General features: G+C 31.4%; 1 protein-coding gene across 1 annotated transcript; it reads left to right on the plus strand.

Annotated features, from left to right (window-relative positions):
• Nucleotides 1-22,487: 22,487 nt before the first annotated feature.
• ato (atonal) lies at nucleotides 22,488-24,239 on the plus strand. The gene has a single exon (XM_088235171.1). The coding sequence runs from the start codon at nucleotides 22,695-22,697 to the stop codon at nucleotides 23,541-23,543; it is 849 nt and encodes a 282-aa protein (XP_088091297.1). The 5' UTR covers nucleotides 22,488-22,694; the 3' UTR covers nucleotides 23,544-24,239.
• Nucleotides 24,240-72,089: the final 47,850 nt, after the last annotated feature.

Raw genomic sequence — 72,089 nt, forward strand, 5'->3', positions numbered from 1 at the left:
TCATATTTGTATACCGCACGTTCGAAGATGGCAGATAAAACTAGGGGTAATTTTTTGAATGGTCCTAGCTCTTATGAAATAAAATTTATATTAAAAATGCAAACAACAGGGACACGCTAATAGTGAATATCTACAGTGTGTGAAAAATCATTGTTTTGCTGTAATAATTCATGAGAAAATACGGAAATACGTTTGTACGAAGACTAGTTACACAGCGAAGCTGTTTATTCCACAGTCGGCCTTCAGACGAACCCTAAAGGGGGTCCGTTTTGCTAATCGGATGAACTTGTTTTCAAATTAGTGTGTATTGTTTTGACAGATGACATGACGATGCGCATGTTTGTTTGCGCATGCACCGACATCTTGAATTTAGTCACGTGTCACAAGTTAAAGATGGCGCCTTGTTCCATGTAAAGCAAAGGCATGTTATGTCATACGTAATTAGGAGTGATTCCCACTGAATTTAACGGAAATATTTGCAAACAAATATTATTTATTTATTTAACACTTTATATACATATACATATAAGAGCGGACATATTGTTTTAAAACAATTTCTTCCTACCAACCCAAACCGTTCAATTTAAGAAAATTACAAGTACATGGACATATTATTGGTAATTATGAAAAATCTTTAATAATTTCATACGAAAATTTAAAACTAAAATTAAAAAAAATAAATACACTACACTATGACGAGAGGAGAGAAGAGGAGAAGAGAGGTGATATGAAGAAAAGAAGAAGGAGTAAGGAACAATTTAAACATTTAGATAATAAAAAAATAATGTAAATAAAGAAGGGGCGTCTCTTACATTAGTGGGTAGATTTTTCCACAACCGAGCAGCTACTACTGTGAAAGAAGAGACAAGAAAATTAATCAATTAATTAATCATGTACTAACACACACATAAATTTTTGTACTTAATTATAATTTGTATGAAATTATTGTTTTTGCATTACTATGGAATATTCTGAACAACAATGATGAAGTTCGGTGGTTTAATTTTTTTTTTTAATAGACCATCAACTAAATAAAAATATATTTTTATGAATAGTATTATCATCGCCATGATTTTTCGAAGTTTGGAAATCATGAAATTACTCCTCCTGTGACGTCATAAATTCACTATGGTGAGTCGTGATAATTGGCGAATTGGCTTCCCGTAAACTGAAAATCTATCATAACATTATTTCATTGGTTGCTTTCTATTTTTCAGTACATTTTCGAGAAACTTCGCTGTACAACTGGCTAAATTAAGCACTCTAATTTTTACCGCGTGTAAGAAAACATTTTTTTTCTAATTATAAAAGGTGACAGGTTTGTTAATATTGTAATATCTTAATGCATTATCTATAAAGCAAAATTTAGTTTTCAGTATGAAAAATAGAATTTGTTTTATTAATTTTTTTTCTAAAGAAGGTTACCTCAACAAAAAAATCAGGAAATACCCAAAAAAATAAGTGTCAAAAATACTATCTACATGCCCCTAATAAAAAAAAATCAAAAAAATAATAAACGAACACGTCGCACACTCAATATAAAACATAAAAATAAAAAAAACTAGAAAAATTTGGAATGTACTTATGATAAATAACCCACACATATAAAAAAGGAAATACATTATTTAAACAGAGGTAATTAAACACATTTTATTTAAAAGTCATAAAATTTGTCATTGAAAATATTTAAATTATTACAAATGTATTTAAAAACTACCTACCTACTTTATTTTAACCCACGTTTTTTTCCGATCGCCATTTTCACAGAATCCGTTGTAAAAAACGATATCTAAAATTTTGAAACAAAAGAAGATGTCTCAAGATATAAAATGCAACGAAATTTGAAACCAACGTTCTCAGAAAGTTAAGTCGACCAAAATCTTCTTACAAAAGATTCTCAAATAGCTGCTTAGAAAATACTTTCTTAATTCGATTTAGGTAATTTAAATTTATAAATTTTTAGTGGTAGACAAAACATTATGAAATTTTCATCATTATTTTTCTGTTTACACTCAGGTTACTGCATAGGTATTCCAATAGCAATTTATTTTAATATTTTTTTCTGAGAAGGTGAGGTGATTAATCTTATAATTTAGATCTAGACTGCTCCAGGAAATATGAAATATTGCAGTATATGACAACACAATTGTTGCTATCATACCTGTAATTACGATATTTTTGCGAGGTAGAATGAAAATATCTGAAATAAACATTTTTTTATTTTTAAAGGGTAATATTTTTTTTATGGAATGCTTTCACAGTGTAGAACCACCTAAAAAAAACATATTTTATATCCACCTAGCACGGAATTTAACCTGAAGACCTCAAGGTTGGCAAATGCACCGTCTATCTTCACTTTGTTTTCATTTTTATGATTTTTACCGGAGAGCATTCATCAAGTCAGAAACACTCACCGTGGGTTTAATTTTTAATAAAAACAAAGTGCTTTGAATGAAGTCACTAGTTCATTTGAATCAACCAATGATAAGAGATTTGTGGAAGATTTCCGATTTACTTACTATCTACGGACCAAGAACTAGCCGAGAAGAACTATACATATTTTTTTTTTTAAAAAGGCTTAATTTAATAGTCTATTAACAAATTGAACAATGAAAAAAACCACTGTAAATTCTGATTACTGAACAGCCGTGAAATCACCGTGTCTTAAAAGTATCGTAATGTTACCCCTTAGCTTTCAAAAGGTACCTGAAAATAAAAAAGATAAAATTTAATGCAAGGACAAGCACAAAACTTCATTCCGCTTATTTATCTCATTTCTTCCTCAAAACATTATCAACGACTAGTGTTTTGAGTTTGTCCAACTTTTTGAAGACAAGAACTGGAATTAATCACCTAAGGAGTTGTTAAGATTTACACATGGATTCAGAATGCTGGAGAACTTTTTAGAGAAAGGAATATGGAAGTACAGGGATTGTGTCCTATCATCGTCTTGTTTAAATAGCCACTGTAAGCTATTCACAATTTTGCCATGTTTGAACGTCCATATTTCTTCAATTCTTCCACTTGTTGATTTGTGAGTTTTCTTACAACTATTTACTGGCAACCATATTAAAATTTTGTGTCAGGGCGATGAAGACATAGTTTACAATACAGTTTTTTTGTGAAATAGATCCAGAACCTTATATAAGTGTTTTCATCTCGATGGCTACCCTCAAGTGAACATTGTAAATAAGAAAATCGAGTGCAAATAAGTCGGCTTTATATTGTAGTGTTTGACGCATTTGTCTATCATCCTTGAGGTCCCAGAACCGATTCCCGGTAAGGTCAATGTGAAACATTAAGGGTGGTTAAACACTGTAATATTTCACTGCCCTTGGACTGGTACCTGAAGCGAATGACAACCTGATCACCTCACTTTCATGTCACAAGTGATCGAGATACGCTTTATTTAGTGTTTTAATATAGTTTTTAATGCACAATCTGGTATAACAATGATATTTTATTTTTTTTATTTTGTTTATAAAAAAAAAAAGATAATATCAAACTCGACACATTTATATTAACTATGAGCTGTCATTGGCTCGTTCAAGTGGTTATTTTACATACCGCGTATCGTTCACAATTCTGACTATGTTTGAACATTCACATTTTATGAACTCTTTCATCTGTTGCCTTGGACGAGAGTTCGAAACAAGCACTGTCGTAGAAATCACCCTGCAGCTCAAATGATTTAAGATCACCGAGAATCGAGGGGTTAACTTAATTCTTTTGCTTGTGTTAATGATACAAATTGAGTTTGCGGCGCGTTAAATCAAACGGCCGAAGATGTGTTATTACATAGTCCCTTTCTGAATAGGATAAGGGAAACAATGTTGGACGGTTTGATAAATGTTACCAAATCAATCTGGAATCCTGACTTAGTGGGAAACGGTAGGAATTTCCGATTATTTACTCAGTTGTTAGCTCTTGTATTGAGAAATGGGATATTTTGAGAAATGCTTCATCTCGCAACTCGGCGTACCATGTTGGATATGAGCTTTCTCTATAAAATTGTTAATAACCGAATTGATAGCCCAGAAATTGCTAGAAGCACTTCATATCAAGTCCCTGTCCGTAGAACTCGTCAATTTGTACTCTTTGACATTCTTAACTCAATGACTTATTATATATGAAAAATAGCACTCTTCGAAGAATATAAATTACTTATAATGACTTAAGTGACATCGACATATTACACTGTAAATACCATATTTGTATCAGATATCAGTTATTGACATTTTAACTTTATCTCCTGCTTAATTTTTAACTTTTAATTTTGACTTTTAATTTTAATTTTTATTTTTAATTTTAACTTTTATTTCAACTCTTAACTTTTACTTATTCATATGCACATCTACTGCCTGCACCTAATTAATTATTTTTACTAAGAAATATTCTTGTGCATGTTCATGGAAGCAGAGATAGAGGGAAGGAAAGTATAGTTGGAGCTATAAAATGTATTCTCCATTTTACGTCCTTTTTATTTGTTTTTTTTTTTTTATTTATTTAATTTTTTTTCCCCTTTCCTCCTGCATTCATAAATAATTCATTTGAAATCTGTAATTGGTCTTACTTTCAATAATTGTTTTTTGTACGTTGTATTAAAAAAAATACTGTATGATTTCCTAAATAAACAAATAAATAAATATGGTGAGCGATACTTGCGAAATTCTCATATTTCAGAGAATGTGTTGGTAAATTAAATTTAACATATTGTCCAGGAAGCCCAATGTCCCTAGGTATGAATTGAACTAATTTTGTGTGGTCCTTTCTCGTGAAGGGAAGCAGCGTCGCTAACCCTTGGGGTTGAAATTGTCAAACATAGCTAACAATTTTCAACCGTGACTTTGAAATTTATTCAGAAATCGATGTAGTTTATGACTTTTAAATAGGCTGTGATACATGTAAGATAATACGATTCAACTTTTGGTGACTTTGGTGAAGGGCATCGAAGTTAAGAAATTTATTATTAATAATATTATTAATTTTATCTGATGTTATTAAATGCGTAAAATTACGAAAATGAACATAGGCTATTGTGAAACGGGTAAATATTGTTTTTATTACTATTCTTGTTTGCAATATGGTCATGAGGGTGAATGACAAGATCCGATAAAGACCCTCCATATATAAATTGATTTCAACAGAGAGGGAAAACATTTTTGAGAAGGGTTCTGGTTTAAGTGGCCACTTTACCCACTGTGTAACATTCAATGACAGGCCAATGACAGGTCATAAGCCTTGTAAATGCCTAGACTTCCATAGTCCCTTCTCTGTGGAGGTCTAGGCATTTACAGGGCTTATGATTATATATTCATTGGCTGGTTTAAGTGGCCACTTTACACACTGTGTAACATTTAATGACAGGCCAATGACAGGTCATAAGCCCTGTAAATGCCTAAACTTCCATATTCCATTCTCAAAAATGTTTTTCCTCTCTGTTGAAATAAATTCAAATATGAATAACTCCCTAGGGAGGAAATCCAGCCAGTCTTTAAGCATTTGGACATACTCAAACATTGTTAGACCCTCCGTATAATTTGCCAAACTCTCAGTGAAAGTAGTAGGGTTAAATTCAATAAAAAACGATGTTGCCTTTTGTTTAGTAAAATAGCTACAAACATTTGGCCAAATTCAAAATACTGTTGGCCAACACATATTTCAAAAATATGTTTATACTGGGAATGATTGAGAATCGCTGTGTTGTAATGATAATACCAAAAAGAAGTCTTTACTATTTATCAGTTAATTTTACGGTAGAGATCGAAAAATCTCACAGAATGACTTACAGTTTTAGTTTTTGTTGTGTCTCAAAACTTCAGAGAAATTGCTGCAAGAAGACTTTTTAAACCTGCAGAAATGGTCCCATGACGCAGGTTTAATAATTAACTTAAAGAAAACCAAACTTATGCACATAAGATCACCGAACTGTAAAACTCACACAACACCGTCAATTTTATCACATAACGATGCATGTATCCATAGTGATATCATGCAACCGTGCATGTGTGAAACTATTGAGCAGTATGTTTATTTAGGTTAAACTATAGATTGTAATTTTAAATGGGATGTACATATTAGAAAATTGTGTAAGCGGTTAAGAGCAATAATTGATAGAATGTTTATATTAAAATATTATGCCCCTGTTAATACTTTACGGATTATTTATTTATCTCTCTCTGAATCAATTATACGATACGCTATAATTTCCTGGGGGTTATCAAGTGAAACTTATATTAATTTTATTCAAACTTTGCAAAATTCTATGATCAAATTGCTGCTTTTTAAAGATGTATACCACCAGAGACACAATATTCCCATATTATTAATTAAAAAAAAAAAAAAATATTTACAAAAGTCTTAAATTAAAGTTCTGCTGAGTTGCATACATACAAATCGTCAGCAGGTTCTTATAAATTTCATCGATTATTTACACTTAACCTACATTAACAATAATTTTACTTGAATTTTAATTTTAATTGATGTATAAATCTGTAAATAAATGATCTGTTAGGGCTCTGCTTTGGTACAAATTAATTTGTCAGCATGCGTCGCACTCCAAGTATAAACACAAGTTGGTACATGATTACACCACCAGGTTTACTAGTATGGAAGGGCTAGCTATTCCTAAATATTGCAATAAATATGGCAAAAGGACACTGCAATACAGTATACCCCTTTATAAGTTGAAGATATTTTTAGATAATTATTATTGAATAATTATATAACAGTATGATTATATAAATGACATTGTTTTATATGTATATTAAACTGCGGTCAGAACTTCACATGTTAAAATCTTCTAAGTCGTTTTTCTCAGTTTGACGCATTTATTTATTTATCTTTTGTACATATTGTTATTTGAACATAAACACGTGTGAAACTGTAGATGGGGAGGAGTGCTAAATGTAGGAATCTCTTTACATTTACATCTAGCCAATCACTTAAGCCATTTTCCATAAGTACTATCGGCAGAACTATTATGCTAATATTTAAACATACATGTTTCTTCAATTCTTCCATCCGTTAATTTTTTTGAAGTAAAAAAGCTCAAACTTTTATTGATGTTGGGTGAAGGATGAGGATGTAGAATTCTATACGAGTGTTTTTGACTCGATGGTTACTCTCGAGTAAAAATAAATAAAATAAAATATAAATCAAGTCCAGCTCGTAGTGTAATGCTTAAAATTTATGTGAAATATTGGTTTCAAGAGTAGTTTCAAACTATAAAATTACATTACACCTGAGGTATAAGACTAATCACCTTACCTTCATGTACCATATATTACCACTGGAGTGCTCTATGCACCACCAGGTGCGGATAAGGATATGAAGATGTATTATATTTAAGAGGTTATTGTACTCTTGTTTAACCTTATTTCCAATTACTTAGAAGTTTAACGTAGCGATGAAGCTCATCTTGACTCCCGTTACCCGAGAAGGGTCCCGGTGGTCCATTCTATCCTCTGAAAGGACCTCCCATAGTGGTTCTTGTAATTTGGCGTTTTTTCGCACCCTCCCAATTCGCTTAAGTCGTAGGACCCACGAATCTTTTCCGTAAGATGAGAGGGACATATCAAGTGTTGGGACGCAGTGGTTCCTGCTGAAATGCTTGTTGACAATCTAATTTGTTTAAGCATAACAATACCACGTTGCCAAGAGCGTGCAACGCTGTGAACCTTTTATAAAGGAATTAAACCTTACTTAACTGTTAAGGCTATGAGTAAAACAAATTATTCAATTTGGTCGTGTTTTTTTTTTTGTAAAATTACAAACTCTAAAATAATACAGTTCGTTTATCCGAACTCCAGTCATCTGGATTGCCAAATATCCATACCTTTAACAAGGCTCTGATTAAAATGGCAAGTTAACAGTTATCTTCAATTTTATCTAACAAAAAAATGTATGGAAAGCATAAAATGAATACATTTTTTTCTTCCAAACATGTTCAATTATAGATGACCGACGAAGATACTTTTAATGTTCATGCACATACACTCATTTGCGAACACAATTTTCGATTTTTCTGTATGAATAGTCGACGATAACTCTTTTGACTTTTGATTGTAATCGGGGCTCAGGAAATAAAAAGTAAAGGAGATGTTATTATAACAAATAATATTAATTAATAAAAACAACATATTTGAGTTAATTTTAAATGTGATTCCAATTAGCTGTATTATTTCAAAAGCAATAAAAAAGTTCATAAGTAAACGTTGCGTTTTCTTTTCAAACATTGCCATAATTTAATATTTATCCGGATTTATGCATATCTGGATAACGTCAAATTCTTTTTAATCCGGATTGTTTGAGTTTTACTGTTTATGTTTAATTATTTCACCTCATCCAAGCGGTTGTTAGACGCTAACTCGGTGTGAATCCGTTGGCGAAAAAAATTTTTAAGATGTTGAACAAGTTGAAGATTTGAGGGCTCAAAATGAAATATTTGGTTAAAACATAAGAACGAAAATATTCATTTTTTCTGTAAAAAAAAAAAGATAGAGTTCACAAGAAAAAAATATATTAGTTTGATTATTGCAATAATTGTGTGGAAAAAGTGGAGTGACATTAAGTGGTTTTAAATAAGTACGCCTTTTTGCATTGTATTAAGAAACATACGTATAGAAAACTGTAATTATTGGCGTATAATTCTGGTTTATTTGTAAATACTATATTTTATTATTGTAATAGCTATTGTTTTCTTTAAATAAAAAAACGCTTATTGCATATATAGCAGTGTGAGTTAAACAATAGTTTGTTCGCAACAAAAGAAAATAAAATTAATCACTTAAGTAGTCTGTACTTGTATATCATTTGCTAAAATGTTCCAAAGCAAAATGTATTTCAACACCAAATTCAATTTGCTTTTAATTTACAGAGCAATGTGCGATTAACTGCAGAATGACTCTGTTCTATGTAAGCACACATTTTAGCAAAACCTTTCAGTTGTTCCCCAACTCGAATTATCCGTGGGCTCGGATACAAAGATTTATTACATTGATTTATTTGTTGATATAAGTGTATAAGTTTTTATTCCAATTTAAGAAAACAAGAAGACACGCAAAAAAATACAACGATTAGTCAATATTCTGTTTCATTATTTTCCAACAATTTAGTCAAGATAAAGAGTTGTGAAAAGTGCTCACTTTCGTCTATTTGACATACCACTTCGAAGGCTTCTAATCAAATAATACAATAGCAAATATAGTGCCCTGTTGAGCAGAAAAAAATATTTCGAATAACATATAATCTTTAGAATTTTGTTTTACTTTTGATACTTATTTTTAAATTTGGAAAAAAATGAACGCAACTAACGTCAACTCCTAATACTCGTATATACGAGTATATTTTTAATTTACTAAAATACTTCCATTTTGAGGGGCATTTTCGTCGAGTTGTAAATAACTGTACAAAGAAGGATTTAATAAAATAATAATACAATACTAAATAATAATAACAATAATAATAATAATAATAATAATAATAAGAATGATAATAATAATAATAATAATAATAAATAAAAAAGAATAATAATATTAATAATAATAAAATAATAATGTTATAATATTAATAATTGTAAATAATGTATAATATAATATTTAAATAATAATAAGTAATAAGCAATTTAAGGGTTGCCATCTGTCTCGATATATCGGGACTGTCACCATTATTGAGCCCTATGTCCCGGCGCGGCGTCCATATGAAACCAATAATGTCCCGATTTATACTTACACAGTGGACCAACGCCGCCATTAACTAACAAAAGTCTTCCAAGGCCATACTGACTGCGAAAGAATAGATTAAATGGCAAATGCTTTCAGCAATTTATATATCTAAAGAACTTCATAGAGGTTGTACTTGCCTCGATAGAGTAGAAGTCTTTTTTGAAAGAAAAGTGTTTATTTTTGTCAATTGTTTAAAATATGCTAGTATTTATTTTCGATTTTCGCTGATAAAGCTTCAGTGGAAAAAGTAATATCGTTGATTTCAACCCTGTGCAGTGGACCGTTAAAAATGCCATCTCGTGTCAGGGATGTAGAATCAATATTCGAGTAAAAGGTTAGTTTTAAGTCATCAAAAATAAAAGACCAGCAAGTACTTTTTCCTCAAGAAACATCACATACAATGCAAGAAAAGCATTTGTTTTATATACGTTTTAATTCATTATAAAATTAACAAATTGCAACAGGGATGGAGAATACCTTAAATAAGGTAATATGAAAGTCTAGGCTTTTACAGCGCTTATGACCTGTCATTGACTGGTTTAAGTGGCCACTTTACACACTGTGTAACATTCACCATTTTGCCGATGTTTGAACATCCATATTGCTTCAATTCTTCCATTTGTTGATTTAAGTGACGTTAAAGAGCTGAAACCTTTTTTGTTGTGAAGAGATTCATCATCTTCACTAAAATCAACAAATGGAAGAATTGAAGCAATATGGATGTTCAAACATCGGCAAAATGGTGAATGATGAATGTTACACAGTTTGTAAAGTGGCCACTTAAACCAGTCAATGATAGGTCTTAAGCCCTGTAAATGCCTAGACTTTCATATTCCCTTATTTAAGGTATTCTCCATCACTGTTATAATTTGTTAATCTTAATGACTTCCGAGGGGATAAAATCCAGTCTTTTGTCTACAAACATTTGGACAAACTCAAATATTGCATTATAAAATTGCTTATTTTGTCACTACATTTTCCTATCCCAGAACGTCCCGATAAGACCCTGGAGAAATATGACAACTCTGAGAAATATCCAATAAAAATTTGGATGCGATGAAATACTCTTTGTGGTTTTTGTTATAGTGCATAGGTTTTGTTGGGAATATCTATTGAGAATTTACTATTAGAATCCGTTGTAATCAGCCAAATATAAATAAATTACAGTCATTAGTGTTTTATCTTTTGTGAGAAGCTTTAGTTCTGTCAGAGGCTATGATTTTACTATCAATCGGCTGTCTGATAGATGTATACATTTTTTCTCCTTACGTGCCGATGGCGATCGCTAGGAGGGATATTTGTGTAATTACCAGATGAATGTAAATATTTATATACCAATTATGACTGATGAGGACTCAATTATTTGCTCTTTTTGCATATAGACATCAAACTCCGAACTAACTTCAAATGATCAAGTTCAGAGTTATTTTTGTTTATAAACTATCTAAGTCAAATAAAAAAATTAGAAAATCTTATCAGCGCAATGATTTTTTAAAGTTTTGTAATTTTTAAATTATTTCACCCGTCACGCACAAATTTTCGTTGGTCAGTTTTTCTGACTGGTGAGTTGGCTTCCTGGAAACCAGAAATCGATCATTAATCGATTCGAAAAAAAACTTGTGACGTAGTTCATTTTCATTGAAATCATTGACAAAAAAAACTGGCACCGTGGCGCAGTTGGTTTGAACTGTGAAATTGGAGTCCCGGGTTCAATTTTTGCCAGTAGCAAGAAAGAAATCTATGAAAGATTTTAAGCCTCCAAAATAGAGGCTTAGCGGGTTATTCCTTTAAAAAATAGCGGGTTTTTCGGATATTTTCGAAAAACTTTGATTTAAAATTAAAAGCTCCATTTTTTACCGCGCGTAAGAAAACATTTTTTACGTCCAATTTCCCGGAATACTAATCATTTTCATTGGAGACCTCCATGGAGTAATTGCTAAGATACTTGACCCACGCACGGAAGGTTTCACGTTCAATTCCCGGTGAGAACACAAAAATTAAACGTCATTTTTCTCAAGTTTTTTTAAATGAATTATTTTGTGTTTTTTATTGTGCACCACAACAGGCCAGGAGGCCAAATTACAGTGGTCAATTACAAAACAAAACATCCAGGCTTGAGAAAAATCACATTTGATTTTCGTGTTCTCACCGGGAATCGAATCCGGAACCTTCCGTGCGTGAGTCAAGCATCTTAACCATTGCACTACGGAAGTTGCCAAGTTTGGGCGTTATATGCAATTATTACCATAATACCCACACACAGGTCATGCCTTTGTGGGATTTTTTCAAAGATTTTTGCATGGTTCTAGCTCCCATAAGAAACAATAAAAAAAATATATAACAATAAAGACACGCCAAAAGTAAATATCTATAGTGTGTCAAAAAATCGCTACTCGAATACCATAATTCAGTGAGAAAATGCGGAAAAACGTTTGTATGAAGAAAAGTCAGACCGCGTTTCCTCTTAACTTAAGTTTATTTTGGTTATTTTTAAATGTATATTTTCATATTATTTTTATATTCAATAAAATATGTATTTGAAAAATATTATATTTCTTTCAATATTATTTATTTATTTATTTATTTATTTATTTATTTATTTATTTATTTATTTATTTATTTATTTATTTATTTATTTATTTATTTATTTATTTATTTATTTATTTATTTACTTATTTATTTAATATTTATTTAATATTTATGTATTTATTTATTTATTAATTTATTTATTTATTTATTTATTTATTTATTTATTTATTTATTTATTATTTTTATTATTATTTTTTTATTTTTTATTTTTTATTTATTTATTTATTTATTTGTTTATTTTTTTATTTATTTATTTATTTATTAACGGACATTGTCCATGTATACAATTTATAAGGTTTAAATATTACAATAAAAGAATGGTTTAAAACATTTTTAAAAAAAAGAAAGAAGCATTGACAAACATAAGGGACATCGAGACAAGATCTGGACTATTTATTTAGTGCTCGTTTAAATCGTTGTAAACTTAAACCAAAAAAGTCCAGATCCTGTCTTGAGTTAATTATTGTTCCATTCGTCTAAACCACCAAATAATCTGTGGTCGAAACCTATTATTGGTTGTAACCCCATACAATATATTTTTAAAAATATATATTTATTGAAAAAAATTCTTAATAAAATAAGCATAAAATTATAAAATGGTGGGTCCATACATAGTTTATAATTACATCCCCACGGAGACCGTAGAGAGATAGCGGGTTTCGGAAATGGTCAACTCATTTTTTAAATGTAGAACATTAGTTTTCCAAATGAAATATTATATTTTTCATGAGTTTGCTCCTTTCGTTTCCGAGTGATTTTGAGACATATTATTAGAAAAGAAATTGTGATGTCGGCTAATTTTACAGCGCATTTAAAGACGTACATATGTAACTTTGTTTAAGATTAGCACAGATTAATGCGTCACTTCCTGTGACATTCTGTATAAAGGTTCAATGTCGGTAATCACACAATAACGTACCTACAACTAATAAATGAATCCATAACCATCTATTACTTCGTCAGTAAAACTCGCCTTTTTTACTATTTACCGATCAGTAACATTCAGTCAATTAATTGACTGATAAGGAAATGGATCAGTTAGCATGTGGAAACGCATTTAGTGTAGGCGTCCACTAGAAATTAATGGGATTCAACATATTTTTATGACATTTTAGATTATGTTAGGCCGTACTCGGATGGAAAATTAAAAAAATTAGAAATCCACAATATTTTGAGTTTGTCCAAATTTTTGTAGACAAGGACTGGATTCAACTCCCTGGGGAGCTGTTTATATTAACATATTACAACAGAGATGAAGAACATTTAAGAGAAGGTAATATAGAAGTCTTATATAATAAGGGAATATGAAAGTCTAGGCATTTACAGGGCTTATGACCTGTAATTGGCTGGTTTAAGTGGCCACTTTACACACTGTGTAACATTCACTATTTTGCCGATGTTTGAACATCCATAATTCTTAAATTTTTCCATTTGTTGATTTTAGTAATTTTAAGGAGCTGAAACCTTTATTGTTGTGAAGAGATTCATCTGACTGAATTATTTCACATACTAGGCAACAACTGAAAACAATTTTCCAATTTTTAAACTTCTTCTTGGACCAGTTGGTTTCATAACAATATTTTAGTTTGTCCAGATGTTTGTAGACAAAAGACTGGATTTCACTCCCTCGGGAGTCATTAAGATTGACAAATTACAACAGGGATGGAGAATATCTTAAATAAGGGAATATGAAAATTGAATCGGCAAAATGGTGAATGTTACACAGTGTGTAAAGTGGCCACTTAAATCAGCCAATGACATGCCTAGACTTCCATATTCCCTTATTTCAGGTATTCTCCATCCCTGTTGTAATTTGTTAATTAGTTATTGTATCGCCACCGACTGACATAAAAAAAAACTAGACTGATTTTGTGATTTGACGACTAAAGTCAGTAGTTCTTAGATCATTCATATTTATGATTTTATAATTCCATCATAGTTAATTAGTTAAAATTCCTATAGCGTACAGTGAAGAACAGGGACCTTATGCTAGAAAGATGTGACATTTTGTCACCCACTCGACAATAGTCGATTGGGCATTTTGATTGCTTTGTCGTAATGCTTTTCTTGAAAACCTCCCAACAATTTAATTACAAAGATGAATGAGAAAGTGGCAAAACTACTTTGAATATATCTTCTCTTCAGGAGGGTCGAAATAAATTCGACCTTATATTCCTATTTAAAATTCTCAACTCACTATTTGATGCGCCTGAACTACTGAGCTTAATAAAATTAAATATCCCAACTAGAAACCTCAGACAAAACTCACTCTTTCATACCGATAACCATAGAACTAACTATGGTTTTCAATCCCCTATGCCCAGAGTTCTTAGGTCTGCCAACAAACATACCAGTCTTGATTCCTTTGATAACACGTTGTCTTATTTCAAACGATCACTGAAACAAATTCAATTATAAACATCTCTCTCCCGCTTCCACTCCCACAAAGTCTACTATAAACCATTGAGTCTTTCTAATTTTGTTATAATAATTTTCTATGTATAAATGTGTCCATAAAAATGCCCATTGGGCGTATATAAAAATAAATAAATAAAACGAACAAATCCGTATGTATCTATGGCTCTCCTGCCACACGTAAACTTTTATTACTGTTTCTTGTCAGACTTCTTCCGTTGAATATTTTGTGTATGGAATATTATGAAAAAAATAAAAGAAAATGTTTTACTGAGACACTGCAACATTCATAATTATTATTGATTGATTTGGTGTTTATTTTGTAGAACTCCATATTTAAACTTATAATTAGAAATCAAACACTGATTTGAGTCTACTGAACACTTTATTTTATTTTTACAAATATAAACATATAAAAATAAAAACTTCGTGACAATTGTTTCGCCTTATTAGGGCATTTTCAAACGAATGTGAAGATTATTTGGATTGAATGTCCTTATATAGTTATATAATTCAAGGTACTTAAGTAGAAAATAAAAATAATCTTATGAACTATAGCATGTACATTAATCATAATTGAGGGAAAAACCGATGGTTAAGGGTGAGGCTAAGTGTTTAATAGGTAATGGGGAATTTAGGTATTTGTATTTGAATTTCGGGGAAAATATCACCAAGTAAACATTTATTGACATACAAGTATTTAGTATTTTCCCTCAATTATGATTAATGTACATGCTATAGTTCATAAGATTATTTTTATTTTCTACTTAAGTACCTTGAATTATATAACTATATAAGGACATTCAATCCAAATAATCTTCACATTCGTTTGAAAATGCCCTAATAAGGCGAAACAATTGTCACGAAGTTTTTATTTTTATATGTTTATATTTGTAAAAATAAAATAAAGTGTTCAGTAGACTCAAATCAGTGTTTGATTTCTAATTATAAGTTTTCATAATTATTATTTACTTTTGACATTACACACGTCTACATGTTATAAAAAATACTTCATATTCATTTAATGGATTGTAAAATCATATTTCTAGTAAAACTTCATTTGATAATGGATTAAAAATAAATACAGTTTTATTTGTTGTACATTTGTTGATACGTCATCATCACAACGTTGATCAGTGTTGTAAATTTTAAGTTAAAATATGACAAAAAAACCTACTTGTCATTCAAACATGAATGCCAAGCGTTTTACAAAAAGGAAATTTGAAAGCTGAAGTTACGATGTCGCATTCGATTGTCAATGTCGAGTGCTTTGGGGCACTCGAGATAAAGTCGATTGGTTTTTAATCGACTGCATTCGTATGGGTGGTTTCAGAATGCTGTCAGTTGTCGGATTACGGAAGTCGCAGACGATTCTAAAGGCAAACTAGTCCAGCATAAGGCCCCTGTTACAAATAAGTTACATGTATAACATAACGAACCAAAAAGCGTTAACAATAAACAAATTTACTTATTAAATTATGCCTCTTATTTTTTATTTGTTTTAAAGCGTTTTATTTATTTTTAAAAATATGTTTATACAAAAATTTTAAAATTTAAATCTTGCTGGAATATGTTGCTTCGGTTGTTTTATACTTAACCTTTATTGATAATAATTTTATTTGAAAAACATTACATATTGGTTGCGAATTATGTGAGTATGCTTTGTAAAGCATTGTCATAACTTCTACATCCTTTGCACCCACCACTGTTTACTCCCCACCTCAGTATCCTCTGATCATCCGCCACATTAAGACCTCGTGTCGTACATCGCGCGTTGATTTTGTTGAATGTGTGCTGCTTTATTAGCTTTGTTTCCACCAACCACCAGTGTCAATCTCCAAATTGCTGCCTTCCTTCGTGTTCGTGCCGCTCGCAAGTGACCAGTCGGACCACAGAAATTCTATCAAAAACGAAGATAAGGTTAGTGGCCTTCATTCCTAATCCATCTCATTTTTTGGGTTGTGACCGATTGACACTGCATACCGCATATCGAGGATACTCACTTATTTCATTAACATTAAATACTGTCCACTCCGCTAAATAATATCGCACAAGCCCTAGGGCTTCGCCTCCCGCTATTTCTCGCCCCGCATCCGCGTGGGAATTTGTTTTCCCACCACATATTATACCATATTTTATTAAATTATTACGAATTAAAACTATAATTAATACAAACAACTTTTTTCCATTAGCCATAATTTGAGCATTCGTTTTACTCCTTTTACAATAAAAACGCCAAATTTATGGCGTTTTGAAGTGACTTTTAACTAATTTCAATATATTTTGGTTTCAGTTTCGGTAGAAATTAGAACTTAAACTAAAATTTGGTTTCGATTACGGCTAAATTTTTTTACAGTCCCTACAATTTCACATACAATGCTTAGATAATTCAACAGCGTATCGGAAGACATTTAAATATACTTACGTCTTCTATGTTTATTAACACCTCTTCTAAATCCCATAATCGTATTTTTAACAATGAGAAAATATGTATACTACAATAATTAAATCCACTTGATTGAAAACTATGCTTCTAATATTGTATTCAAAACGGTCGATCCTTAAGGAGATTCTTAGAAACAAATTGTTCTTACCTTATAATAAACATAAAAAACGTCCATTGACTTGGATAATCCGGAAGCTACCGAACCAAACTAATTTACGTATAATAATATGGTATGTATGTGCTAGAGATTTTGATCACACCATTATGGGATTAAAATGCCTAATATGAGATGTGTTTTATGGTTCAATTTATGATATCTTTTAATTCAATTACAACTTAAAAATTTTTTGTTCAGCATTTTTTCATTAGTTTAGAATGGTAATCTTGTTTTTGACACTAAGCTCTCAGTGAGCGTTTTTGTAATTTTAATTTAGATCTATGTATAAATTTAGTGTTATTAAATAATTTAATGAAATTAAAATAATTATTAATTAAATAGTGTCGAGATATTTCCGAAATAAACTTAAAAATAATGAGTTTATTCATAACTCTGAAAAATATGATAAAAATGAACAGACTGGAAGAGAAAATAAAACCAATGTCCCAGAACTGCCTAATGTATAAAGGAATAAAGTTGTTTAAAGAAATGCCGGGAAACATGAAAAATGTTTATCTACGTACGTGAAAAATACTTGATTTGATATCTATTTATTTATGACAGGTATAAAATTAAAACGAAAAAGTTTTATGGTACAACAAGTAACGTTTAGGTTACTTATCTAATTTATTTATTTATTTTATTATATAAGGTAATCCAACAATGATACATATTAGAAAACATACAATTTAAAGGCATTCGTATCGACGAACAAATTCACATGCTTATCAATCTTCAGTTATAGAATTAGATTTCACAAAACAGATAGAATTAAATTTGTGGTATTTTTATTATTTTTTTATTTTTCTTATACAGTTTACTTCTTCCTCTTCATTCCCTTTCCGCACCTAATGGTGCGTAGGGCACTGCACCGGTACAGCAATCGCAGCGTATCTTGATCGATTTTTGTTATAGAATCTGAGAGTAGTCCCAAAGAAAGCAGCTAAATAAGAAGAATAATAAGTGGATCAGTTAAGAAAGTACTACACCGTGTTATGGAAGAGGGATGGAATACTATCTGGTCCCGCACCTTTATTTGGATCCAGCTTACTTATCTCAATCGTCACGTTGACATCAATAAACGCATGGTAACTAAAATTTATTGAATTGGTACAGGTAATATCATGGAGCTCAGAACCAGCAAATGATAAGTCATAAACCCTGTAAATGCCTAGACTGAATCGAATTGTGGTCCTGTGGCTAGTGTCTCGGACTCACGGATCAAAGGTTCGTGGTTCGAATTCCACTCTACCCCAACTTGATTCCCATTTTCGAATAGTGAATTATTTACAATAGGTGAATCATAAGAACGCAAATATTTATTTTCTTAAAAAAAAAGAAATATGAACTTTTCTAAAATGTTCATCTCTGTAGTAATATGTTACAGTTTTGTTATATTTACATGAAATAAGTTTTTTGAAAATAAAGAATAATCGCAATAACATATAGCTCCTGGCAACAATTATTGAATTATTTTTTATTTTTTTATTTATTTATTTATTTTGTTCATTAACACCCAAAAGGCATTTACAAAAAATAAAAATAAAATACATACTAAATAACAAACACGGAATATACAGAAAAAATATGTGAAATTAGTTAGAAAGGATATAATAAAAAGTTTTACGAAGTAAAAAAAAATAAAAAAATAAAGGTATGCAAGAAAAAATAGTTAGCATATAAACAAAAAATGCAAAGATATAATGCTTATGAAATAAATTCTGTAAAGCAAACAAAGTAAATAAAGTGTTACGGTAAGCAAGAAAGACAAATTTAAGTTAAATTTATAAACAAGCAAGCATGTACTATCGCGAAAAAAGAAGAAATAAAAATATGTATTTATGAAATGCGCATTTGCCAATGCTACAATACAATTTGATATAATAGTAAAAAATAAAAAACAAGTATAAGGTAATAAAAATAAACAAGTAAGTATTATTTTAATTTATGGAATTGAATTGTCGATAATAGTTTGACGAGCAGCTACAAATAAACTTATTTATTTATTATATTTATACGGCTTAAGCCAATTACAACAGTTACATGAAGAAACATAAATGCAAGAAACTAAACAAAAAGAACATAAAACTATTTAGCAAAGACAAACAAGGGCAAAACAATAATAGAATACAATATATTCAAAAAAACGAAAGACCAAAAACTTTGAGCTAAACCATGCCAATCCAACTTCATCCCACACTGTTTAGTCGCGAAGAGATCTACGAAAAGCCGGAAGATCTATCCCAAAAAATTCCAAGTCGTGTGATAAATTGAATATGCTAACTTATGCTCTAAAGATAAAAAATCTCCATCTTAGAACAGGTTGAGCCATGTAAGATGGAGACTATCATAAATAGAGGACACTTCGTGTTCATTTTACATTAATTAGTTTTATATATATTCCCTGTTAAAGTATGTATATTAATTTTTTGCAATAAATTTAGAAAATAAAAAATAAAATAAATGATAAATTATCATTGCAGTCTGGAAAAAGTGCAAAAAAACGTTAGTTGGATATTACTCAAAACGAAAAAAGTGCAGATTGTCGTCTTTGTCGCCTCATATGTTCTTCATCTCAGTTGCAATATGTTCATATATAACCATATTTCAGGCATATGCTCTTATTTTGTGTTATTTTTTTTTTTAATACTACTATATTTTACTATTATTTTGTTGACTTTAATGATACCACTATTTTGTTTATTTGATTATGTGTGATTCTTAATTTGTATAATTTATATTTTAAAAATTATTTCTGATTATCTTTTTTGCATTGTATTCTTTGGAATTTGATTATTGTGGTTCTATGTAATTATTTCTGATTATCTTTTTTGCATTGTATTCTTTGGAATTTGATTATTGTGATTCTATGTCATTATAATTTGATCTAATTAATTTTACTATGTATTTTTATTGTGGCTCGACACGGGCATAGCCTAAAAAGCCTTAATAAGTTCATAAATATTTAATTTTGTAATTTTGAATGAATAAATAAATTTTTTAAAGGTTATCAAAGGTCATTTTTATGATATGATTTACCGATCTAATATTTGATTGCCTGGTAAAACAATATTTCTGGTGTAAAGTTCGCCCGTGAATTGAATATGATTCACAGGCAAAATAACTGGTGAATACAAACTGAATGATATAATTGTGCAATACAGTAAATAGAATGAACTTACAGTATGTAGATACACCGTACTATTCTCCGCAACCCATCTGCCTTGTGTTATTTAATAGGACGGGGTAGCGTTAGAAGTTAGGAGTACTGATCTAATCAATTATGCTGCAAAGTTACTCGTAAAAAAGCTACTAATAGCACTATCCATGAATCGTGATTTAACTTCGTTCTAAGAACTAGATAACTAATATCCCATCATACCATCACACCTCGTAAGGGTAGGCAGAGAAGATATAACGTCACACCGCAGCACTCTAGAGAAACATATCGCCCGATTTCAAAACGCCAGTCTTTTAAAATCGCGTACATATATATTTTTTTAAATAAGCACTAGATATAATTAATTTAATTGTTTCTGATGAAAAGTATACTTAAAAGTTTTACATTTTAAAAATATAATTACTGCTCAAACGGAAAATCACAACTCTGGAAATTTAGACTTAGGTACATTCCCCATCCCCTCTCCTCTCTTCATAGTAAAGTGGTTTTTTTATATGTTTTTATTTAGTTAATATTTTTTTTTTAAATGTATAAAATTGTAAGATTCAATATGTTTGTAATTTTCTCAAACTGAACGGTTTGGGTAGGTACGAAGAAATTGCCTTAAGGCAATATGCCCGCCCTTATATGTATATATATTGTATGTGTATATAAAGTGTTAAATAAATGAATAAATACATTGGTACACTCACAAGTACTTAAATAAGATTCGTTCTTATTTATTTATACTTCATTTATTTATACATTTCAAAGAAACTTTGACGAAAATATGTTTTACAGAAATAATAACAGCAGTCAATTTATTATGTCATCATCATCATCATTCCCTTTCCGCACCTAATGGTGCATGGGGCACTGCATTGAAAAACCAATAGCAGCGTATCTTAATTATTTTTTGTTTCATGAAGGTAGATGATCAGTTTTATGCTTCAGGTACCAGTCCAGGGACTATGAAATACTCTAGTGTGAAAACACCCGTTTTAATAAATATTTCAAATCAACTATGTCGGGAATCGAACCCGAGACCTCTTGCATGGTAGGCAAACGTGCTGACCATAATGTAAAACATGAAATATAATAGAATAATTAAAAGTAAACAATTTAGTGAACATAAAATATTTAAAAACAATGATTATGATTCTATAAATTTTTTGTAATAAATTGAACAGAAGCGTTATAAAGTTTTTTTTTTTAATTATGAGCTATTTTTCTTAAATTGCAAGTTATATTATGCCTTCAAAAATCGTTTTAAAATGTTTAGATTCTCCGTCTTTATAGCAGTACCAAAGTACCTAGTTTTGTATAAATTTTAGTGCCTTTTCAATAAAATTGTAGGTACCTTAATCAAAATAATTCATACCAATTTAAAAATGTAATTTTGCTTAGTTTATCCTTAAAATTTTTAATAAATTAATAATTATGGATACATAAAGTTTATTAAATTTCTTCCTAGTTTGCATCTCGTTTTTTTTAGTTCTAGTGAAAGGTTATTGACGAACTTCACCTCAAAGTAAATATAGTTTAATAGTTTTGTGGACATTGAAGTATTTAAAAACAAACATAATACTTTATTGTTATTGTTAGCCTATGATTTACAAGTAGTTGGCGTACTTTTCCTATAAAAATATCCAAAGAAAAGGCATCTTCAGTAGGCACCTGTTAGCGGCTAATTGTTATTGGCGCTCTGCGGCACCCCTTGCAACCGGCGCCTAAACTACATACGTATGTCCTTCTCCACGCACCCCTCAACCTGTATATTACCTGGCAAAATAATGGCTCATCTACGAAAGCCTGTTTTTACAATACCGCCGCTCGGCGCATCCCTCAGAACGAAAAACTTTGCAGGCGAAGCTCCCCGCGTCTACAAAAAAGTGTGGGTGAAATCGGGTCGTTCCTCACGTGTGGTTAATGTTACGAAGAGGCTATATAAATTGAACAGGTAACATATGGAGCTTAATGCCGCTTCAACCGGCGCAGTGGCAACATCTACTGTTTAAGTGACGCTCGCTTCTGTGAACTTAACAAGCCGAGCTTAATCGTAAAACATTTCGCGAAGTTACCTAAAAGCTCCAAAACTGAAACTTTTTAAATCCAATTTTTGTGTGACGTGACTTTTTAGAGACTAACGTGATTGTGTTTGACCAGTGTTTTAAATTTGTAATTTTTTAAAACTTTGAAGTGATGGCTACCGAGATGTATGGACACCGATATTCGTACCCTAGCGGTCCTAAGCAGGACCTTTATAATGCCAACGAAAATATTTCAACATACTTCACATCACCATATTCATACCCGAGGTCTCCGGATTCTGGTCATGTCTCCTTGGAGTATCCAGCCCCGCAGCCAGCTGAACTTCTACAAAGATACGGAGACTGTTCTGATCTAGCAACTCCGTCCCCGGGAGAAAGCTATAGGTCTCTCAGTCCTGCAGAAGCCCACGAATCTCAAATGATCAACCATGAACAGATCCACCACAACGACAAGCATTTCACCAACCTAATACCGTCGTCGAATACCATCGCCTACCGAGGAATCGTCCCAAGCCAACAGTTTAATAGAGAATTTTACTCGTCAGATTTATTACCAACAATTGACAACCCGTTAAAGACAGAAAAAAACACAAACAAAAACAAAGTCAAATCGCCAAAAATAACGAAAAACTCACCATTGGAAATTGATAATTCTTTTAATGCTGGAATTGAAGGAGACGATGCGGACTTCATGGAAGATATAGGAGACGATGACAGCCTCATGCAGGACTCGGGAGACGAGGCCTTGTACGGTGAAGAGTTCGGCGGAGAAATCAAGCGAGGTCGCGGAAGAGGCAAAGTGGTCAGCCCTTTGGTCATGAGGAGAAGAAGATTAGCAGCTAACGCAAGGGAACGCAGAAGAATGCAGAACCTCAACAAAGCTTTTGATAGACTTAGAACCTACCTTCCGTCCCTCGGAAGTGACAGACAACTATCAAAATACGAAACGTTACAAATGGCGCAAACATACATTACGGCGCTATATGAACTATTACAATAATTATTTAGTCACTTTGAATAAGTAGCCAATTAGAGTAATATTCTGCCAAAACAAGTGTACTTGCCAAATTGAAAACAGAAGATTTAACATAAATACATACCTTCATAAAACCCTTTCCGTAGACAATTTAGCTGAATTTAATTGTCGAAATCTTATCGTAATATTCGTAGTGAGGATCAATAAAATGATGTTTCGAGTCACCCGTTCATAAATTATTTACAAATTATTGATGCAGAGTTTAGTTAAAATCAACATTATTTTATCGAGCTGTGTACATTGAAACAAAAATTAGTGAATCAAGCCAGTATTATTGTAATTGTAAGTGTAAAACTATTTGAACTTAGCAATGAAAAAGCTATTGTAAGCTTTGCACTCATTTTCAACGCCAAATTATTAAAAAATGTTTTTTAACTTATATATCATTTGAAGTCTAGTGATAATTTCATTAAGTCGTTGTTATAATATAAATTAGAAATTATTATTTATTAAATAAAATTTCCAATTTCAATTGTTATTATATGATGAGATTATAAGTTGTACCTGTACGATACTCAAATATGTACGAATTGTAATATACTAGTATAAGTTTATTTGAAAATGATGTAAATATACACAAATTGAATTTATTACATTTTTTTATTTATACAATGAAAAACATTATTTTAACCTCTGAATTCTAAGATTTACACAGTTGTTCAGATGCGATTGAGTTTTTCTGGGTTCACGGCACAATAAACACAGAATAACTCAATCTTTAGTTTTAGGTGCATTTTTTAATTTTAATAATAAAAACATACTTAATTAAAAATTAACCTAATGAAAAATGTGCCAAATTAACGATTCAATTAAATGTTAGACGAAGAGTTAAATTAAAAAGATGTTTTTCTGATTTACCTAAATGTATTAATTTTGGGTTGTCAATAACCAAAAGGTAAACGAGTTGTGGTAGAGCTGGGTTTGAATTTCGGACCTCCTGATTCGGAGTCCACAAACTACCCACAGGACCATTTCCCTACTCAACAGTTATTGGTGAATAATTGATAAATAAAAAATCGTTTAACAAATACTGGAAAAATAAAGTTTATTTTCCCAGTAGCAATTAAAGAAAAAAAAATACTGATTGCTAATTTCGCCATTTAAATATAAACAAACATACTATTTTCTTAAACAATAGAATTGGGAACTGATACAATAAATAAAAGAAAAAAAGGTTTCTAAAAAATTAGCTAAATTAGAGAATAGATTTAAACGTAATAACCTTTTCAGTTGACAAACTCACAAAAAAATGATAATTACTAGAGTCGAATGATGTTTACTAATAGTAATAAAATATACAAGCACAGAATAAAATGCATAAAATATTGTTTTTTATTCAAAATGAAATATTTATACCGTCAAACTGCGATACTGCAAAAAAAAGGAATATAAAAAATATTAATTTAATTTAAAATGTGAAAATTAAAAAATATTGAAATCATCACATAAAGAAATAGAGTTTGCGCAGCATGAAGGATTTCTTATTTAATTTAATACTTTTTCAGTAAGTATTCAATTAAATAAATCAGAATTGAAAAAAGTGTATAAGTCGTCAATTTATATACATTAAGAATATAATAAAGTAGTCAGTAGAAATTAATGCGCAAATGAAATATTTATTTACATCGAAAAATGAAATGATTAAAATTCAAATCACATAGTAAGTAGGTAAAAAACAATAAACGCAAGTATTATAAAGCCAAAAAAATACTAAAAATATTGCAGTTTAAAAATTTATGTTATTTAAAACATTAAACTTGGTCAAATGTAAAACTATCTACAAAAAAACATAACCGAGTGAAACAAATGCATTAACAAGGTTTTTCAATCAGTCGAATTAATATGTTTAGGATTTATTTGCAAATAATAAGATAGATCTATTTATATACTGAATATTACCAGTAACAACTATTAATGGAGATTAATAGAGCTGGACCGAGATAATTAACTTTATCTAGGTCCAGCCTGTCTACAAACATTTGGACATACTCAAAGCATTGTATTATCTATGTCGGTCTCGTGGTCTGATTGTAAGCGCGTTTGCTATGTAAAAGGTTTCGGGTTTATTTCCAGATACGGTTGATCTGAAAAATTTCTGTTCAACGGTGTTTTTACATCGAGAGGATATGCAAAAGCCCACCATCCACCAGCAGCTGGTAAAGAGTCCTAGGGGACTTAGAGAAAAATTCATTCTGATAGTCTTAAAAAAAAAACAAATCGATTCAGTTTTGGGGTAGGGAAAACGGAACAGCCAAACGTCTATTTTCATAACCATCAGTCCCTTTTCGCACCTAATGGTGCATAGGACACTGCATTTGTACACCAATCGCAGCGTATCTTGATATTTTTTTTGCTATATGAAGGTAAGATGATCAATCTTACGCTTCAGGTACCAGTCCAGGGATTATAAAATATTCTAGTGTGAAAACACCCTTTTTTTTTTTACAATATACATAAGAGGTAAAACAGAGTATTAAAAAAATAAAAGATAATTACATAGCAATGAAATACATATTAACAGTGGCCTGTTCGTGGGTATACAAGAAATATTTATGAATTTTTACTCCTAAAGTAAATAGATAGGTATAACATTTAAATATATTCTGTAAAAGATTAAAAGGTACTTTTTTATTTTATAGTATTTAAAAAGGAAATAAAAAATATAAAAATATTCCTTATTATTAAAGGGCAACAAAATATATGATAGAAAAAAGAGTTAATATCTTTATTTTGAATCCAGGATAGTGCGTGTTTTTTAAAAGAAGGAAAAATTTGAAAGTTTGGGATCACTGAAATATTATCAGTAAAAAAATAATAGAAAAAATTTGGGCCTATAAAATATGCATGCCTCTATGCTAGCCTCGTTTTACAATGTAGTATTTCTAACACACGATTCCTTCTTTGACTTCTCTATTTATTTGAATTATCTATTTGAATTACTTGTGAATACATATTGGTTCTTAAATATATATTTTATACTTAAAAAACAATATATTTGTCTTATATCTAAAAGTTTAGCTTCTTAGAAAAATTATTGAAAAGAAGGAAAAGTGCGATTTTTGTGAGGCGTTATTTGTAAGATAAATTTTTAAACAGTTTCTAATGGTTTAATATGGTTGTTTTAAGCTACCCCCCATCCGATTATTACGAGTATATAGAAAAGCGATGACTGTACAAATAAATAAATATTTCATTTCAACCATGTCGGGAATCGAATCCGAGACCTCTTGAATGGTACGCAAACGCGCTGACCATTACGCCACAAGGCTGTCTATTTGAGTTAGGCAAAATTAGTCAGACGCGACGTTCAGTTGTCTTTTTCGCACTGTATTGGAAAGGCATTTGCGAGAGTGACAGTCGTCAAAATTGTCTTGCATCGCATATCCTTAATCAGTAAGGTCAATCTAGGGAATGTTCAAATGTAATTTATTTATATATTCAGTCAAAATTACACTAGTTAATTTATTAATGAACTTATTAAGGCTTTTTAGGCTATGCCCGTGTCAAGCCACAATAAATAACAAAAAAAAAACATAGTAACATTGATTAGATTAAATTATAATGACATGTGATGCAATAGAATAACAATATAGAAAAAAGGTATAAGTAATAAATAATAAAATTCCAAAAACTACAATGCAAAAAAAATAATCAGAAATAATTTTTAAAATATAAATTATACAAATTAAGAATCACACATAATCAAATATACAAAATATTGGTATCATTAAAATCAACAAAATAATAGTAAAATATATAAGTATTAAAAAAACAAAATCAGAATAGCATTGAAATCAACAGAAAAAGAATATATATGTATATAAAAACATAATTGAAATGATAATTGAGATATGTTTTCTAGAAACTCACTCAATACTATAATAAGAAATATAAGAAATAGGAGCAATAAATGATATGCCAAATAAATAGTACGTACTAAATTAAATTATACAAAAATACATAATGAGAAAACATAAAAATATCAAGATATATAAAAAGCAAATAAAAGTAAAAGTATGGAAGGAAAGCAGATTTGTAAATTTTGACTAAATGCTAATCTCGAGCTTAAAAAAAATTGACAACCTCGTCCCTATCGATATGCAGCAACCAATTGCAAACATTTTTCTTAAATACATTGGCACTTGTAGAGTTTTTTATGGCTGCCGGAAGTTGATTAAAAAATTTCGGAGCCAGTAAGGTAAAGATTCTTTGAGCTAGCTTCAAGTGAGTGGTTGGGCCAAGGTAATTAATCCTTCCCGCTGATTGCGTCTGTATATTTTACTGTGTCCTGACTTTATCTACAGATTTCCAGAACTTCACAAGTGCCTCCTTGACAAATAGCTGCCGCACATCTAGAACTTTACAATTATCAAAAAATTCTTTTGAAGGATAGCGAAAAGGTACTTTTTTCATTGTTCTAAGCACGAGTTTTTGTACTTTTAAAACTGGATGCAATACGCTAGCTGCGCTACCACCCCCCCCCATCCAATAATTCCATAAGTCGCTGTAGATTGGAAAGTTAAATGTAACATCAAACTTATTTCAATATTCAAACTCAATGAAAAAAAATAAACCAATGTAGTGGCCTGCGCACAACGGCGCGATAGGGCTATGTTAATGTAGAAAAAAATACCTAAACAAAAGATGAGCGTCATTGTTCCTATTAATGGTTTCTCAATGTTTAAAAAAATATCTCCACGGTACACGAATTAAAAAAGATAATTATCGTATAGTAGGCAGTCTTCGATTCTTTTTCATCTCATTATAGCGCTAATTATATGTAATTAATTAATTTACTAAGAGATGTCTTAATAATCCTCGAATATGATAAATATATCTTTATTCTTAGTAATGGATATCGCCTGACAAAATGATTGACATGATTAGACGGCGCAAAGGTGTTATATTTTAATTACTCGCAGATTTTTTATTTTGATTGTATCCTTGAAAATATTCGAAGAACTATAAATAGACAATATGTTTTTAAGTCCAAATGCTTACAGATGAGTACCGGATTCAAACCACCATCAATATTGACAAATCTCTTTATTCATCAAAAGATGAAACAATTAAAGGAATATAGATGTTTAAATATGGGCAGAATGCTGAATGTTACACAGTGTGTAAGGTGGCCACTTAAACCAGCCATTGACAGGTCATAAGCCCTGTAGATGCCTAGACTTCTATATTACCTTATCTTAAATGTTCTTTATCTCTGTTGTAATATGTTAACGTAAACCGCTCCCCAGGGAGTCGAATCCAGTCCTTGTTTACAAAAATTTGGACAAACTCAAAATATTGTTGATAAACCTCTTTAAGTAATAATAGGTTTTCTATATACATCACTGAACAATAGAGAAATATCACATTTTTAAAACATTTAAAAAGTAATATGGGGTCTATGAAGTACTGTCTCGTAAAAATTAATTTTCAAATTTGTAATTTTGAACTCCCGCAAAAACGGTCATTGTATTGGCCACGCCCCTAATACGTCACGATTCACGTTCATTTTCAACTTTGTTTCAAACCATTTGAGTTTTGTTTTAGAACATTGTCACGAATCTTGACCTCACAAATATCAATGCCAAACATGTCGCGTTTTTCTACGTACATATTTTTTTTATATATTTAAAAAAAAGTTGTAAATGAAAACGTTTCTCCACAAAATTGATTTTGAAAATACAATTAATTAATCTAAATCCATTTCTTCTATTTTTATTGGTATTCGTAGTACGTGATATTTCCCTATTGTTTTAAAAAATTCGATGTTCCGGACATAAAATCAATACCAACTTTTCCGTGTCTGCCGCTTTCAAGACGTACCCGTCTCTTCATCAGGACACTAATTACTAATTACACTAACATGCAAATTCTACATACCATATGCCTTCGAGCCACGCGGAGAGCACGTTGGTGTTAGCTTTATTTATTTAAGTAGCAACTTCTAATATATTATCGGCCTCGTGGTGTAATGGTCAGCGCATTTGCTTACCATTCAAGAGGTCTCGGATTCGATTCCCGACATGGTTGATACGAAATATTATTTAAAAGGGTGATTTTAGACTAGAATTTTTCATAGTCCCTAGACTGGTACTCAAAGCGTACGACTGATCACCTTACCTTCATGTAACAACAATACTCAAGATACGCTGCGATTGGTGTACCAATGCAGTGCCCTATTTTTCCCTGAAAAAGAATTGTTTGTTTCACTATAAAGCAGATACTAACCTCCAAAATAAAATACAAATAATTGCGGAATTGAGATCACTAAGACATCGGGAAATATTTAAACTGCCTTTTTTTTCAAGTAATGCTACATACCACACACCTTTGGCCCGCGTGTGTCGGGAATATAATATTTACTGCCGAAACAATAAAATTGTCATTTTTCATGATACTATCTCAGCTTTTGCGAATAATCCCTTAAGAATAAATCTTATTTAATAAGTACCAACACACGTACAACTTATTAATTATTGCAATTTACCCTCTATATATATATAAATATATTTAAAAATATGTAATATATCTTAATATATAAATCTATTTTGTGTAATTCTATAATTCAAGATATATGCAAGTTAAATTGTATCGACGAATGCTTTCAAATTGTATGTATTCTAGCATGTATCTTTGTTGAATTACCTGATAAAATAAATTTTATAAAATACATAAAGACAAAATAAACAATAGTATTTCTACGTCACAAAACGTAAGAACGCAACTTAGAACAAGTGGTAACATCTTAATTCCCAAATTGAAAACAACTACAGCACAACATCATTATACTTACAGAAGAATATTTTTCTTTAATGAAATGAACCAAGAAAATTAAAAGTGCAGTCAGGAATGCAACATATTTAAGAAAGAAGTGAAAAGTTATATTTATTATTATTTTTGTGTAGCAATGATTAAAAAACAGTTTTTTTTGTAATGTATACGTCATCCTAAAAATATTAGTAAATAAAAATAAAATAAACAAACTATTATAAGACGTCACTCCCCATTATGTACATAAGAATTGTTTTTTTCTTTTACGTATTGGGAAACGTTAATGTAAATATATGTATTTAATTCATATAAAAATTGTATTTAGTAGTAATATTGTAAACTTATATTTTATATCTAAATAAATTAAAAAAACAAAATTACAGGCCAATTATTGTTTTCTATATACAACTAAGTACAATGCCAAAAAATAGGAATAAAAACTTGTATAAAAATAAATTACTACAATAATAATGAAATATAACACATAATAATATTATTACGCTCAATTTTTCACCAGTCACCACAGAATTTTTTTTTTATAATTTAATATAATAGTTCATATTTATGTTGTCTAGTTCCTAGCTTTTCTATTAACCTTGTTTACAACGAACATTACAACATTTTTCATATTATTATTATTATGATTAATCTTCGTTTATAATGTGCGGCATGTCTTGAAAGAGTAAGGTAAATTATTAAATTTGTGGTATTTATTTTCTCTGAGAAAGTTCTAACAATAGTAAAATATAATTACAGTTTTATTATTGCAGGTTCAAAGCAAGAACTTATTATCTGAAGTTAATATTTAACATTTTTCTTTTTTGTCTGTGCCATCTATCTATCAAATTGTTCCATAAAACATCGCGATAAAATGGACATAAATTGATGCGATTACGTAGTTTGATTTCTTATAAAACTCAGAATTAAAAATGATGTAGAACGCCATGCAACATGCAGTTTGTTATGAGAAATACGATGACAGGTAATTTTGATAAATAGGTATTAAAATAAAAAAATAAATAAAACAACTGTGTTTTTAACCACTTATTTTTAATTTTTTCTACCGACCGTTTTTAAAGCTATACAAGCTTCTTCATCAAGGCGTACTAAACTAATGAATTATATTCTATCAATATTGTGCTACCAAAAAAATATAAATAACCAAATAAACAATATTTCCTTAAGTCCATTACTGCCTAGTTTTGAGTGTATTCATCTCAAATTACGCTTTCAATTCTTATAAGACAAAATGACTTGATTTATTAGTTTCAAAATAAGCACAATATTGATCGAATAAAATAGGATAGAATTCATTAGTCAAGCATTTGATCGGGTTGTGGTCCTGTGGCTAGTGTCTCTGACTCACGGACCAAAGGTCTGTGGTTCGAATCCCACTCTACCCCAACTTGACTCCATTTTCTAATAGTGAGTTATTTTCAACTCGTTGAAAATGGCCCTCAGAATTAAATATTTGGGTAAATCATAAGAACCCAAATATTTCTTTCTTTAAAAAAAAAAACACAGATATTTAAAACAAAATAAGAGAGCGGCTAAGAATGAAGAAGGACTCCATGGGTGAACAGATACAGAAGGTCCGGACGAAACATATTGTAGAAAAAAAAATCTTTTGAATGACATTAACCATTTTTTTGCTCTTGGTGCTAATTTTCAAATTTGAAAAAAAAACAGACAAAATTTATGTTTATATTTAATAAAATAAGTGCAGGATCAAATAATTAAGAATAGTCCAGAAACCGCATACGCACATCAAACAGAAGGCGACTAAACTACAAATAAATGAGTAGGTTTACGTTTTGACCCATTAGTTTCTTTGTAGACGTCGCTCAATACGCAACTCCTGATTTGAATTCAACTATGCCGTGTTGTGTCCTTTTAAAGTGTAGAAATACTGATAGGATCCTAAAGAAACAGGATTCAATCACATTTTATGTGTAATTAGCAAATGAATGTGTATGAACAACTATGTGGTGGACATTTGACCGACATTATCTTCAAAACATCAAATATTATTTAACATGATATAAAAATATCCGTTATATGTAAAATAAAATTTGTTTTATATTTTAAGTTTAAAGTTCATTAATTCAATTACTCTTATTAAATGACCCTTTACTTATCTAATCTGTTATGTCAATCAATATTTCCGCGTGCACTATAAAATTTTTGAGAAATTAACAGATTGCTTTTTTTTACCTTACATTTGTGTTATGATTTTTTTTCCTATCAAACAACATTACGCTGCGACGTCACGAATGCGCGCGGCGAAAGTAGGGCATAGTGGGGAATTATCGGACACAGTCCGATGTATTCAAATATGATTCTACGCTCCTTCTGGACTATTCTTAATTCTATGTGCAGGATCTTCAGCACGTAAACAATATTATAGTATTTAAATAAAATCCACTGATGGAAATCGAATCCAAACCCTCAAGGTTAGTCGTCACGTAAACCACTGCGCTACAAGGCGGACTTTACATTGTGTTCGAATAATTCAATTTAAACGTTGCAAGGAGATTGGCATTTAAAAATTGGATCGAATTTGGCCAAATCTTAAGATTTTCGGGCGGTTAACCTCTGTATGCTTAATTTAGTTTAATTGTGCAATTTAGCCCATGTAGGGGTGTTCGTTACCAGGAGAGCATGAAGAATGAGGATAAATGGTTCAAGACTGAGAGAGGTATGTAAATGTAATAATTGTTTTCGGTGCGTTATCCGCACGGACGATTGTTCCAGAGATCAAAGATCCGGACAATTATAGCAATCCTTGCATACTCACTAGATAATGAATTGGAGCACTGCAACGAGTTGTATTTTCGGATTTTTTCACAATGGATGAGATTAAATAAATTAGGTTGGAATGTTAAAAAAGCATGTTCTATTATTTTAGGGAACAAACAGGACTTAAATATCAATATTTCTCTCGGAACTGGCTATATTGAAAAGACAAATGTAACTAAATACTTGGGACTATTTACTGACTGCAAACTTTCATGAAGCTACCAATTTGAGCATGTAAAATCAAAAATAGCACCCGTAACTGGCGTATTGCATAGACTTCGAGGCTTGCTTCCTCATTCCATTTCGTTTGCTGTCTACTACGCTATGATTCATTCCCACATATCTTATCTATCATGTATATGGGGTTTTGCCAGCAAAAATCAGATCTCGAAAATACAAGTTCTTCAGAACAGAGCTCTAAGAATCATTCTGGACTTAAATAGGATTCCCATGTCAAGGATATCTACCGACAAACAAAGATGCTTCCTTTCAAGGTGATGCCACTGCATGACATAATCAATACTATTTTAAATATCATAAACTTTTCTGCTCCGAAAAGCGATGGAGCCTGTCACCGGGTATATGCAATCTGTGAATTTTAGTATCACTCGTTGTCATTTGTATTTTTTTATTCACCACAACAGTCCAGTAAGCCCAATTATAGTGGTAAATTACATCTTAGAACTAATAAACAAATTCATATGTTTGGCCTTAAGACACGAGTAAAGACATTTTTAGACAAAGCCAGGACCCCCAATGAGTCGAAGTATAAGAGACTATGCTGATGATAAATACGCCATCGAAAGTGGCCCATTTTATTTTTCATTTCTTTTTTGCATAATTGACATAATGGAAATTAAAAAGCTAAGTAAAACGTAATTGATATCCACTTAAAAAATACAACATGACTTTTTTCATTTAATTATTTTCCATTTGAAACATTACGAATTGCGTACATTGAATAATTAAATGAACTCATTAGCAAAATAGATCCGTATTCATAATTCATTTTGGCAAATTTACCACTTTGTAAAGATTAATTTACTTTCACCAACAAAGACGTGATGAAAACGGCATTACTTTATCCGCCTCATTTGCTGCACACATCACAGGTGATTTTTAGGCGTGATAGAATTTTTGATTGGTAATACTGTCTCTTGTCAAACTAATGATTTCCATATAAGGAAGCTTGTGTCATGTATTCTGCCCACTTAGAAAAATCTTTAACCTCGGCACTCTCAAAACGGTGTATTTTGTTATTTTTCAGTCAGGTTCCCATAGTGTAGTGGGCTGGGGAGGTTGCACTGCATCTACCGTGAACCACCTAATAAATGTGCAAAAATTAATACTTGGCTTCGATGTCTTTCAACTTTCCCATCGTTTCATTTTATGAAGGTACTGGATATTAAATGTATTATTTTTAATAGAATCATTGACACATTTTTGGTCATGCGGTTACAAGAGGAGATCAGTGCTATACAAGCTCCTGACTGTGAAGATCTACTGTGACGGGTTCCCTTGAATAGTTCTCACCCTCCAAGCCCAGTTCTATAAAGATCCCGGCTAATGACTTTTGCTCTGAGAAATGTATCTTTTGTGGCCCTAGGGGTGTTCGATGTCCTGAATGAATATATTGAGTTCTCCAAAACGAAAGCCATTTTAAGGAGAATGTTTGGATTTTTTCTAAGGTAAGAGACCATTGCAGGATACTGCTGCGACAATGCATATATTTACATACTTCGATGCGTGTAGTCTAGATGTTTATTAACATTTTTGTAAATGTTATAATCATTATTTTATTATTCTTTAATAATGTGCATTTTCCCCCACCCACTTTACATTATGTTGTATCCCAAATTCCAACTCAACACAGGGCTCTTGGCCTCATAGAGAATTGCTCGCACATTCTAGGTATTGTAAAAAATGGTAATGTACAAAAAGTTAAATAAATAAATAAATAAATTAGTATACTAACCATAGTTGTACCCGTCACATTTTTTACTGGGAATGTTTGGCCATATCAGTTTGGTAAAAATAAGAAATGCATATTCCCCAATGTATTTTTTCCGATTAATACGTGGTATTACTATCAACTTAGGTGTAATGGAAAGTAATTATCATTATGTTTCAAATCACTACCTTAAACATCGATAGATTAAGCTGTTTTATCTTCCTGCTTGCAGAACCAGCCTACCAATGGTTATGCAAGTGGGAAGAGCAATATATTTATTCAACTGTATCTCTTTGGATATCGACATCTTTCATGTTACTCAAAGAAAGTTCAGAGAAAATAGCTTCTTTTACTCTAATTACTGTTTTTTTTTTATTATACCGTTTATTTACATTCAAAGTCTATTGTTATTTTTTTTGCTTGTTACGGCATATTGATTATATTTTTGTAATGTTGTTAACATAAGTTATGTCCGTTTTTTTACAAATTTAAAAATGAGCAAAAAAAAATTTTCTGCTCTTCAAGATGTTTACTTTTACGTTTTGTTACGAAAACATGCCTTTAAAATAGAATGTCAAGTAAACAAAAGTGAGCATTTTTGACACCAGTTTCTGTTCGCGTTCAATCAAAATAATACAACTGCCAAAGCTGATCGCGATGTTCGGGCAGTGTGTGAATATAAGTTCTGTCCATTTTTTTTACAAACGAAGAGAACAAGACGACACAAGAATAAAAATTTATTACAAATTAGTCAATAATATATTCTCCTTCGCGATTTTACAACAAATAAGTCAAAAATTCATAGCATCTTCACCTTTCACATCTTCAATATCTTGTAGAGCAGAATATTTCTTTTCGAATGACTCTTAAACATTTTTTTTAAACTTTTAGTGTTCATTCTTAAATTTCGAAAAAAATGTGCACAACTTATGTTAACAACAAATACGTAAACGTATTAAATGCATAAATAAAAAATATATTCAGGTAGACAGTGTTAACCCGATTATTTGATATAAACACTTTCACAATATTTTTTTAATAAATTTTCTTTATATTTTTTTTTGACCCAAAACTCAATGCTAAACAAATAAAAATTTAAAAAAAAACAGATAATATTCTCAACAATGTTTTAAGTGTGTCCAAATGCTTGCAAACTGGCTGAATTTCCTCCCTAAGGAGTTATTCACATTTAAATTTGTTGCACAGTGTGTGAAGTGGCCACATAAACCTGCCAATAACAGGTTGTAAGCCCTGTTAATGTCTGGACTTCCATATTTCCTTCTCAAAAGTGTTTTCCTTCTCTGTTGCAACAGATTTAAATAAGAACAACTCCCTAGGGAGGAAATCCAGCCAGTTTGCAAGCATTTGGACATACTCAAAACATTGATGAATTAACTACCCGGTAAAAGAAGAAGTACAAAAATTTGAAAATTGTGTTCAGGCGTCGCCTAGTAGGTGAATTGGTTCAGCCGGATAAATCTACCCACGTGATAAAGGTTTCAGCTCTTTTACTTCACAAAAGTCAACATTAAGGAGAGATCCTTAAGCCTACTATCCACCCGCAGCTGTTATAGAGTCCTGGGGGACTATCTGTCAGCTGCGCATAGAGGAAAGTTAATATAAATATTCCTAAGGAATACAAATTCTATGCAGATTAAGGAGGGGGAAAGAGGATGTATGGACAGAGGCCAACACATCTTTCTTACCCCCCAGGATTCCCTTAATGCCTTTGTTTTTTTTATTCAAAAAATATGTATTTACACAAACCATTTACATAAATAAACGTATCCAAATATACAAAAACAATGTCTTAAAACTATAGTAACACAACAAACACAAGTATAAAAAGGATATTTACAATGAGAGAACAGCTTTGAATAAAGAAGGACTACCTGGGTGGTCAGAGGCAGAGGATCCGAATACCACCCCCGTAAGGGAAGGACAAAACAAAAAAATGTGTACGTTCCGCTGGGAAGGAAGCACAGTTCCAACTGAATGAGCATCCCACAGTAAAAGTTGCTTGTCCCACCATATTGTCTGGGCATCTGAGGAGCTCCCAATGCTATACCTAAGTCCGGACAAACTGACGGAAGAGTCAACAAATGGAAGAATTGAGGAAATGTGGATGCTTAAACATATGCAGAATGGTGAATGTTACAAAATGTGTGAAGTGGGCATTTAAACCAGCCAACGACAGGTCATTAGCCCTGTAAATGCTTGGACTTCCCTATTCATTTCTCAAAAGTGTTTTCCCTCTCTGTTGCAATGAATTTAAAGATAATCATCCATCATTTTGATCGATTTCTATTATTGAAACCGTTGCAGATGCCAAAGTTCCGAAATACCCAAGTGCGTGCAAAGCTCATTGGGGAGGTTAGTTCGTAAATAGCCCGAAATCCCTTAACTTCTACGGATCGGTTTCAGGGTCCGCCCGACCTCCAATTAAACCGTCATGGGTCCGTCAGACCACGAGCCTCCCTTCTGTCAGTCCAACTGACGATTCCCACTTTCGGCCTTAAAACCAGGATCTGTGAACTACCTTATAATGTCCGTCTAAATGGAATTCTGGAAAGGCCTTAATCGGTATGTTTTTACTCTATCGAACCCCCTCACACACTCACATGTATTGTACGAGTATTTCACGTATTTCTGTAGATATCTGTCATTGGTTTTATTCTCTGTATATCTTATTTGTTACATTTTTTCAAATGTATTACTGTTGATATCCCCAATAAAAAAAAATGAAGGTTTGGTATATTTATTTTATTCTGCTTCCAATAAACACTGTGTTCAAGGGCCAGATCGCAAAAAATCATAAAAACATTCCTTATGGTAAACTTTTCAACAATCCTAAAAATACATTTTTTAAAACTCTTTCCTTTAATGAGAAATACTTTTTTAAACTAGTTTTAAAAATTATTATAAATTTTTCTTTGCATTTTAAAATAGGTATACATAAGTCACAAATATTAAAAAAAAAACCATTACATAAACACAAAAAAAAACCCATATAGGCATGACCTATGTGTGGGTATATAAAAAAATAAAATGTAAGTTCTAATCAGGTGTATATACTCTGAGGTTGTAATGTTAGAACACAATTTTTTTGTTAATATAAATGAGAAAATTAATAAAAATAGTACTTGCTATTTATTAAAAAAAGAATCCATTTACATCCACTTTTCTTCTCTTCTTCATCTTCGTTTCTTTTCCACGCCTATTAGTGCATAGGACACTGCATTGGTATACCAACCGCAGCGTATCTTAATCATTTTTCTTATATGAAGGTAAGATGTAAGATGATCAGTCTTACGCTTACGGAGCCAGTTTAGAAATTATGAAATATTCAAGCGTAAAAATACCGTATTAAATAAATATTTCATATCAATCATGTTGAGAATCGAACCCGAGATCTGAGCTTTTTTATCCGTAATTAATTCGATTTTGAACTAATACTAATGATCAAACAACCTGGCTTTAATGGCTCGCTTTAAACCGTTTCTTAAAAGATTTGAATTTCTAGGAATTGTCGAAAGTTATTAAACTCTTTGGTAATAAACGTATTTTGTACATTTGTTTAAAAATGTACAAACTTAAACGTGTCTTACTTTTTAAGTTTAAAACAGTTCTGTCTATTTTTCAAAAATAACTCAATTTAAACCATCCCTTTGTATTCACATGATTACTTTGATGATTTTAAATTATTGAATATTCAAAAGTTTTTTTTGTTAAGGTGTGCATTAAAAAACAGTGTTCATAGTATTTCTTAAATTAATTTATGCATAAATCATGTTTTTTTAATATTCAAATTGACATGCTCACGTTTCCAATTTTAAGTGAATATCTTTAATAAGAAAATTATAGAAAAGAAAAATAAATATTTCATATCCTGACAACATTGTCCTTCCTATACTAGCGTCAAACTAGTACGTAAGTCTGGTCAACCTACAACCAGACGAGACGGAACATGGCTAAGGTTTCCAGTCTCGACAAAAATTTGAGCCTCGAGATTGAGACGAGACTCGGAGATCAAGTCGAGACTTTTCGAGATTTTTCGAGACTTCTAGACTATTTGATACAATCGAAATTTCGTATAAAAATGGTTAAATCACATCAATAATTTTTTTATATTTAAATGAATACAAAACATACTAATCTTCTATCTCTGTATCATTAAACACACATGGATAACAATTACAAAACAACTAATTAAAAAAAAAAAAAAATAATAATATAAATTATCAAGTCCCACAGAACTGCATAAAATGCAGGTCGTCAGCAGGTGCTTATAGTTAAGGTCTAAAAAATAAACATAACCTTTTCTCTTAAATTCTATAACGTATAAAAACTCTCATTAATTTGGAAAAAAAAGAAAATCTGTATTCCCATGTGCATCGAAAATATGTTATATTTAGTGAGAGCTAGTCTGTCTACACTAGTGAACCGAATATTATATACATGCTCCAAATTATTTCCATATTCGCTGAAAAACCAGCTTGGGCCATAATAAAGCTGTAACGGATAAAATATTTATAGATTTATACAATTAGGATATTGGAATATCGTGTCGCTGACAGTACAATTTTTTATAAATTAATAATTTGATCATTGAATTTTGTAAGTTCTAAACAAGGTTTATGTTTGTATTACTGGAAAAAAGCCCATGAGGTTAAAGCGTATCTTTTAATTGATTCTGGAAGTGACAAATAAATAAATCTTAAAGTACAAATAACATAATGAAAAAATCTTATTAAGTCAGCAAATAGTTAAGGGTGAAATCGGCTAGCAGCCAGCAGCCATCATTCTCAAAACCGAGCTAGGGGAAATATGTACAGCTTGAGCATGCGTTTGAGTTGTGCCGCACTGATCCAGGGTCCGTCTAATTAAAAATTGTACTGAAATAGCAAACACACGGTATTTATTTATTTATAAATTTATTGCAAAAAATAATATACATACTAAATAACAGGGAATCTATATAAAACCAATTAATGTAAAATGAAAACGGGAGTGTTCTCGGTTTATGATAATCTCCATCTAACATGGCATAGCCTGTTCTAAGATGGAGATTTTATATCTTTAGAGCATAAGCAGTCCTATACTAATAAAACAATAACATAAAAAAGAAAAGCTAAAACTACTTAATTATAAATACCTAGCTAATCAAATGCAAGAAATTAAAAATCGTTATTATACAAATATAAAGTATACATATGGGCCAAGAATACATGTTTCTTAAACATAAATAATTTAGTATAATATATGATAAAAAACAAATATAAAGCAATAATATACATAAAAATATAAAGAATATGTGTACCAATTATTCAAAGTACTACGTTTTTTGATTAACATATATTTTTCAAAAAAAATCTTTCACTCCACTATCTATATGTGCAGTTATTTTTATTTAAAATTGGTTTTACATTTTGAGTCTTTTATATTTGGCAATAAATCATCAAATATTTCTGGAGCAATTACATTATATTGCTTTTCACCAAAGTCGGTTGATACAAATGGGACAATACAGTTAATTTGTGTTGCTGAACGTGTGTTTATATCACTCAAAAAAGAAGTTACATGTATAACAACGCATTCTATATGCCCTAGAGAGAGTTCAAAATCGTACAGCTGGTCTCAAAATTTCGATACTAGCATTTCGAGTCCCAAATGGAAGCCCTAAACAAGACTTGACTTAATATGTTTTTATTTACATTTATTTCAACAGAGAGGGAAAACATTTTTGAGGAGGTAATATTGAAGTCTAGGCATTTACAGGGCTTATGACCTGTTATTGGCTGGTTTAAGTGGCCACTTTACTCACTGTAACATTCACCATTCTGCCCATGTTTGAACATCCACATTTTCTCAAATGTTGTCTGTTGACTTTTGTGAAGTAAAAGAGCTGAAACCTTTATCACGTGGGTGAGATTCATCCGGCTGAACCAAATCACCTACTAGGCAACGCCTGAAAACCATTTTCCAATTTTTATACTTCTTCTTTTACCAGGTAGTAATTCAACAAAGTTTGATTATGTCCAAATGCTTGCAGACTGGCTGGATTTCTTCCTTAGGGAGTTGTTCATATTTAAATTTATTTCAACAGAGAGGGAAAACTTTTTTGAGAAGGGAATATGGAAGTCTAGGCATTTACAGGGCCTATGACCTGTCATTGGCTGGTTTAAGTAGCTACTTTACACACTGTGTAAAATTCACTATTCTGCCCATGTTTGAACATCCACATTTTATCAAATGTTCCATCTGTTGACTTTTGTGAAGTAAAAGAGCTGAAACCTTTATCACGTGGGTGAGATTCATCCGGCTGAACCAAGGGAGGAAATCCAGCTGTTGAAATAAATTTAAATATGAACAACTCCCTAGGGAGGAAATCCAGCTAGTCTGCAAGCATTTGGACATAATCAAATATTGTAAATATGTTTTTATTTATTTAACTATCACTTCGCTCTTCTCAGGAGAGAACATTTTTCATTCCTTGATATAGTACATCATTTTTCAGCTATTCCTTTTCCGCTGCTAGACTAAGGAATAAGCTTCATATAAAATGCACCTTCTCTAGCTACCACCAACATACACTTGACACGTGATAATATAACCCCAAAATCCTGAACTGCTTGAATTTTACTGTTTTTTTAAAAAATATATTTTTATCGCTTTTTCTATCCTTGGTTCCTCTTTCTTTCTCCTTTCTAACCCATTATCTGATTTCATATTCCTCATAATTTAATATGTATAACATATTGTTATTTTTAAAAATGTTAATAGGTGCAAGCCTTATCTCCCAATTTACAGAAAAGCTGTTAGTTCAAATTAATTAGGTTTTTTTTATGTAAGTACGTATCTTTTGATACATATTTGTGTTTTTTTAGTACAAAATTTTGACCAACTTTTCTTTTGATCAGTCTGTTTTTTGGTTGGCTGGAAAGTATTGTTTTTAGCAATAAGTCCTCCAAAGTACTAGATATATTCTTTGTAGTTAATAGAAATAAAAAATAAATATTGTTATCGATTGTATACAAAATAACGCTACGAGTTCAAACATAATGAATAGAAAAGAGATAGCTGCTAAACTTCCTATAATACGAAAAAAATATAGTGTATTATGTGCAGAAACTGTATTCAGCAAGCATATTTCCTTATTAATAAGTAAATGCTAAATTTGCATTTGTGCGGCTTCTGGGTCCGTAAAATTGTGCATGAGATTCACCCTGGGGTGCTATTATGAATTTGCTCGCGAGGGTAGAGATGAAAAAAATTTAGGGATTTTTATTTTTTCACATTGTTTCATATATGGCAACACTGACGATTAAATTCATTAAACGTCGGCAAATATTAACACGTGAAATAAAACATGACAATTTTAATTTAGAACATTATTGCGACCTTGAGCATTACCCAAAGCACTTTAAGGTTGATTTGACCAAGCGGTATTCGTTTATAATCGCCTCACTATGAAATATCAATTTTATAAAAATAAAAATAAAAATAAATTACATGTAAAAATCCACAAATTAACCACTCTCGATGGGGTAAAGAAAATTCAGAATAACAACCCTGTTATAGTTATTAGGAACATACAAACTGACCTCTTTTAGTATATAATGTTTTGATTAGAACTTGATACTTCCGGCAATCAACTAAAAAAATTAAATATAAATAATTTGTTATTTCACAAAGAAGATGCCGAAGTAATAAATAAAATGATTATGACGATTATCTTTGTTTTTTATTCATCTTTTTCAAAAAGTTACTCTTAAACTTGGCTGTTACATTTTTCCTTTCGTTTCGTTCAAAGGAAATATTAATGAATGAATCTGTATTAGATATTATTGTCGGATCACGAGTTGATAATTTGCCAAATTGGTCAGGTACTTAAATTTCAGATCAACTTGTCCGCCGACAGCGGATTATTTTAATAAGATTACACCTGAACTTATTTGGACGATAAAAACACGACAAAAAGAAGATCTACCTCATTAAAAACTACTTATAACTAAATTACACAAATGGGTTTCAAAAAAATCAATTATTGTTGATACAAAAACTCTTGTTAAATTGAGATTTTGATGTTTTTGGTATTTGTTTTCTACTGCATAAGTACATGGTTTGATATGACTTTATTATAGTCAGGTAAAACATATATATATCTAGATTTAACATGAAGGAACGTGCCTCTTCGGGTACTAATCATTAAAGGTGTTTTAAAAAAACATAATGTATTCTTTTGCATTAACAGGAATCGGTACCATTTTATACATCTTCGTATAAATGTTAAAAAAATGGACGAGATTGTTGAACTTTTCAGGAGGTTGAAGATTTTTTTGCCTCGGGTATTTACTTTTAAAATTAAAATTAAATAAAGTATTATTTGGATTAGTTAATTTATTTTTGGTACGTTTCCGGGCCGCTGAAGAATAGTTCTGCGTGTAAAATAGAATCGAATCCTGGGCCTCGATTATGATGGGAAGATAGGAACGTCATACCTTCAGCTTGACGGTATAGTTAAAGATAAATTCTCTCTAGCGATAACAAAGATATTTTACCGACCCCCACCTTCAAGTTTTGGGTAGGTACATTGATATGAAACAAGGGAGAGCGTACGCCACGGTACACATATCTACGCTCTAAAATGACAGCTTCAGTATGACGTCATCGTTGAAAGAAAAAGTCTCCCGACCGACTACAAAGATATACTACCGATCCCCCCTACCATCAAGTTTTGATGTAAGTACATCGGTTTATTCCGACGGGTCTAGAACCCCTCAAACCCGTAAAAAAAAATAATCAAGAAGTAATTTTTCCTTGAATTATGATTTTTTACATTTTTTAATTGTTTTGAGGTGGGCACTTTTTAAAAAAAAAAGCATATTAAAAATATGAAATAGAAATAAGTAAATTTTGAAGTCAAATTAAATTCTGACATAACTATCAGTTTAGGAAACGAGTGGCTAGATGCAGTGGCTAGACTAGCTAGATGCTGCCCTATTAACATACAAGAGCATCTAGCCGTAAAATGTTACCAATGTAAAAAATAAAGCTAATTTTTATATTTTTCCGTCTGTTTCCTATCTTCCGGAGTGTACGTATCGAGACGTCAAATGAGCCGGCTTTGTATTCGCTCGGTAGATAAATACAGATAATATCGTCTTGGCGAGTGTCAAAAGTCTTTTAAAAATCATGTTCAAGCTAGCATTTTTTGCTTGAATTGGGATTCATTGGAGTTTATTTATAATCGCTTTAAAGGGGGCACTTTCTATCACAGAAGCCTATTTAAAATATAAATGAGAGACTATTTCAAATGTTTTTATTTTTTTTATTAAATTGAAAACATATTATACATAATTATATACAATATTCCCAATGTTAATGAAGTAACGAACGCGGACTCATTTTTGCGGTCATTCATTGGTTTGTTTCGATCATATGATGTCGATATGGCAAGTAGGTAGAACATACTGAGGAAGATATAGATAGGTAGTACAGAAGTTAAGTATACCGTCTCGATTTATACGGATTAAGATAGCGTTCATAATCGAGGCACTGAGCCCCGATTACAGCGGCAATTCAACGGTTATCTTCAATTGTCTATAAAATACACCGGACATTTTAAGGGTTCATTTTCACGTATGTGTATGTTGGGTTTGGTGTCTTGTATCTGTCAATACCAAACCAATACAGCATCCTATCTTACAGCAGGATTACATTATTATGTAGTGTTGTTGAGTGGTATGTTCTGAAGCTATCTGACGCTCATTCGCATTGAATGTATTTTATATGGACAGAATACGAAAGATTTTACTACTGGAATTGAACTAAAAAATGTTTTCTTAGGCCCGGTAAAAATAAGAACATTTAATTGTACTGAAAAGGTGCTTAAAAATGTATTAAAAAAATACGTTTTGATAAAAATTAACTACTTTAAAATGTCGCAGGTTCTAGTGAACAGCAGTTCTTTGTTTTTATGTAAAAAATAAAAACTTACAATACATAGCCCACAAACATAACATAAAACGGAATAAAAAAGTCCCAAATATAGCATATACAGCCTGTGCGTGGGTATACATGATTTTATTTTATTTATTAATTTCCAAGCCCTACGGGCTTTTACATATATTAGAAATTAAGTTCAAGTGCAGCAGTGAAACATAAGTATGTAAAGATAGTTAAAATTAAAGAAAACATAAGAAAAACTAAAAGCTACAATAAAAAGTAAAAATAAGGAAATGTACCAACATAGGTATATGGGTACATAGAAAAATATTTAATATATGAAAACATACCCACATACATACACATGCATATGCATACATACACACACACACATATACATACACATACATGCATGTACATATATATACATACACATACACATACATGCACATACATACACATAAGTTTATACATTATTATTGAGATACATGAGAAAAAAAAGTAGTAAATAAAGAACAATATTAAGAAATTTAATACAAATTAATTTATAACCTTTTGAATATTAGTTTTACGTTACAGCACTTACACAAGAAAAGATACACTGTATGAACATTTGAATATAAGAAACAAAAAATAAACCTAAAAGATCAAATGAATACTTAACGTTTCCCAAAAAACAGTATCCGTAAGAAATTATTGTAATCAATTTATAAAGACTTTATATAAAAAGAAAAATTTAGAGACGGGGGACGATATTTTATTTATATATTTTTTTTTCCATTATAAACTATGATTCATAATAAAAATAATGTTTCCTCACTGGGGTTATCTGTGCCGAGGACACTTAACAATAAAATTCTTTTTTTAAATTTTTTCATTAGAGAATAAACAAAGAAAAAATAATAAACAGAGATAATTAACATAATATTCAGACAGTTTTAAACACTATAAATATATGTTTTCAATCAATTTATGTACATCTATATTATTTATATTACAAAACGCACAATAAAAGAACAAAAACAAAATATAAGATTTACGTTTGTGGAGTTGATTCAATAGTGGTTCGGACGAATGATACAATCCATTTTACTTTTACCCAGCTCTCTTATCCATTTTTATATAGCCTTTTTGAACATGTTTTCGTTACTAATTGTTTTAATTGATAGTGGAAGTAGGTTATAGATTTTAATTGAATAATAGTCAAAATCCCTTTGTCCGAAAGTGGTATTAGTTTGTATTGGATTAAGTTGTCTTTGTGTTTAAGATCTAGTGATTATATTATTTATATGTGATGAACACAAATAGAGTCACAAATGCACACAAATGGAAAACACAAATAGAGTCATGTTTTAAACATATTCTTGTCACATTTTGTTGTCCTGTCAAAAATTGTATTATCTATTTTGTTGTGTACGTAATTGGTGCTGGCTGTGTTAGGTTTATGTTTTTTTATATTATATCACTGTAATTATTCCAATATGGCACTGTGCGCATAATAATAAACTTAAATAAAATAAAAATGTATTGTAGGGGTTATGTCTTTCATTTGAGTAAGAACAGTTTTTGAATCTGTAAGTGAGTATTGTTTTAGCGTATAATTGCTTTGGTGTCATGATTTGCGATTTATGGAATATTTGTTCAGTAGATGTCTGTATCGGGACTCTGCGTATTATTTTAATTATGATTTTTTGTGCAACAAATACACTATTTAAAACTGTGTCACTCGCACCACCCCATCCGATTATACCGTACTCCAAAATTGATTGGTAGTTTTATTGGTAGATAAAAGTTCCTTTACATTAATTATATTTCGAATTGTTTTGAATATATACGTTAGTCTTTTAAGTTTATTTGTAATATTTTAAATTTTATGTTTCCACTTTAAATATATACCAATAATTACTCCTAAGTATTTGACATTATCTGCCCTATCCAATATTATAGTGAGGGTTGTATAATTTCAGTATCAAAACTTTCAAATATGTTGTATTGGCAAATCGATAATTAACACATCAATTAAAAGATTATAAACTCTCAAGAAATATTATAAAAGATCTCACCGTTATCGTTCTTCATTTGCACGCGACATACACATTTAGAGTTTTTGTTTTGATCTCTAAAACATTATATAAGTTAACTTTTTAACCACTTTATGAGTAAATATTCTGGTGCCAAAAAAACATTGTCGTTTAGAACGGCCAATCTTTATGTGTTTTTATATATTTTCGGTTTCCGGGAAGTCATGTAAAGCGTGGTTTCGTAAGTAAGGGGTTCACCTTTTAAATGTCAGGACAACTCACCGACGACAACTAGCGACGTCACGGGCGGAGTAATTTCAAAATTACAAACATAGTGATGATAATATAATACATGAATTATTTTTTTACAAAATGTTGCCTTTGTTTGATAGTAGAGTCTATTAACAAATAAAAAACACTAAAAAATACTGAACTTCCTCATTATTAGGAGAATTTGGTAATGTTGGTCTTTGCCCACCAACGAAGGCGGTAACAGCGTACACTTCAAAGGGAACCAAAATTATTTTTGCAATAATACTGGCCATCTAGATAATGGATAACTCATATCATTAAGATTATTCGAGCTACATTATTATTTGTAACGTGTGTGAAAAAAGCTTCACAGAGTAATACAGTTTGAACGGTAAAGACATCAGTATGAAAAATGTGGCGTCTATGAAATTCCCTGAAGATTGTTGCAAAAAATACATTGGACAAATCACAAGGAATTCAAATATCCACAAAAAGATAATTAAATATTGACGTATTCTGGGTTTTGAGAGTAAGTGCTTGAGGAGAATATTAGGAGTAAGATGGTTTAAATAGGAAACTGGATAGCTGAAAACAGACTAACATTAAACCCATCAAAAATGGAACAACTATGGGTGGCTTCAGCCAGAGTTGAGTCTTGCTTAATTCTGACCTTTCTCTTGACGCTCAAATAAGTAGAACAATAGGTTCATGCTGCTACCAGCTGAGACAAATTAAATGCATACGCAAAAATTCACTGTTTGATGCCGGCCGTCAATTAATAAATGCATTTGTAGTGTCTAGAGTCGATTATTGTAATGGTATCTTTGCAGGTCTACAATGAACAAAATGACTCGCTTACAGTTTGTATTAAATGCTGCAGCGAGACTTATTTTCGGAATCTCTCAGTTCAGTCTTATGACTCCACTACTTCGGGAATTACACTGGCTACGTTTTCCACAGAGGGTGGAATACAAACCCTGTTAGTTTATGTATAAATCACTGCACAACTCTGCTCCGGAATATCTAAGGGAACTTTGCATTCCAGATGAACTAGCTGACAGGCGTCTTACGCTGAGATCAGCTATGTCTACGGTGAGAGAAAAAGTTAATTATACATCTACGCAAACAGCGCACTAAATTCAGTGAACGCGCATTTGCGGTCGCAGGCCCTATGACATGGAATGCTCTCCCAACAGAGGTGCAAAGCTGTGAAAGTATTCTTGTTCTCTAAATCATTTGAATAAATTCGTAGCATGTGATAACAAAATAAATTGATTTAATTCAATTACAAATTTAAAAGCTTTAATTAAATTTATTTATTTATAGAATCACAATGTAAAGCGCCCTTGGGGTATTATATTACGAAAATGGCGCTGTATAAGTTATCCATAATGACATTTTAATTTTATGACTAACATTGAAGTCCGAGAACGGACGCAGCAGCCTCCTATAACGAGCGTTTTGAGGATGCAGCGGTGGACCTGGCTCGGACACGCTCCACATACCTCAGGCGAACCTAAACCCAAGTTGCTTCTTGGCTCACGCCGTTCTAGAAGATGGCCTATGTGAATTTTTCGGCTCCATTCGGCGAAACTAAGGGACGCGGGTTTGTCGTGGAAGGAGGCGAGAGTGCTGGCTGGCGATAGAGTCTCCCGGAGGCGTCTGGTGAAGTCCACATGGTTAACCTAGGAGTGGATGCGGAAAAATAATTTTAAAAAACTACTTTTAAGTTACTGTGTTCTAATGTATGGTTGTAAAGAATGGAACCGAAAAAATAACGAGAAGGTAATTGATTACCTTCTAAAAAAAATCTAAATCTTTATAATTATCCTCTGTTTTCAGGTAGATGAAGAATATAGTTCTGTGTTGGAAATAGAACTGGAACCCTGGACGAGTATTTTCAACTCCACGGCTGCTCTTAGGTAATAATCTTGAATTAGGAAATCAAGTAGAGACAAGTCCGCTTCGTTGCGTAGTTGGTTGGCGCGCTCGCATACTATTTTCAAAGTTTTGGATTCGAATCCTAGCAGTGTGAATGAAACAAATTGATTTTAAATGTTGTTTCAGCTGCGTTATTTCATTGTTCCTAAAGCTGCATTATTTTATGTCAACCTCGTGGTGCAGTGATTAGAGCGTCAATGTATGAATACATGGGGCGTAACATTGGCCAGCCTTAAAAGTACTAGCCGTAGGATTAGTTATCTACAATTTTGAATTTCGAATTATATTCCTTGAACCTGCCACTAAAGTGACTCAAAAACCGAAAACAAATAAGTGTTAACTATTCTAATACGATTATCAAATAGATTTAAAGCTGAAAAACAGTCAAAGTAAGCGTGCCTTACGGTATTAAAATGTACACTTTCAATCAGTTATGTATTTGAAGAATCTCACCCGCATAAATAAAGGTTTCAGCTCTTTAACTTCACAAACATAAACAGATGAAGGAGTTGAAGGAATATAGATGTTCAAATATAGGCAGAATGGTGAATGTTACACAGTGTGTAAAGTGGCCACTTAAACCAGCCATTGATAGGTCATAAGCCCTGTAGATGCCTAGACTTCCATATTACCTTTTCTTAAATGTTCTTCATCTCTGTTGTAATATGTTTATATTAACACCGTTATAAAATATGTTACAACGCGTTTTGAATAATTATAAATGTGTTATTTTTTAACGATACCTCAAGGATGCTTTGCAAAGCACACAAAAAGTACAACTTAAGTAAGTAAGGTACTCAAAAAATGTATTTATGTAAACACCGCGAAATAACTTATTTATTTTTTAATCAAAATGGCGTCTTGTTCAATTGACTGTATTGAATTACATACTATCCAAGCTCTTTAGCAACGTTCTACCAAAAGTTCTCAGATATAACCCTCTTCTTAATACTCTCATTTTGACAGGCGCCGTGGCCCAGTTGGTTAGACGGCTAACTGTGACACTGGCGTCGCAGGTTTGATTCCCGCCAATTACATGAAAGAAATCCAAGCAAGTTTTTTATCTCAATTGGTCTGTGTGTTGTGGTATATTTTTTATAACTTCTTTCCATATCTGACAAACCTCTTCCAGCTGACAAACCTCTTAAATAGAAGCTAAGCGGATTATTCATTAAAAAAAGTATTGCTCTTGTTTTACATAATTATACGCGAAATTCATATTTATGGTGAACTTCCACTAATTTTGATAGAATTACCAAATCATTTAACGTTTATTTAAGAATAACCATAATTTTTTTTGAAGACGATATTTTCAATTTTGGGTTTGGTTTATCACGTATTATTATTATGATTGAGAATATACACATTATTTTACCGAAGAGTTACTTTTTCAAAAAATGTTTTTAATTATTTTTTTACTTTATTTTTATGCTTATGATTCTTGTAGCTGTTGAAATCCAAATAAATAATAAATATATATATATATATATATATATGGAAAGCATGGTATTCCATTTCCTAATTGCCTGCTGTAATAAGCTTATTTTTACTATCGTTATTACTATAAGTCAAGCAACGATATTGTCTAGTTATTATAAATATTTTATTGTTATTTTGGAATAATTTCCGGGGTTGAAAATTAATTTAAATATAAAAATACCGTTGTACTATATTTGATTGAAACCTACAAATTAAAGTCAACGGCGGTATTTTTTAATAATTTAAACGCATCCTTAAGGCTTTTAATAAAGACATCTAGCATTCTTGAAGCTTTTATCAAATAAATATATTCTTCACAAAGGTTTTATCAAAATACATTATTATATATTACAATACAAGGGTAGTTATTAAAATCACCTTAAACATGTAATTCAGTCACCATTTAATAGGGGATGCTTCATCCCTTCATTTCAGAATAGATTTGAAGGTTTAATTATTAAGCTCTCGCTATGGGTTGAGTCGATTCGTACATGTATGATTATTGTAAAATTAGTGATGTACTTAACAACATTTCAAAATATATAAATTCGATTATTTTTATAACCGAATTATTAATGAAACTTGTATATTTGATATGATATGAAATCATGGACGTAATAATTTAGTAAAATTACACATTATTTATTATTATGTTTATGCATATTACGAAAAATATATTCAAGCATACGTAATACGAAAAAAAATAGCGGTACAATTTCAATAAGAACAAATTATTAAATTAAAATACCAAGTAATTAGATTAAAGGGAAGCTATCCTCTATGAACTTTCATTCAGTAATATGAAAGGTTGAGTAAAGACATTGCTCTTCCCACTGGAATTACCATCGGCGGGCTGGTTCTGCAAGCAGGAAGACAAAACAGCTCAAGCCGCCTATGTCTAAGGTAGTCATTAGGAACACGAAGAAAAATAGAAAACTAGTTATTGATGCCAAAATAAAATGTAGATATGAACCAAATATTACAAAAACAGATTTCGATTACATTTATTGACACCGCAAATTAATCATTCTCCATTGAGTTGGTGAAGCACAATTAGAAATCTAAAGTGTTGGTTTTTGAGAGGGATGAAAATACAACTAAATGTGAGATCAGTGTGAACGGAGATATTCTGCATCAGGTAGAAGAATTTGTGTATCTGGGAAGTATGTTTACTAGGGACGGAAAGACCGAGAAAGATATTGAAAGGAGGGTGAGTGCCGGGAACAGGGTGAATGGTGCACTGAAATCTACTTTGGCAAACAAATGTTTATCGCAGGAGGCTAAACTAGCAGTTCACAACGGAGTTCTAGTGCCAACTCTAATGTATGGGAGCGAAGTATGGAATCGGAAAAATGATGATGAAAGTAGGTTAAATGCTGCCGAAATGCGATCCCTCAGGCAAATGTGTGGCAAAACGATGTATGATAGGTGCACAAATGTCGAGATCCGTGAACTGTGTAAGGCTGAGATTTGCATTATCGACAGAATCAAGAAAGGGGTGCTGCGTTGGTTTGGACTTGCAGAGCGAATGGACAACGAAAGAACGAATGCGATGCGAATGTTGATGGATGCAGAGAACGAGGAAGACATAGCACGGGCAAGTCCATCAAATACTTAAAGATGGACATGTCAAAAGTAGGAATAATCGGCGTGCGTGCATGAGAAGATGTATGAATGTAGAGGAAGCGAGGTCTGTATGCTAAGATATAGTAATATGGCGTTCTATCCTCTCTGCTTACCCCTACGGAGAAACGGCGTGATGGTTTGTTTCTTTGTTCGTTTGTTTCTTTCTTTTTTCAAAGTTTTTCGCAAATATCTCAGTAACTCCTTCAATGGAGATTTCCAAGTTTGCTTCTTGTACCCTCAAATACTCTCCTTGATCGTAATACAACACATAGTCTACTCTGAAGATGGCTCCTGCAACGATAGCCGAAATATTGAAACTAATTCAACATACGCGGGATCTTCCAAAAAAAAACGTTATTCGATTATAATAATCTGTTTTTCGCATCACTCCTTAAAATCGTTAATTTCTTAAGTGGTGGCGCTGGTGCAGCGATGAATTCGCATTTTGCTGAGTAATTAATACATATAATCTGCAAATTTCTGACTTATCACTTCAGTCTTCCACATCATTTTAGGCTCTGGAGATGATTTGAAGCGATTTGTGTGTTTGAACAAAAAAACATAAGTAATCCATCACATCACGTCGAGCATTCTACTCGCACATAAACTAGACCACGGTATTATATATTATTATTATGGCTAAGTGGCTTCCGCATTGGGATGACTTTTTTTGCAACTTTCAATCATGTCTTCAGTTGATTGTGTTATTAATTATAATGGGAAAGACCGTATTTGTGATAAACTTTTAAGCAGCCGATTAATTACTGCAGGTACACACAGACCGGAGCGAGAGATTTTTTCTATAAATACAAGTGTAAAAAATGCATGACTATACACGAAAAAAATGTTGATCCTAATATAATTGGTACACATATTATTTGCATTCTTATGTATTACTATGTAAATTTATCGATGTTTTTATTCAACATATTCATCACTTTATTTTAACGTACTTTATAGTTTTATTCCACTTTTATTTATAATTATTTTATAATTTTTTTACCAGTGACCGGGTTCCGTCGTGACCGACATCGTCAGACTGGTGACCAGTTTAGTTAAAGGTAAAACAGAGTTTAAAAAAAAGGATAACTACATAGCAATGAAATACATAAAATTAGTAAAAATAGTCAACGAAAAAATCCCACAAAGGCATGGCCTGTTCGTGGGTATACAAGAAAATGTTCATGAATTTTTGCTCCTATAATAAATAGACAGTTATAATAGTTTTGTGTAACATATGAAAGAGAAAATAAAATATTCCGTAAACGATTACATGGTATGTTTTTTTTTAAATTAAAAAAGGAAATAAAAAATATTTTTAAAAAAAACATAAAAATATTCCTTATTATTGAAGGGCAACAAAATATATCAAAGAAAAAAAAGTTCAAATCTTTAGTTTGAATCCAGGATAGTGCGTTTTTTTTAAAAGAAGGAAAATTTTGAAAGTTTGGATTCAATGAAATATTGTCAGTTTAAAAAGAATAAAAAAAATTTGGGCCTGTAAAATACAAATAGTTACATTAAAACATTTCACGGAAAATTAACGCCATCCTGCAGGCAACTAGTCAACGTGTTTTTGAAATTTCGCGAATCCGCCTTAAACAGTGTCAACAAGCTGGTGGAACTCACCTGGACAATAAAACTTTGAAAACTTAGATATCATTAAAATTTCCATATATATTTTAAGCCAAATATTTTAGTACTTTAAATTTTTGTAAAATGCAGATTTGCCGTTAATGTTAATAATATAATAATAAATAATAAACATTTCCAATAGTATAATATAGATGTATAACAATATATATGCTCTTAGACAATACCTTTATTTACCTTTTTATTTAGTTTTTCGTAAAGGTGGGTGGTATTTATTCAACTATTTTCATTGGTTCTAAGGCAGCCAATCCACAAGAGGCTTTGACACACAAATATATGTACACTGCTGTACACATTGTAGTATAATATAAGAGGCATTGTGCGCATTCTTACAAGGCGGTTCAATACTTTTATTGAATGTATAGGTAGGTGCTTATCTACATTGTATTGTGTGGGTGTAGTGAACTATTGTCTGCGCATGATCATCATTTTCATGGAAACGATTACGTTGCGGTTTTTTAAAAATATTTATTTCTTAGTAGACGTATCAAACTGAGCCAATTTTTATAATGAGGAACTTTAGCCCTACAGGAAATTGGAATAAATGTTTTCTTGCGCGCGGTAAAAATTAGAGCATAAACTGTGCTACAAAGTTTCCTAAAAATGTACAAAAAAATTAAATCATTTTGATAAAAACGAACTACTTTGAATGACGTCGCTAGTTCATGTGAATCAACCTATGATATGAGAGGTATGGAAGATTTCCGGTTTGCTTGCCTTGGATGGACCAATGGGAAGAACTGGTCGAGAATAAGCGGAAAAAGAAACCCTGACGTCACTCGCGGAGTTATTTCAGAAAATACAAAACTTTAAAAAATTGTAGAGCTGACAATACGATTTAAATTTTTTTTAAGGTAAGTTTAATGGTCTCAAAAAAAAAACAAAAAAATCGCTGAATTTCCTCATTGTCGCTTTGATTTTTTAATATTTTGTAATTTTGAAAATCCCCAGCGAAATTTCGAAATCACACCACCCGCCCGGTGCTTTTTTTTGACATTTAAAAATAGAGTTCCGTACCCGTTGTTTGTCCAGCTAAATGTCAAAACACGGTAAACGTCGAGAACCATGGCTACCTGGAAACAAGAAATCCATCACAGTGTAGGGCAACAATGCTATAATTAATTGGTGATTGTAAACACGTATGAACTTGTAACGTTTCAAAATAGTTCGTTTTTATCAAAACTCTTTACTTAATTTGTTGAAACAGAGAGGGAAAAATTGTTTGAAAACGGCATATGGAATTCGAAGCATTTACAGGGCCTATGATCTATCATAAGCTATTTTAAGTGGCCACTTTACACGCTGTGCAACATTCACATTTCCTCAACTCTTTCATCCGTTGACTTTTGTTAAATAAAAGAGCTGAAACCTCCATCATGTGGGTGAGATTCATCCGGCTAAACCAATTCACCTACTAGGCATGAATTTAAAAAAAAAAAAATTATACTTTGCCTTATACCAGTTTGTTGAATCAAATATGTTTTGAGCATGTCCAAATGTTTGTAGAAAGGCGAAAATTCTCTCCCTTCTCGGTTGCAACAAATTTAGACTAAATTTTGTGTTTGCTTGAATAAACACCCGGCTTCAAAAGGTTAAGCCAGTATTGACCACATACAGAATTAATCTATGATGTCTCACAATACAAAAAGTGTAAATGAAAACTAAATGCATAAATCATTTCTCGCGATACAAGACTGAGTGGGATTTTTTGTATCTAATTCGTTTTTAAGGAGTGTAAATCACATATTGTTTTAAAATTATTTATGGCCATTAAGGTTTTTTACATCGCTAATGTTGGCAGTAATTGAATGATTAAGATTTGGACGTTTGAACCACTTCGTACTTAAATTGTTCATAGGCAATTTTAAATACGTGCGTAATTTTTATTTTTATTTATTTATTTAACTTTTTGTACATAATATTATTTGTACATTTATTAATTTATTTATTTTATTTTATTTTTTTATTTTATTTTATTCAGGAAACATACAGTACAGTTACAAAGTTTAATATTTTACACAATTGGACTCAATTCTAATGGACCAGTGAAGTTTCCATATTAAAAAGCAATTAAATGTAATGTTAATTGTGAAAGTATAAAAAAGAGAAGGAAAAAGAAAATATAAATGAAAGTTGTTTAAAAATTAAAATTTAAGTGAAAAAAATATATTTTAATGTTTGTAGTTTGTAGTGAGTATTTACAAATGGAAATAATATTAAAAATGAAGAAAATTTGTAAGAGTAATTAAGAATTAAGAATGGAAATAAAGAATGAAAAACATGCTCAGATGTAAAAATAAAATAAAATAGTAATAACATTTTTTTAAAAAAAGGAAAAACATAAACACATATTTATTTTAAGGGATTCAAAGAAACGATGAGAAGAATCTTTAAGTGAAATATAAGACAGTAAATTTAAATTAATTTATTTACATTAGCGGGCTTATTGCTAAATAGCAATTTCTTCCAACCAACCATTAAAAAAATAGTTTTATTTTTATAACTCAAGTTACAGAACATATACATATCCATATAGATATACATATAGAACATATACTAATAGAAAAAACAGATTAAAAAGCTAAAGATATATAAAAATAGAAATAAACGCATTTGTTTATAAATTACCTTAAATCAAAACTATTACTCAATGGGAAAAAGGAAAAAAGAGGAAAAAAGAAAGGAGGAGAGATTAAGGAAGAGAAAAGAGATGTTTCTTCAGACGTGATTTAAACAGAGATAATTTAGTAATATCTATGATGGTGGATAGGAGATGATTCCACAGTCGAGCCGCATGGACACTATATGAGTTAGAGAAGAAAGAGGAATTGTGAATGGGTATTAAGAGAGTGCCTTGAGGATTAGAAAGAAGAGGTAAACCTTGAATTATTACAGGTTTCCGATGACCAAGGAACAGAATTTCATTAACCACTGTGCGGACATTAGGTCAAGTAACAAGCTACTGTCAGCTTCCGGTGGCCCAACATCCGCACAAATGCCAAATATACGAGTATATGACATATATTATAGAGACACTGTGTGGATACAAATACAAAAACAAAACACGAAATGCAAAAATAATTATATATTAACAAGTTTACTGCTTTGGTGGGGTAATCATCTCAAAACAGTTCTCGGGACAGTCGAGCCGCATGGAAACTATATGAGTTAGAGAAGAAAGAGGAATTGTGGATGGGTATTAAGAGAGTGCCTTAAGAATTGGAACAAAGAGGTAAACCATGAACTGATAAGCGTTGAAATTTTACACGGAGGTGTATAGGAGCGTTAGGACTATGAAGAACACTGAACAGAAGTGAGAGGGAGTGATAGTCTCTCCGCTGTCTAATTTTGAGCCATTTCAGTTGCCTACGATAGTCAGAAATATAGCCATATTTTCTAAGACCAAAAATGTACCTTATGCATGTATTCTGAAGTCGTTCAAGTTTATCGAGTTGCTCACAGCTCAAATCAGTCATGGAAATATCAGCGTAATCTAGAATGGGTAGTAGTAATGCTTGTACCAGAGTATATTTAGTATTAGTGGGTAAGAATTTTTGCAACCTTCTAAGTGAGTGTAGACTGAAAAATATTTTGCGGTTTAATTCATTAGTATGAGCTTGGCATAAATATTCGTCCATTAGTACTCCAAGATGTTTTACGGATTTCCTGTATTGAATATTAGTACGATTGACATTTAGAGGATTAAGTGAAGAGACGTCTAGCTTACTAAGCAATCTTTGACTACTCGCAAACATAATTTGTGTTTTAGATGGATTTATAAGTAAACCATACTCTTTTGTCCTTGTTGATACGCAATTTAGTGTATTGAACATCGATTATATTGCTTTGCTGGTGCTTTCAGGTCTGCTATGAAAATATAGTTGTAAATCATCTGCATAGAGATGATATGAAAAATTGAGACATTCTGCTATCGGATTAATAAACAGGGAAAATAGTAATGGTGATAAAACTCCATCTTGAGGTACTCCAACGACAATGTCAACCCATTTCGATTGATGATCTGGTGTCTCGATGCATTGTTATCTAGCTCGTAAATATGATCCAAAATATTTTATAACCGGTTGTGTCATATTTAGTGTTTTGATCCTAGCCAACAAAAGATCAAAATCCACAGATTTGTAATTGATGTTCTTGGAACAAGGTAACAATATTTTGAATACGTACAAATGTTTGTAGAAACTCGCATGCCAAATATTTCAGATTTTTTTTAACATGATCATTCATATGTCCCAGACAGGTCCAGCGCCGCATCCTCAAAACGCAAAACGCTCGTTTTTTTATGTATGTTTGGACCCCTGTATTTAGAAAACTTACGGGTCATGTACAATGCTAAGGTACTCGGAAAATTCGTTTTTTTTTCTTTTTAGGATTTTTTATCACTGATTTTGGTTTGTTACCTTTATGTGTCCAATCACTATTGTTGCAATGTCCAAAAACAGCGGCGCGTGATAACCATTTTTAAAGACAGTGTGAATATCTGTGAAGGATATTCCATCTTTCAAAACTTAGCAAACTCGCGACAAAGCTTTAATCTTGATGCATAATATGTACTGATTATATTAGTAACATGTTTGACTACAAAGCTAATGCTTTCAATATTAAAAATAAATAATCTAACCTTATCCAATTTCTAAAATTACAATAATGAACATAGACATAAGCTATTGTGATATAAGTTAATTCAGTTTTTACTACCACCGTGTTTGCAATATGGTCATAAGAATTTTTGAAAATATCCAGTAAAAACCCTCCATATAATTTGTCAACCTCACAGTTAAAGCGGCAGTGAAAGTAGAAAAGTTTAGTTCAATTAAAATCGCGAGAAATGAAATTTATATTTTTTTATTTATTTTAATGATAATAAGATATAAAGTTTATATTAGGACATTCATGTATTATGTTTGTACTATTTTAAGACTCAATAAAAGAATAACTCGTTTATTCACCAAAAACATTGCTTTTTTTAATGAGTGAAACCGATAGGAAGACTCGCTATCTATATCTATCTATCGCGGTGCAAAAACTATTAGAATGGACAAAAAAAAACTTCTTAACACCAAATGCCAAGAAATGCAATATAATACATTTCGAAACACAAAAGAAGAACCATAACATGAACATAAAAATAAACAACGAAACTCTTAAAGAACTAGAACATGTGACTTACCTAGGACTCACAATGGACAGACAATTAAAATGGACAAAACACATAGACGGACTCACTGAAGTAATGGCATCACTACATAGCCTCTTCTACAAAATTAAAGATTTTATACCAAGAAAGGAAAAAAAATATGATGTACGAAGCCTATGTCAAAAGTAAATTGAGTTACATGATCGCCTTCTGGGGAACTGGTAACAAGACAGACATAACAAGAATACAAAGACAACAAAATAAAATTCTTAAACTAACATACAACCCACCCTACCTGACCTCTACGACTGAACTGTACAAAAAAACACACCAGTTTGACATAAACTACTTTACTGAAATTGAGACTTTAAAAATTGTGCACAAAATAACACTGGGAAACATACAAGACGACGACATAATATTAGTCAAAAATGCTGACATACACAAATATAAACCAGACAACAACAACACTATCATATTGAAAAAGCAAAGACAAACACAGGACAGTCAAAAATACTACATAATGGACTTAAACACTACAACGACTTACCTTACTACTTGAAAACTTTTACTGGGGACAAATTAAAAATCAATCTGAAAAAGCACATGATGACTGAACTAACTAGACTAGACGAGACATAAATTGACTTGACAATATTAAATTTCTAATGTAATCCTAACGGGTTTTTTTAAATTGTAAATAAATAAAAAAAAATATTTAAAAAATATGGAGAAATGTACTGCAGTAGGAATATTACATATAAAATTATGTTTATATATAGTATAAATAAAAAATAAATTGTATCCGTGAAAACGAACTATGGAAACAATTTTATCGTGAGTAATTTGATGACCAAAGCGAGAGAAATAATTTTGTTTTTATTCATCGCTTCAGTGGGGAGAAACTGATTGATCAGATGAAAAAATATACATATTTGTACGTATAAAATATGGCAAAAAAGCTCTGGTAAAAGGGTATTATTATTTCGTTTATTTTTCCATTTCGCCACGGTGTAAAGCCATAATAGATTTTTTGTCCCAGTAGATTCCTAGCTAGTACCGCAGTAACGGATTAGCCGTACTTAATTCGCAAGTAGAATAAGCGAAGATATATTTTTGATATTGAAAGATTCATTTGAATGGATTGAAGAGGTATTTAGCAATCGCAGTTCCAAACTGAATAGTTATTAAAACGAATCAAAATTATATCAAAGTTTTTGTGGTAGAATTATTTTAGCAGATCGCAAACCAATACATACCGTTGAACGATAAAACGTTAATATATTTTGATTGACTTAATAATTGCTTCTATGCAAAATTACAAATTTATGCCACACCTGCACATTGAATTTATACATTAAAATTCCTCGTGAAGGTACATATTGTGTAGGCGAAAACAAATAGAGAAATCAGATACATACGTAGTTATTTATACAAAATTTACATTCATGAAATCGTTAGATCTGAAAATAAATATGATTTTAAAATAGAACTTAAATTACAAGAATATTAGATGTTCGGACCAACGCTCAACCTTATCTATACCTACGCCCACTCCATGTAACATGGAATTGTATTTTGATAAAGAGTGTCAATAAATAAATAAATAAATATTTAAAAATTAGAATCTAAATTTAAAGAAACATATGAGACCCACCCTATCCAGGGCTTGGATTATAGTGGGTTAATTACAATTATTACTGATTACAATTACAATCAACAGAGTTATCTTTGACTTTCTATAAAGAAAAACCGATATTTGTGTACGGAAATGAGTATATTTGCATGAACATTTAAAATATCCTCGTCGGTAACCTATAATTGAACATGCTGTGAAGAAAAAAATGTATGCATATTCTGCTTTTCATACAGAAAACTTAATTTTACTGTGTAGATAAAATTGAAGATAAATGTTAACTTTCCATTGTAATCGGGGCCTCGAACATCATTTAAACATTTGTATTTTTAAGAATGTAATATCTTATTTTAAGGAATCGGTTTTAGATGGTAAATATTAAATGTTAATAAAATATAAATGTAATATATAAAAAATAAAAATTAATGTAAAACGAACTTCATCTCTTAACACGAGTCTTCACTCTATTAGAGAGGTAGAAACGGTTTTTTAAATATATATGTAAAAAACATTTGTTTTTTTATACTTGTTTTGTTAACAATTTTTATTTCAATAAATAAAAAAAATTAAAAATAGCATTAGATAGAGATAACCCAAACCTCTAGGTTATTTAAAATTTTATAAGAAAAAAATGTTAATTAATTTGATAATTAAGTTTCTTGAACTTCAAATGAGCTCATATCTCTAAACAGTGTTTGTTGACTCGATACACTAAAGTTCTCAAGGAGCGAGGTGTATTATATTAAGCTATCGATTTAGATGCTTAAGAGCTTGTTTTTTTTTTTTTTTTTTAAGCCAATCAACAGGATTATGAAAGCCCTAATAAATTGCCTTTAACGATATGTAACAAAATTAATTAACGTAACGTAAACAATCTTAGAAATGATTTAAAAGTAGAATAGGTATGGTCATGGCATAATCTAAGCAGACATGGCAAGTGTGTCATCTTTAAGGCAGGAGTGATAACACTGCTTGCTTCTTGAATGTTTGCCTTCACTTTAAGAACACATCTACAGTACTGTTTAGTGACATGTAGATGACATGTTTGATAACAAGTTATTCTAAATACCTAGATTATTTTTAACAGATCTTAATAAAATTATACAAAAGCCAAGAATCTTTGTAAAATAACACTGTTTGTAATACTATTGAGCAACATCCGTTATATGCATAAGTCCATTAGACAGGAAAAGTGCGTTGTAAAAAACAAATTTATCGCCCGTTACATTATGAAAAATGAATGAGTGTATTTAACTCGATATCTAATAAGACTTGCTAATAACAATCTTCCTCTAAAGATAAATTTAAATTAAATGTATTCTCGCCAGAAATAATTACCCGACATTTGACGTTTGATAGAAGCTCTACCACAATTTCGTTGATTGATGGATCTGGTCTTAAAAGACTGTACAACTCTCAATAATTACTTTGGTTTGGGGGACGAGACCGTACTTATTGCAACGTAGATACTTAATGCCTAATTTATTACATGTTCTAGGAAACTTTTGAACCAGCGTCAATCGGCATTTTTTCTCGCTCATATCTCAAATTAGGTGGACTTAGTTATAATTATTTGTAACCAGCACATCATGAGGTCGACTAATCTCCACTCGATTTTTTTTAGAAAAAAATTAACCTGGGAGTAGAAACTAAAGAAATAAAATGAAAAGAGAAAATAATATATAAGTATCAACCCACCCTAATTTTACCGGGCCTGGTGGATTGGGACGATACGAAACAACATTCTTTTTCCAAAAAAAATACAACCATTTCTACTTACCAACAAAGCTACTGTGTCAAATCTTGTCTTCTAGCTGTGTTATTTGACTGACAGTAGATGAATCTGTCTCCTCAGAGAGATGTCAGACCAGCTACAAAGACTACCAACACCTTATCCAGTTTGCATTATGCCATTAATCATAATACTAATCTAACACGTCTCATAATAATATAAGTTATTTTTTGTACAGTTCTTACATTGGCCGTGTTATGGTGTGTACAGTCAGAGCCCACGTCTTTGGGACCTAGAGAAAACTAATTTTTATATTTGTTAATAATGTTTATGTTTAATTTACCTTGGCGAGAAAACAAATAAACAAAAATGAGGTTGTAAAGATGGGTATGATATTAAAAATAGTTTGAAAGCGTTTCCGTGATATTTTTATAATTATTCCTCCACTCTAGTCCCATATTTTTATTTATGATAATTATATATTCTACTGTACTATTGGGACAATAAATAAATATTTTTTCTAATGTATATATTATACATTATTCTGTGATATGTAAATGTATTTTTTTTAATGCCCAATAAATTTATTATTATTATTAATTGAAAGTCATTGCCTTATTGATTGCAAACATCGCTTTAAAATGTTTATTTAATCAGTAATCAAAATTGTAAAAGGGGTTTATGTATATTTTTGAAAAAAATATTGCGTTCTTACGATGTTCCTATATTTCAATGTTGAAACCATATTCTTTAAGTAGTAAATAATCATATTATTTATTAATTTTATAGTGTGAAAAAACAGTATGTACGGAAATATTGACCATTTCTTTGTATATGTGTAGGACACTCACGCACACACAAAACAATTGTTTACACTTACAATAATTTATATTAAGTTGAATATAAAAAATAATAAATTAAGAATATGTACATAATTATAAAATTTATTAAATATCTGCTTCTCTCAATATTTCTATGATTTTTGACTTAAATTTACATACATCGTCATTAAAAATAACAGCCTTGGAAAATCTAATGTTAAATTGCTCGCATATTCTAGATATTGTGATTATTTCAAATACTTTGTTGACGCGTTGTCTGTGTAAAACAGAAGATTTTGTCTTGTCAGTCTAGATGGCACAAGAAGTGGAAGTCTTTCAAGTAGATATCTCTATATGTTATGGGAAACAAATTGTGGTAGAGCGGAATTCGAACCTCGGACCTCATGATCCGGAGTTCGCGACACCAGTCACTGGACCGACCCAAACAAATCTACTGGTTTTCTTTAACAAATTTACGTGTAATTTTTACGGGTATGGACCATTTCTGATGGCCATGGCATGTAAACTATACATCACATAACGTTTGACGCTTTTCCGGTTCATCTCTCATATTATATTAATAGTCAGAATTTGCTTCTTGATGTTTCCGATGTGTTAATTACTTTTCATTGCCGGTACTTAAGAATATAATTCTATAATTTTACGTAGGTATAAGCCATACAATTAATTCAATCACATTTTCATAATTGGATTCATTAATACAAAAATTAAAATCAACTTTATGATGAAGTTGTACATCAAAAATGTTTTCGTAGGCAAGGTAAAAATTAAAGCCTTAAATTTTAGGGCAAGGTTTCTTGAAAATGTATGAAAAAAATAATAAAAACAAATTACTTTTAAGGACGTCATTAGTTCTTTAGAACCAGCCAATAACAGAGTGTTGTGATAGGTTTTTGGTTTACGGGAAGATAATTCAGCAAAACTCGCCGAGAAAACTTATGACGTCACACGCGAAGTAATTTCAAAATTACAAAGTTTACCGCATGACTGAAAAATCATAGCGCTAATAATACGATACATAAAAATAATTTATTATTTTACTTAGTTGAATTGTCTGTTAGCTAGTATATATATTCATAAAACCAATGAACTTCTTCAAATTAAAAAGAAAATAAATTTTAATTCACCATTTTCTTGTCTTTTGAATTTGATTTTACTGTTTCCTCTGTGTCCAGGCTAGTGGAAAATACATTTATGTGTGTGAAATAAAACCAGGACCCTGAACGAATGGAGATAAGTCAGCCTCGTTGCGTAGTGGCGATTCGCCATTGGTTCGATTCCTAGCAGGGTGGACGTGAAATATTGATTTTAAAGTTCATTTACTGTTCATCTGTAGGCATTTGTGAAGTTGATCAGCTGAACAATTTATTGATGAGGGTGAGAATTATCTGGCTGAATTATTTCACCAACCTAACAACACCTGAAAATATTGGGTGTTCAAAATTTGTGCCCGTTTTTTCAAATAAAGAGAAAAAGAGGAGTCAACAAAAAAAAAATACAGCAAATAAATAAAAAATGTATTCTCCTTCATTATTTTACAATTGAAAGCATTTTTACAGTACACTTCTAAATTATCGCGAGCAGGTTTGGCAGCTTTATATCCTCGATTGAACGCGTACAGAAGGAGGGGTCGAAAATGCTCACTTTCGTCTACCTGACATTCCATTCTGAAGGCTTGTAATCAAATAATAAAAATACATATGTAACACAAAGCAAATACAATAGAGCAGAATGACCTTTACCATTTTGTTTATTTTTTGGTGCTCATTAAAATCTTAAAAGATTTGTACAAAAATGGACACAATTTATGTTAACACAAAAACTCTTTATACTTCTTTTTATACCTTATATTTATTTATATTAATTTTGGAGATAATCTGTTTATATTATAAACAAACTTTTGTGTTATTTTTTCATTTATTTAATTCATATAAAACGCCCGGGAGGCTTTTATAGGCATGATACATATATAAAATAATATAAAAAGTAAGAAATCAAATATAGCGTTTAGTACATTCATATACATATTCCGACATACAACTAGTAACTTTTTTTTTTTAAATTACCCTATAAAAATAATTTAAAGTTATGTACATACTTATGTGAATACTTATATATATTATTCATATTTTCATACACCTGCCATAACGCCATTTCCCCGTAGGGGTAGGCAGAGAGAATGGACCGCCGCACGTCTATTCTGGCATACATTTCTAGCTTCTTCCACATTCATACATCTTGTCATACATGCTCCTTCAGTTCTGCCTGTCTTTGACATGACCAGACTTAAAATGTTGGTTTATCAGATCATGCCACTTTTTGGTCGTCTTCGTCTCACGTTACCGATAATTTTCGCTAGATATACTTTTGTTACCATTCTTTTGTCATCCATTCGTTCTACATGACCAAACTATCTCAGATGCGCTTTCTGAATCTTATCAATTATACCTGACTCAGATTTACACTCTCACCTGATTTCATCATTCGTAACCCTGTTATAAATTGATTTCCCACACATTCGTTTAGGAGATTGCATTTCGACCGCGTTCACTCGGCTTTCATCCTTCCTCTATCATATATGAACGCAAGGTTTTGGATGTACGCAGATGATAAGAAAATAAACTTCAAAGTTAAGAATCCCCTCGACTGTCTTAAACTTCAAGATGATCTAAACCGTTTGACAGAATACTATTTGAAAAATCGTATTAACGTCAATGTATCAAAGTGTTTGCTTATTTCTTTTTTGCGAGGTCGACATCCCATCCCATATCATTATATATTAGAAAACCAACCTGTTCAGAGAGTTGATACCGTACGCGATCTGGGTGTTATTCTTGATAGCAAACTTACATTTGAGAATCACTTCGATGACATACTGACCCGTGCACATAGAAACCTTGGTTTTGTACTTCGTATATGTCAGGTATTTAAAGATATCGCGTGTATAAACATGGTCTACTTTGCTCGTGTTCGCAGTTTGCTCGAGTATGCCTCTTCTGTTTGGTCTCCACAATATGTCACACATAAAGAAAGGTTCGAGAAAATTCAATGGACATTTCTTAGACATCTTAACTGGAGATGCTGGTATACCGATCTCAATTATATGTCTTCCTGCAAAAAACACCACTTGCTTACTTTAGAAGATCGCCGTCTACTGTTGGACATGGGGGTGCTTCATGACATACTTAGTGGACGCCTTGATAGTCCGGCTCTTTTGTCGGAGTTATCATTAAATGTCCCCGGCTACCGCACCCGTCACACGTCAAGCTCTCTATTTCATCTGCCAGCAGTTCGTACGAACTATGCCCAGAACTCTCCACTTATACGTTTTGTTAGTGAATATAATTTGAACTTTCCCCTTATTGATCCATTTGATTGTAAAAAAATAACATTTAAAATGTGCGTCTTAAAACATACTTTTTTGTCTTATACTTAGTTTCAATAATAAAGTCTTATTTTATCTTATCTTATTTTATTTTATTTTATTATATTTTATCTCTAATTTCTTATATTTTAAATATATTTGTATTTTCGACACTTGACACTTGTGCAATATTTACACACATGTCCACCCTCATTCCAATATAACACCCACCCTCTCACTCACTTACACTCACACAAACACACTAGTATGTATTGTACGTGTATTTAATGTATTTCTGTGGATATGTCATTGGTTTTATTCTCTGTATATTTTATTTGTTGTATTTTGTTACATGTATTACTGTTGATATCCCCAATTAAAAAAAATAAATAAAAAAAATACTTTTACATATTGTAAATTTATTTCACAATACATACTTGTAAAGATACTGCTTGACTATCACATACCGCACACTGCATCTGAGGATATAAGTCTCCTTGGCGGTGTCCACATACACGTCCACATATATACACAAAAGTTAATCGTTGGCGAACGAGACAAGCTGCCCGAAGGAGCTCCCTGTAATCTGGTAGCAAGAAGGTAATCCAGAAGTTCATAATATGCACTGAATTGGATTGAGAAAGGAGGGAAGTGAATTCTTTACTGACTGGGATTAAACTGATTGGACATGATCAATGCGCCGAAATTTATTTCGGTAATATAATAAATATAATTATAAAGATACATCTGTTTACACTTTTGCAAATATGTTCGTAGATTTTTTTGCCACAACATATCAGTTCCTTAGAACGGGCATTGTCGCTCAAGTATTCCGTTATACCACACTGTTTCGCTTGTTTGGTTTATCCTTAGCGCTTAAGGGGTTATATAAAGGCAGAAGGCCCAAAAATAGCGACTTACCAAGAATTTTTCCAGAGAAGATTTTAAAATTTATCATGTTAAAATTTGTATACATATTAAAATAACTTTCAACTATATTTCAACATTTTTTATTTGTAAAAATAATTATTTTAAAAGCTGCTATAGCTGATCTCCCGGAGCTCATCTCAAAAAAGGCGCCTTGCTGTGACCACGATATCACTGGACTAAATTATCTAAATAAATAAAAAAAACAAATAGATTTGGTTAAAATAATGTATATTTTGTAATTCATTGAAGAAATAAGTAAAATATTTTTTTTACAAAATAGCGGCTTCTCAAAAAATACGGTTTTTCACCAAAATTATGTGCTTAAATTGTTTATAAAAAAAGGAATATTCATCGGTGAGATTACAATTTGAGACTGATCGGTTTAGCCGTTTCCGAGAGATCTTGATCACCGACTTTAACTCTTGTGTGGCTGTGATGTCACACTAGTCGACATAGGACACAAGACTTGATATATCTTTCTTATTTTTTTCATTGATGAACTCCTAATTTTGCAATCTTCAAATGGACATTTTCACACCGGATTTGGAAAATAATATTTGTATAACTATGCTGGATGTTAATTCAAAAAATATTTATCCTTGCTACGCGAAAAATGAATATCTACTAATTCAGCAACACACCTGTATAAGAGAGAGCACGAAGATAGAACTATAATAGACAGAGACGCTTTTCTATGGCGGGTGTTGTGTAAAACAAATTCAGTCGTTAGTCAGTTGATGGCAGTGATAGGGGACGCACTTGCGTAATATGAGCGGCGTATTTATGATTTTTAATTTATTTTGCTCTAACAAGTCTAAATAATATTTTTATTTGCATAAATTATGGAAAATAAATTATTAACCAGTAATGTCTTCATGTTTTTTTTCACATGTGCGAACTTTAGAATATCCCGGACCTTACTTATAAATCGGGTATAAAGTTAAGCTTAAGAATAGTGGTAAAATAATGATGGTATATCAAAAAGTATTACTTATTAACCTCGCATAGAGTCAAACTCGGTTGAAATCTGGGATAACAACCATAGAAACATATACCTGCACATAATGTGGTATAACGCTGTCGATCTGTCAAAAGTCATATTTTTCGGTAATCAAAATGGATAGTTTATCAGTTTTTTTTTTCAATTTTATACAATTTCGAAGTCCTGCGACCTTCTCAATGCGATTCAAGTGATTTTAATTTTTTTGTTTAAATAATGTCTTAAATGTTCTATGTTTGTATGTGTTTTAATTAATTGTGATAAAAAAAGAATCACGAATAAACTATGGAATTCGTTTTTAACTTCTCCTCTTCTTCCGAATTTTGATTTCATTTTCTAACGGTTTTCTCCATGTTCTCGATTACACTGACAGTAGTCTCGATTTGACTTTGACGTTTGATTGTGTTGTTATAAAAGTTACCGCGCACGCGCACATATCAGTGTTGACTGTTTAAAAAAATTAAGCACGAAATAACTTGTGAATTGTTATTCTAGGTAATAAATATTTTTATTAGTAAGCTTTTTTTATATCGGCTATAATTAGTTAAGCTGGGTATAATTATTTCTTAATATAAACCTGGTATAAGGAAATCTAATAAGTAAGACCCTAGTCTTTAAATAGTGGCAACACAATGTTACATCACCGCGCCCAAAGGGATTATTTACCACAGTCTTTTAAGAGTTAAAAACACAGCTTTGGGAAAAACGCGTTGAAAGTTTCAAAAGCACTTTTTTTATTTTTTTTATTTTAAATTATAGAAAAAAATATTAGCGTTCTTAAAATATACCGAAATATTAATTTTTTTCAGGCCATTTTCGACGAGTTGTAAATAACTCACTATTAGAAAATGGACATCAAGTTGGGGTAGAGTGGGGTTCGAACCTCGGACCTCTGATCCGTGAGTCCGCAACACTAGCCGACCGCAAACTTACGTCGAGTCTTCTATTCCGGGGCCATATAATACACCCTCCGCCCCTTCGCCAGGTTCTAATAACTCGGTTTGGTGTTGTCTGCGGACCATTCTTCCCTGTCGTGTGCTCTAAATAGGCAGGTAAATAAAAGGGACAGCGCTCTGGGTAAGCGCTGCCGCTCCAGCCTGCAACCTTCAAACGCTCGAACATGTCATTACAAATATGCGTGTAACTTCGAAAATAATCGCCAGATTCACTATGTGTGTTCACTTACATAAAGTACTTTACGAAAACTGTTTGTAACCCCTTAAGTAGAATATTAGTTTGTGATTTTGCATATGTGATTTTTCAAATGTATAAAAAAATACCAGTTACTTTAATTAAGAATCCAGTCTATCTGCGTTCATACTTTACTAAAAATATTATTAGTAATTATTCTTTATTAGAACAAAATGTAAGATTGGAAAGTTCTTGCCTCAGATCGTCTTCCATTAGACGATCTGTTTAATAACAAAGATTTTTTCTCGCACATCATTAACGCGCTGTTTTTCACTAGTTTCATAGTGGGTACCTACAATGTGTAATGAACAAATATACATACATAATGCACATACACAGGTGTAATGTACAATGATCTTCGGTCATTATCGGAGAACGATGATTGTCGATTAAAACCATACGAGGTGTAATGCAAAAGAAACTAAACTAAAACTTATCTAAACATAATTATACCTTACGACGCGGATGTAGAATTTTTTCAAAAAGAAAATATAAAAGTCAAGACATTAACAGGGTTTATCGTTTATCATTGGTTGTTTTAATTATCGAAATCATCATACCCCTTATCTACACCCGATGGAGTAATAAGCAATTCGAGTACATTAATAGACCGCCGTATAATCAAAATATCTTGATTCTATCCGACTCGATTTTTCTCACTAAGCATCTAAAAATTACACATGATCTGAACGGGGGGACCAAACGGCCCCAGCGCCTACTTGTACTCGTATATGGCGTCAGGAGAATAGAACGTTAGAAGCGTTTATGATCGTGCAATAATTCATTCATGTTTTTGCGTACACATATTTAACTCATTCGATTAATTTATTCATTTTTGCTAGTTTGCCAAACGCTAATGCTCATAAAGTGAAATTGACTCTTGTATTATTTACATCTTTTTTGTTTGAATATAATAAAAAAACAACTATTTAAATATTTAAAAACAATAACAGGAAAATGCTGCTTTTTATAATTTTCACGATTACAAAAAATATAGGGCTAATAGCTTTAATAATACTTGAGCTATCCAATTGAAATCGATCTATGGAAAATTAGAATTCCCCTCTTTGGTCCGGCTAGGTTACAATATTTTTTACTAATTTTTTTTACATTTTCGAGCCATATGGCCTTCCAATTAAATGCTCTAATTTTTACTACGTCCAATAAAACATTTTTCACATTCGATTTTCTAGTAGTACTGAACTTTCTCATTATATTATTACTACTTCTTTGCAATCTCAATCTTGGAGATTGGTTTGCAGCAAAGTATTGCAGCTCGTCCGTCATTGGTCTCTATTCTCTGCAGCCCTATTTAGCTCGACATATGAGGCGCAATTAAAATCCAAGTACACTTTCTCTTATTTACCTCTTTTACGTCATGCAGGAGGCCTTCATAGCGTATAATGTAGCTAATCCATTGGGTTCACCTCTCTGAGATGATTTTGATTAGGTGTCTCCCTTCTTCGATTCACCTGAGAACCTCGTCATTAGTTATGTGGTCTCTCCAGGAAATTCCTAATATTCTTCTGCAGTATTACATCTCAAAGGCCTCTAGTCTTTTTTATCTCTTTCTGTAAGGCACTATGTCTCACAACCCTCTATCAATATGCTCCATACACCTGTCATGGCAGGTTGCTTGTGGAGTTTTAGATTTATATTATTTGACTTGAAAATCTTTAATTTATTTTTAACGCAAGCTTTGCTTGGTGTACGTGGCAGTCGACTTCTCTTTTTGTTCTCCCATCCTAAGTAATACTGCTTCCTAGGTACACAAACTCTTTTGCGTTTTTCAGAACTGCTCTTGGCATTGGTACATTCGTTCGCCGCTCATTGTAGGCCACAGTCATTACTTTGGTTTTGCTTCTGTTTATTTTCATGTTATATTTATTATTCAATACATTTTTTATAGATATCAGAGATTCAGTAAGTTCTTCTTTACACTAAGCAATCAGAGCGACGTCATCGGCAAACCTTTGAATGTCTATCTATTGTTCGTGTATTTTAACACGCTGTCTATGATTAATTTTTTCCCTGATTACATTGATCGCGCACTGTATATCCATTAAATAATACTGAAGACAGAAAACATTCCTGTCTGACTCCATGTCTTACTTTGGTTTCTTTTTTGTCATTTTTATATGCAATTACAGCAATTTCATTTTTATATGGCGCAGCTATAAGTCTCCTGTATCTGTATGTATTCACTCCTACTTTTTTCA

Source organism: Micrasema longulum, unplaced genomic scaffold (assembly GCF_059751315.1).
Source record: "Micrasema longulum isolate JH-2025_06_02 unplaced genomic scaffold, ASM5975131v1 h1tg001341l, whole genome shotgun sequence".
NCBI lineage: Eukaryota > Metazoa > Arthropoda > Insecta > Trichoptera > Brachycentridae > Micrasema > Micrasema longulum.

What these genes read in the sequence shown, in the direction of transcription:
- ato (XM_088235171.1), top strand. Translation starts at nt 22,695, where the DNA reads ATGGCTACCGAGATGTATGGACACCGATATTCGTACCCTAGCGGTCCT.